Source organism: Ascaphus truei, chromosome 3 (assembly GCF_040206685.1).
Source record: "Ascaphus truei isolate aAscTru1 chromosome 3, aAscTru1.hap1, whole genome shotgun sequence".
Lineage (NCBI taxonomy): Eukaryota > Metazoa > Chordata > Amphibia > Anura > Ascaphidae > Ascaphus > Ascaphus truei.
The window spans coordinates 87,596,099-87,668,187 of record NC_134485.1 but is presented as its reverse complement, the minus strand read 5'-3'; the positions used below and the strand labels follow the sequence as shown (position 1 = coordinate 87,668,187).

The 72,089-nt window shown below is 44.3% G+C and overlaps 2 protein-coding genes across 5 annotated transcripts in view; both read right to left on the bottom strand.

Moving 5' to 3' along the window:
* HSF5 (heat shock transcription factor 5) overlaps positions 1 to 834 on the bottom strand; it is a 16,628-nt gene extending 15,794 nt beyond the window's left edge. For 2 of the 4 annotated variants that reach the window (XM_075594535.1, XM_075594536.1), the window contains exon 1: positions 1 to 832. This exon is cut by the window's left edge and continues 630 nt beyond it. The gene's annotated coding sequence lies outside the window, so the exon portion shown is untranslated. The other 2 variants (XM_075594538.1, XM_075594537.1) reach the window with 2 other exon arrangements.
* Positions 835 to 24,863: 24,029 nt separating this feature from the next.
* Positions 24,864 to 60,455, bottom strand: LOC142491655 (4-hydroxyphenylpyruvate dioxygenase). Its single transcript, XM_075594532.1, has 14 exons — positions 60,326 to 60,455; positions 57,651 to 57,677; positions 56,695 to 56,757; positions 52,790 to 52,894; positions 40,275 to 40,317; positions 38,213 to 38,295; positions 36,769 to 36,858; positions 36,347 to 36,453; positions 29,227 to 29,304; positions 27,901 to 28,063; positions 27,028 to 27,099; positions 26,163 to 26,285; positions 25,928 to 26,044; positions 24,864 to 25,379 (listed from the first exon to the last, which is right to left on the bottom strand). The coding sequence occupies exons 1-14, from the start codon at positions 60,389 to 60,391 to the stop codon at positions 25,266 to 25,268; spliced, it is 1,251 nt and encodes a 416-aa protein (XP_075450647.1). The 5' UTR covers positions 60,392 to 60,455; the 3' UTR covers positions 24,864 to 25,265.
* Positions 60,456 to 72,089: the final 11,634 nt, after the last annotated feature.

Here is a 72,089-nt window from a genome sequence, read left to right as displayed (position 1 = left end):
AGATGTTTCACACTACAGTCCTCTTCACTAAATCTCCTTTAAAAACCTCATCTCTCTCCCAGCCCTTCACATATTAGTTTTTTTTTTCTCTCCCAGTTGTATTTTGCGTGGTTCTTTCTCTAGCTGCTCTTTATTGCTCTGTTGTTTCTCTTTTTCTTTGCCTTCTCTTTTATTTCCACTGGATCATGCTCTAGGGCAATTACTTCACTGCACCTCTCACTCTGTCCTTAACCTTCCTTATTTTCTTTTTCCTTGACCTACAAAGTATACTTGATCTCCCTAAATGTAAACTCCTTCACTGATAACCCTCAAAATGTTCCTTGCTCCCCCACTCAACTCTCATTCTCCCCACTCTCCCTTGCCCTTACCCCAGCTCCCCTTTTCACTTCTTCATCTCCCCCAGTTTCACCTTTGTTTCTCCCTTCTTAAACTTCCTCAGTTCTCACTCAATCCCTGACTTTGATCTCCTCCAGCTCTCGCTCACTGACTTTGATCTGCCCCAGCTCTCACTCACTGACTTTGATCTCCCCCAGCTCTCACTCACTCCGACTTTGATCTCCCCAGCTCTCACTCACTTTGATCTACCCCAGCTCTCACTCACTTTGATCTCCCCCAGCTCTCCCACTCCGACTTTGATCTCCCCCAGCTCTCACTCACTGACTTTGATCTAACCCAGCTCACTAACTCCCTCACTTTGATCTCCCCCAGCAATCACTCACTCTGACTTTGATCTCCCCCAGCTCACTCCCTGACTTTGATCTCCCCCAGATCTCCCTCCCCTCCTTCCGCTTGGTTCTCTCTCCGCCTGTTCCTTCCGATCAATGGAACCGTTACTGAGCGCTCCCGAACCTCAGGTTCAAATTCCAAACTCCGACCAATCAGGCCTCGAGTAACAGCGCGCGAGGTGGTGCAGGTGCGCGAGCCGAGAAACTGCCGAACCGCCCGGGGAAAGGGAAGTCGCGAAGCTCATGTCTCGCGCACCGGCGGTTGCCCCACCGTCCCAATGTCGCCCCATTACTCCCTATCATTCTGTTTCCTCTCGTGCCCAGATAGGCACAGCCACCACGTGATCAGAATCCCCAGCACGTGACGGGAAGTTAACCCCCACGACGCAGCTGCGAGAAGCACATGACTTGTCGTTAGCATGCGGGAGGGAAGGGGGTGCGTCATGTGATGGAATAAGCGCGGGAGAGCGGAGCTAGCTGCGACATTTTTATTGAGGACGGAGCTGCCATTCATGTTCCCGTCACACACACAGAAGGTAACACCGGCTTACAGGTGTCATTTCTATACATGGGCAGAGCTTTGTTATTAAACATAGGACTTTGTCTTTCATGACCATGTTTTAAATTATTATGTTGTGTACAGTATGTTTTGTTGCTTATGCCCCCGTTTCAGGGTAATTATGCCCCTGCACACCTACATGTAATACATTCATTCACATTCATTCACATACATGTAATACATTCATTCACACACGTAATGCATTCATTCACATACATGTTTTACATTATTTCACACACCTACATGTAATACATTCATTTGCTTACATGTTATACATTAATTCACACACATGTAATACATTTAGTCGCACATATATGTAAAACATTCATTCTCACGCATACATGTAATAAATGTATTCACACAGGTTATACATATCTTCACATACATGTAATACATTATTTCACATACATGTAATACCTCCATTCACATACTACACATATTGTGAAATAATGTATTACATGTATGTGAATAAATGTATAACATGTATTACATGATTCACACATGCTATATATTCATTCACATACATGCACGTAATACATTCATTCACACACATGTTATACATTCATTCACATACATATAATACATTCATTCACATGTACTAAATTCATTCACATACATATAATACATTCAATCACACACCTACATGTAATACATTCATTCACATGTAATAAATTAATTCACACACATTATACATTCATTCACATACATGTAATATATCCATTCACATACATACATGTAATACTGTGACGGTGAGGGGGTAGCCAGGCTCAATAATAAAGGTTAAGCCTGTTTGGTTATCTCTGATCCTTGTATTGGGGTTCGGAAGTGTCAGCTCTTGAGCCCAGTGATTGTCTGTGCATTGTATAAAATGATGCAACAATAAGGTATTTTATGTATGTAGCGCACTTTCCCCCAACCCCTGAAAGATGTGTGAATGCGGTGTGTGAATGCGGTGCAATACCTGCTAGGAACCTGGGGTGCACCTGAGTGATGCTCTGTAGCGCCTCCCCCTGTACAGGATTGTATTGTGTAGAATGACCCCGTTGCAGGACACATGAGAAATACACATGTGGTATAACGGAGTTTTACTAGGTGCAGAGGAATATAATATACAGCCGACTCACCAGGCCACGCACAGCCGTACCTTCCCACTGAAGTCACCGGCCCCATAGTACCTAGGGGCACTTGTGCACCCAACCAACCCGGTCAGGGCCGCCATCAGCAGGGGGACAGAGGGCACTGGCGTCCCGGGCCCCGTTGAGTCGGCCGGGCCCCCTGTGTTAAAAAAAAAAATGTCTTAAAAAAAAGGCTGTGTCAAAAAAATAAATAAAAAATAATGAGGAGAGGGGATCCAATCAGGGCCCTCCTCATGGGCAGGGAGTGGGAGGACTTAAGCTAACATAAGTAACTGCACAGGCGGGAAAAGCGTGTTAGAATGTTCCCGGCTGTGCAGTTGGTTATTTAAATTCAACACCACAGAAACGTTAATCCATGCTTTAATTGTTATTTGTCCTATGAATGTGATTGTGTCTGTCTGAGTTTCACCCTCAGTCACTGTTGTGTGTGTGTGTCTGTGTGTCTGTCTGTCTACAGGTTAATGTATACTCTCTCTAGTCTGTTTTTTGTCTGTCTCCGTCCTGTCTGACATTCCCTCCCCCCCCCCAACCGGCATCCACCGAAAGCCCCTCCCCCAGCCCAGGCCCCAACACCCACCGGCCCACCGAGTCCATACGCAGCCTGCTCCTCACTACCACCGGCATCCACACTGTCTCTCCCCCCCCCCGCCCTCCCCCACCGGCATCCACCTCCCCCCAACAGGCATTACCACCCCCCTCCACTGGCATCCACCCTCTCCCCCCCCCCCGAGGCCCCCACACCTACTGGCCCGGCATCCAGAGATCCTCCGCGCCCGCCCTCCACACCTCCGCGGCATAATCTGTTTTGGGCCTAGCCCACGAGTCCCTCCGAGCCGCAGCCTGCTCCTCACTCGACCCCCCCCGGCATCCACACGGTCTCTCCCCCCCCCCCCGGCATCCACACGGTGTGTCCCCCCCGGCATCCACACGGTCGTCGTCGTCCCCGGCATCCACACGGTGTGTCGTATTCGTCCCCCACCGGCATCCAAACGGTCCCCCCTCCACCCAACCGGCAACCACCCCCCTCCACCCAACCGGCATTATCATCCCCCTCCACGGACATCACAACCTTCCCCCCCCCCCCCGAGGCCCCCACACCTAACGACCCGGCATCCAGAAATCCTCCGCGCCCTCCACTCTGCGACATAATCGGTTTTGGGCCTAGCCCACGCGGCCCTCCGATCCGCAGCCTGCTCCCTACTCCCCCCCCCCCCCCCGGCATCCACACGGTTCCCCCACCACCGGCATCCACACAACCGGCATTACCATCCCCCCTCCACCGGCATCCACCCCCCCCCCCGAGGCCCCCACACCTACCGGCCCGCCACCCGACATCAAGAGATCATCTGCGCCCGTCCTCCCTCCACTCCTACACAGCACAACCAGTTTTGGGCCTAGCCCACGTGGCCCTCCGAGTCCAGCCTGCTCCTCACTCCCAAACCCCCCCTATTGGCACCCCCATCCCCTCCCTATTGGCATCCACCTCCCCCCCTCCTATTGGTATCCACCTCCCCCCCCTTTTGGCATCCACCTCCCCCCCTTTTGGCATCCACCTCCCCCCCCCCCCCTATTGGCATCCACGTGCTATGTGACTTGTCCCAGAGGCTCATGGAATATGTAGTCCCTGCTCGGAGACTCTTCCTATTGGCCGCCATTCGTGAGCTTGTCCTGCGCATGCGCAGCATCTCGCACATGCGCAATGGTCTCAAAAATGGCGCCGGCGACGCAATCGCCATCGCAACCTTTTCGGCACCTCTGGAACCTCAGCTCCCTCCTCGCACCCTCCCTAACCTCCGCTGTCGGTCGCAGCCGCAGCAGCAGGTAAGGGGATGAAGAGGAACCCGGAGGAAACCAACGGGGTCAAGGGGAGCCCAGAGGGAGACCCATGCTATATGTGTTTTATCTTTCCAGGGATGCCAGCAAGCAGTGATTGCTAGGCTATGAGTTTCAAAGGGGGTTTTACGGAGAAAGTCTGCTCAGAATGTGCCTAGCTAGCCAGGTCCCAGAGTGGCTGGAGACCCCAAAAATATACCTGGGAATCAGGTTGGATTCCCGGATACATTGAGACACATTGCTCCAGCAAAATTTCCTCTTGAAAACACTTGCGCGAATCAGCGCTAGGATTCCCTGCTTCAGCACAGACCAGAAAGGAAAATGGGGCATAGGGATGTGTGGTGTCCCTGGAACGGTAAGGAGCCCCTAGGTTAAGGGGGGATGCCCAGTTAATGCCCAGGTCACCCAGAACCCGGTATAGGTGTTTTAGGGGTGCTCCAACCCTACATAAGGTTGCAAGGATTTTTAAAATCTAAATCTAGTATAGTGTGTGGGGAATATGGCTAGTAGGAATAAAGTGCAACTTCTTATTCTATTCCCAAAAACCATAAGACTTAGAAAAAGTACATAAATGTATATTTTATTAAACAGCGTGTTTAAAGTACATATATGCTTGTGCACGGTATAATGGGCTGGGTCTTTCCAGACCGATGTTCTGGGTGAGTCACTGGGCTACCAGCTTGGTGCCACTGTGGCTACCCAGACATCAGACATGAAAGCGACAGAGGATGCCAGAGGTGTGAAGAGCATTTGGGCAGGAGGTTTAGGCTGAGTACCCACGTCCTGGGATGAACGGGTGAGGGAGCGGCCTTCACCTCCCCTCACCCCCCTTCACCTCCCCTCACCCCCCTTCACCTCACCTCCCCTCACCCACCCCTCACCTCCCCTCACTCCACTTCCCTTCCCTTCCACCTCCCTCCACCCCCCCTTCACCTCCCCTCCACCCCCCTTCACCTCCACCCCCCTTCACCTCCCCTTCACCCCCCCCCACCTCCCCTTCACCCCCCACCTCCCCTTCACCCCCCACCTCCCCTTCACCCCCCCCACCCCCCCTTCACCTCCCCTCCACCCCCCCTCCACCCCCCCTTCACCTCCCCTCCACCCCCCCTTCACCTCCCCTCCACCCCCCCCCTTCACCTCCCCTCCACCCCCCCCTTCACCTTCCCTCCACTCCCCCCCCTCACCTCCCCTCCACCCCCCCCTTCACCTCCCCTCCACCCCCCCCCCCCTTCACCTCCCCTCCACCCCCCCTTCACCTCCCCTCCACCCCCCCCCCTTCACCTCCCCTCCACCCCCACCCTTCACCTCCCCTCCACCCCCACCTTCACCCCCCCTTCACCTTCCCTTCACTCCCCCCTTACAACCTCCCACCACCTCCTCACCACCTCCACCCCCCTTCCCACCTCCCCCACCCCCCTTCCCAACTCCCCACCACCTCCCCCCCCTTCCCCCCACCCCCCCCTTCCCACCACCTCCCCCCCACCCCCTCCCCTTCCCACCACCTCCCCTTCCCCCCCACCCCCCTCCTTCCCACCACCTCCCCCCCACCCCCCCCCCCTTCCCACCACCTCACCCCCCACCCCCCCCCCCCCTTCCCTGAGGCGGAGTCACGGGCCAAAGGACACACAGGGACACAGACACACACACACACACACGTATACACACACACACACGTATACACACACACACGTATACACAAACACACACACGTAGACACAAACACACACGTAGACACACACACACACATAGACACACACGTACACACACACACACACGTACACACACGCACGTAGACACACACACACGTACACGTAGACACACACACATGTACACGTAGACACACACACACATGTACACGTAGACACGTACACACACACACACACACACATGTACACGTACACACACACACACACATGTACACGTACACACGTACACACACACATGTACACGTATACTCACACACGTACACGTACACACACACATGGAGACATACACACACACACACATGGAGACATACACACACACACATGGAGACATACACACACACACATGTACACATACACACACACGTATACACTCACACACGTATACACACAGGTATACATACACATAATGTATACACACACACACATGTATACACACACACATGTATACACACACACATGTATACACACACACGTGTATACACACACACACACGTGTATACACACACACACACGTGTATACACACACACACACACGTGTATACACACACACATGTGTATACACACACACATGTGTATACACACACATGTGTATACACACACATGTGTACACACACACACACATGTGTACACACACACATGTGTATACACACACATGTATATACACACACATGTATATACACACACATGTATACACACACACATGTATACACACATACACATGTATACACACACACACACATGTATACACACACACACACACTTATACACACACACACACACACACTTATACACACACACACACATACAATGTATACACACAAATATGTATACACACACACAAACATGTATACACGTGTATACACACACATGTGTATACACACACACGTATACACACACACAATATATACATACACACAATGTATACACACACATGTGTATACACACACGTGTATACACACACACACATGTGTATACACACACACGTGTATACACACACGTGTATACACACACACACGTGTATACACACACACGTGTATACACACACACATGTGTATACACACACATACGTGTATACACACACACGTGTATACACACACACGTACACATACACACACACACATGTATACACACACACACATACAATGTATACACACAAACATGTATACACACACACACCCCAGCACCACCACATCAGCACACCGGTATGCCCCCCCAGCACACTGGCATTCTCGCCTCCCCACCATTCCCAGCCCCCATCAACACCATCAGCACCTACACATCGCCACCTTTGCACCTCCCCCATCGGCACACCCACATCCGCACCCCCACATCAGCACCAAACCCTCCCAAATCAGCACACCAATACAATCACCATCAGTACAGCCACAGCAGCACTACCACCGCACATGGGCCGCGTGGACCACTCCCCACCCAAATGCCACACCCACACCACAAACATCCCGGGCAACGCCGGGGCTCTCAGCTAGTACTATATAATTGAAAGCACTGTATGCCTGCCTGCCTGGATGTCCGGTGTCCCTAGGGGAAATCTCATTGGTCCCTTGGCCCGCCCCCGCACACCTCTCATTGGCCTGAGGCGGAGTGACGGGCCAAAGGACACACAGGGACACACACACACACACACAGGGACACACACACACACAGGGACACACACACACACGGACACGGACGGGGACACACACACACAATCCCCTCCCGGTGCTCCTCACTCTCCCCCGTCATCTGGACCGCACCTCAACTTACACACCCCCCCCCACCCTCCCTGTGCCCGAACTTACCCGGAGTCCCGTGTACACACACACACACATTCCCACCCCCCCCAAGCTCACACACACCTCACCCCCCCCCCCCAAGGTCATCCCCCCCAAGCTCACCCCCCCCCTCCACCCCCCCAAGCTCACACCCCGGCGCCGCTACAGTCAGCGGGGGAGCGGAGCAAGCGCCCGGGACACACGCGGGGGAGCGGCCACAACACGCCGCCTCACATCCACGTGGGAGCGGCCGGATGAGTGAGGCAGCGGCCGGATCAGTGAGGCAGCGGCAGGATGAGTGAGGCAGCGGCAGGACGGGTGAGCTCCCCCCCCCCTCCACATGCTACGTGCTGCTCTTGCCCCTCCGCTCCCGGCTCCCCCCTGTCACCGCGTGCCAGGCCGCGGGACGTGAGATGGGAGGGGGGATGCCCCTCCGGTCCCGGCTCCCCCCTGTCACCGCGTGACAGGCCGCGGGACGTGAGATGGGAGGGGGGATGCCCCTCCGGTCCCGGCTCCCCCCTGTCACCGCGTGACAGGCCGCGGGACGTGAGATGGGAGGGGGGATGCCCCACCGGTCCCGGCTCCCCCCTAGGCCGCGGGACGTGAGATGGGAGGGGGGATGCCCCTCCGGTCCCGGCTCCCCCCTGTCACCGCGGGACGTGAGATGGGAGGGGGGATGCCCCTCCGCTCCCGGCTCCCCCCTGTCACCGCGTGACAGGCCGCGGGACGTGAGATGGGAGGGGGAATGCCCCTCCGGTCCCGGCTCCCCCCTGTCGCCGCGGGACGTGAGATGGGAGGGGGGATGCCCCTCCGCTCCCGGCTCCCCCTGTCACCGCGTGACAGGCCGCGGGACGTGAGATGGGAGGGGGGATGCCCCTCCGGTCCCCGCTTCACCTTCTCCCCACCGTTGTCCCCGCTGCCTGCGCAGGAGGAGGGGAGGGGGAGCGGGTGTTGGTGCTGGTGTGTGTAATTGTGTGAGACTGTGTGTGAGTGTCTGTGACTGTGTGTAAGTGTCTGTGACTGTGTGTAACTGTGTGTGACAGTGTGTGTAAGTGTTTCACAGTGTGAGAGTGTGAGTGTGTGTAAGTCTGTGTAAGTGTCTATGACTGTGTGAAACTGTTTGAAACTGTGAAAGTGTGTGTAAGTGTGTGTGACTGTGTGTGAGTGTGTGTAACTGTCTGTGATTGTCTGTAACTGTGTGTGTGTGTGTGTGTGTGTGTGTGTGGTGCACTGTGCAGTGTGAGCAATGAGCAGTGTGTCAGTGTGTGCAGTGTGAGCAATGACCACTGTGTGAGCAGTGTGTGTGCAGTGTGTCAGTGTGAGCAGTGTGTGTGCAGTGTGAGCAATGAGCAGTGTGTGTGCACTGTGTGCAGTGTGAGCAATGAGCAGTGTGTCAGTGTGTGCAGTGTGACCAATGAGCAGTGTGTGTGCAGTATGCAGTGTGTGTCAGTCTGAGCAGTGTGTGTGCAGTGTGACCATTGAGCAGTGTGTGTGCAGTATGCAGTGTGTGTCAGTGTGTGCAGTGTGAGCAGTGTGTGTGCAGTGTGCAGTGTGTCAGTGTGAGCAATGAGCTGTGTATGTGTGTGTGCAGTGTGAGCAGTGTGTGTGCAGTGTGCAGTGTGTCAGTGTGAGCAATGAGCTGTGTATGTGTGTGTGTGCAGTGTGAGCAGTGAGCAGTGTGTGTGCAGTGTGCAGTGTGTGTCAGTGTGACCAGTGTGTGTGCAGTGTGCAGTGTGTGTCACTGTGAGCTGTGTGTGCGCAGTGTGCGTCAGTGCGACCAATGAGCAGTGTGTGTGCAGTGTGTGCAGTGTGCAGTGTGAACAATGAGCAGTGTGTGTCAGTGTGAGCACGGTTCACATCCCGGGCAACGCCGGGTCTCTCAGCTAGTGTATATATATATATATGTGTGTGTGCGTGTGTGTATATATATATATGTGTGTGTGTGTGTATATATATATATATGGACTGCAGTGTGTGCTGTGCCTGTTGGTTGTCTGTGTGTGTGTGTTGTGATTGAATGTGTGTGGGTGTTGTGACTGAGTGTTGTGTGTTGGTGGTGATTATGTGAGTGTTGGTTGTGACTGTGTGTGTGTAGTGATTGTGTGTGCTGTGTTGGTTGTGATTTGAGTGGGTGTTGTGTGTGTGTGTGTGTGTGTGTGCTGTGCCTGTTTGTTATCTGTCTGTTTGTGTGTGTGTGGTGATTGAGAGTGTGTGTTGGTTGTGTGTGTTGTGATTGTGTATGTGTGGGTGTTGTGATTGAATGCAGCGGTGCACAAACTGAGGGGGGGGGCCGCCCCGGGCGCAAGATTATTTAGGCGGGGCGCGTGCAGCAAAACCTGGCTGCGCAGGCAAAAATGATGTGCGCGCGCGGCCAAACAGAATAGTGCAGGTAGGGCCACGTGATTCGGAGGTAAGGGGGGAGGAGCACGCCCCAGCGCTGTGATGTCAAACGCCCCTGCTTCCGGTGTCTGCCCTACAATAGCGCTGTGTTCCTGCTCTCCTCCGCTGGCAACCTGCTTCGCTGCGATCCTCTGCAAGTGAAAGGGTCGGCTGCACTATATCAATCACACTATGAATGTACAGAAATAATAAAAAAAAAAGTGTAAACACTTCCCCGCTCGTGCTTACAAAATTATGCAGGACACCCTGTGCTCATGCTTGGAGAGTTGGTGATGTCACCACTCTCGGCGGCAGCGTGGACGCAGCCTAATTTTGCAAGAGCGAGCTGTTGAAGGATGTAAGTATTTAGGCTGCGCTTATAGTGCCGGCGACATCGCCCGAAAACAAATGCATTGTCGCCGCCGCGTGCGCTTATAGTAAGCGTGGCGTGGCGACGCAATTTTTTGAAGCCGGCAATATTTGATTTTTTAGGGGCTGTCGCCTCATATGACAGCCCCTGAACCAATCAATGGCCTGGTTGCTCACGCCGCCGCAAAGCAAGATACAACTTTCGCTAGCGGCGACGGGTGACGTCGTGGGCACTATATGCGCGGCCTTAGACATATTTGTATTTACATTGTATATCGTTTTTTCATGTGATTTTGATTACATCAGTCGGGGGGCCCGAGAAATTTCATGGATACAAAGGGGGGCTCGGCATAAAAAGTTTGCTCACCCCTGATCTATAAGGTTGTGAGGGGACTTTTAAAAGTCCAACCCTAAGTTTATTTTATAGTGTGAGGAATATGGCTAGTAAGAAATAACGTGCAGCTTCTTATTCTATTTCCCATAACCCACAGACTTAGGATATTTTTAAAGTGTATATTTTATTGAACAGTGTATTTTAAAACATATGCTTTGTGCACAGTAAAATGAGGCACAGGGGTGAAAAGTATCCCTGTAGCTGAGGGAATCCCTAGGTTAAGGGGGGTACCCCAGTTAGTGCCAAGGTGTCACAGGGCATGTATTGGGTGTGTGGGTGCCCCAACCGAATATGAGGTACCCCAAAATGTATTCTGTAATAAAGTATGGCTCATAGGGTGTTATAATATATATATAAAAATCCATGCAGTCAGCCTAAGTATTTGCATAGGAGACATGATGTCTGCCTAACCATCTGGCCTTTTGGTAGCAAGGAGGGGCAGAGGAAAAGGCCCCAACAGTTCTTTCAGGCTCTGCAGAGCCTTCCCTGCAGATAGCCATGCCCCTGTCTCTGACATCATCAGCCAGATGAGCCCTGCTCTGATTGGGGCAGGAGACATTTCTCACGCTTTGGATTAGGGCCAGGCCTGCACAACTCCAGTCCCCGAGGGTCGCAAACAGGCCAGGTTTTTAGGATATCCGTACTTCAGCACAGCTGGCTCAATTAGTGGCTCAGTATGACTGAGCCACTAATTGAGCCAGCTGTGCTGATTTAGGGATATCCTGAAAACCTGGCCTGTTTGCGGCCCTCGAGGACGAGTTGTGCAGGCCTGGATTAGGCTATAGTATTTTTTGAATGAAAGTTAGATGTATTATAACCTCTTGTGCCCATTAGATAGAGTGTTGTGTGTGTTTTCCAAGTGTTCTCTCAAGATTCTAAAGCAGGCCTGCACAACTCGTAAAGTGCAAAGGGCCGAACTGCTCCAAGGAAAAAAAAATTGGGCCGCACAGGTAAAATCATCACCATCATCTCTATTCCAGCACCTCTCATCATCATCTTGCACCTCCCATCACTCTCCCCCCTGCACCTCCCATCACTCTCCCCCCTTACACCTCCCATCACTCTCCCCCCTGCACCTCCCATCTCTCTCCCCCCCCTGCACCTCTCATCACTCTCCCCCCCTGCACCGCTCATCACTCTCCCACCGTGCACCTCCCATCACTCTCCCCCCCTGCACCTCCCATCACTGTCCCCCCTTACACCTCCCATCACTCTCCCCCCCTGCACCTCACAAGGAAAACAGAGTCGGCCGCACGGGTAAAACAGCATTTATTATTCAAAATAACACATTTATTTACAATGTTTACTTGAAACAAAATTACATTTAAAATACTTTAATTCAAATTAACTAATTTCCTAAACATCTGAAACTTAATGAGAGGTATTACACCTCTTTATAGCAACAAGCTTGTTGTATTCCGGGGTCATATTTCTAGTAGACGTCTTCAAAATGTCTTCCAAATTGTCATTTATCAGACAAGAACGTTGTTTGTTTTTGTTCAAATTCGTGATTAAGAACGTTTGCTCACAAATGTTGGTACTGCCAAAAATGCTGAACGATTTCATTGCAGTCAATAAGATTTTGATACTTTTCACGGTCCATACTCCTGTAGAATTCATGCAGACTGCTTTCTCTGTGCTTATTTCTGTACTCCGTCGAATACTGAAGATCAATAATGTTCAATTGCAATTGGAATGGCAATTCTGCTGGATCCACTGAAAAGGGATCTTCAATCATCTTCAATTGAATGTCTTCTTCGTTAGACAATGGGAGTCTTCTGTCAAATTCTTCAATCAGACCACCAATTTTCATAGCATATTTTTCTCCTAGCTCGGTGTGCTTGTGCTGAGGGATATGCTGTGCACAAGTGGGAAAGTGACACATTGCACCTTTGAACAGCTGACTTCTGAAAAGCTTCAATTTCACTTGGAAAGCCTTCACTGCTGCATAAAGTTGAAATATAAGCTTATTTTTCCCCTGAAGTTCAATGTTGAGGTTATTTAGATGTGTTCTAATGTTACAAAAGAAGAAAAGATCATGATTCCAGGACTCATCTTCAAGCTCAGGAAATTTTCTTGTTTCTTGTTCTAAGAATTGGGCTACTTCCTCTTTCAAAGCAACGAAACGCTGGAGCACTCGTCCTCGACACAACCACCTCACTCACATCCGTATGGTAAAGTAGGTCGCTGCACTCGGCGTCTACCTCTTCCAGAAAAGCTCGGAATGTCCTATGTTTCAGTCCTCTAGAACGGAGGTAGTTAACAATAGAAACTACCACTGACATTACATAATCAAATGTCAAAACTTTGCTACACAGAACCTGAAGATGTATTATACAGTGATGTTTGGTTATTTGTCTACCGATAAATTTTTCAATAAAAGTAACCGCTCCAACATGTTTTCCGCACATTGCCGGTGCACCATCAGTACAAATGGCCACCAAGTTTTCATAACCTATTCCCAACTTATCATTCATGCACTTTACTACTTCAGTGGATATTTATTTTCCGGTTGTCTGGCCTGTCATGGAGCACATACCAACAAGCTCTTCAGTAATTTCAAAGTTTCCATCAATACCTCGAATAAAAATAAGAAGTTGAGCCGTGTCCTTCAAATCTGTACTTTCGTCCATTGCTAGAGAGTAGAAGCGGAATTCACTGGCTTTCTGCTTCAACTGATCAGTAAGATTTGTGGAAATGTCCGCTATCCTCCTCTGTACAGTCATGCGTGATAGACTGACATTCTCAAATGTCCCCTTCTTTTCTGGACATAACCCAGAAACAGCAATCAGCATGCATTTCTTTATAAAGTCACCCTCAGTATAACTTTTTCCAGCAGCAGCAATTTCCCTCGATATTTCAAAGCTGACCTTGGTGGCCGCCTCGCTCTCGGTGCTCACTTTCTTGAAAATCTGTTGTTCTGCATCAACGTTGCACAAAATTTGCTGCTTTAATTTTCTTTTCATGTGCGTCCAAATTGGCCACTTCGGGATGTTTAGTCTCAAAGTGGCGCTGAATATTGTATTCCTTGGGAATGGCTACCTTTTCGCGACACACAAGGCATAGAAATTTGTCTTTGAACATAGTAAAAAAATATTTATTTGTCCATTCAGGGTTAAAAGATCTATTCTCCGATTACAACTTTTTTTTTCTTCTTGTCACTCATTGCAGCTGTAGTTGTGGGAAATAGGAAAGTCATTGATGATGATAATAATTAATATTTTCACAATGTACAGTAGTCTAATTTCAAACAGAATTATATAGAAAATTATACATTTCTTTTTTTAAAAGCCTGTCACAGCCCATTTCAGCTGCCCCCCACAGCCCATATCAGCAGCCCCCCACAGCCCATATCAGCAGCCCCCCACAGCCCATATCAGTAGCCCCCACAGCCCATATCAGCAGCCCCCCACAGCCCATATCAGCAGCCCCCCACAGCCCATATCAGCAGCCCCCACAGCCCATATCAGCAGCCCCCACAGCCCATATCAGCAGCCCCCACAGCAGCCCCCACAGCCCATATCAGCAGCCCCCCACAACCCATATCAGCAGCCCCCACAGCCCATATCAGCAGCCCCCCACAGCCCATATCAGCAGCCCCCCACAGCCCATATCAGCAGCCCCCCACAGCCCATATCAGCAGCCCCCACAGCCCATATTAGCAGCCCCCACAGCCCATATCAGCAGCCCCCACAGCCCATATCAGCAGCCCCCCACAACCCATATCAGCAGCCCCCCACAACCCATATCAGCAGCCCCCCACAACCCATATCAGCAGCCCCCCACAGCCCATATCAGCAGCCCCCACAGCCCATATCAGCAGCCCCCCACAGCCCATATCAGCAGCCCCCACAGCCCATATCAGCAGCCCCCCACAGCCCATATCAGCAGCCCCCACAGCCCATATCAGCAGCCCCCCACAGCCCATATCAGCAGCCCCCACAGCCCATATCAGCAGCCCCCCACAGCCCATATCAGCAGCCCCCCACAGCCCATATCAGCAGCCCCCACAGCCCATATCAGCAGCCCCCACAACCCATATCAGCAGCCCCCCACAACCCCCCATGTCAGCAGCATGACCCCCCACAACCCCCCATGTCAGCAGCAGCCCCCCCCCCATGTCAGCAGCAGCCCCATCCCCCATGTCAGCAGCAGGCCCCCGCCCATGTCAGCAGCAGCCCCCCCCCCATGCTTACCTGATGATGATGGCGGCGGCAACGGATCTGGCGGCGGCGGCAACAACGGATGCGGCGGCGACGGCAACAGAGGAGGACTGAAATGGCGGCAGGGTGAATGAAGTGTGACTTGAGGGAAGCGCGCTCTAGCAGCAGACCCGGAAGTTCCGGGTCGCTCTACACTGCTAGAACGCGTCCCCGTGCTGAGGGAGGAGGAAGGTTAGGGGGGAGCGCGCACAGACACTGCTGTCCTTCTTTCCCTACCAGAGAAGGGGGGGTTGAAGGGGGGCCGCACGGGGTGCCATGTTGTAAAGATTCTCAATGTTTTCTCCAGATTCTAGAATTATAGATTTCAAGTCTCCAGCTAAAGCTGCCTGGAATATTTTCTGTCCTGTTTTTGCAACTGTTATCAGGGGGAAATCCTTATTAGGATTCCCTGCACATCGAGAGTCTAGCTTTGTAACCCAGTCCCAAGTAAGTGTGTTTTTTGCCTGTATTTTGTGTAACATTGTGTGTTTTGCCTTTTCCTGTGAATAAATGTACAATTTATTTCATTATCTTGTTTTGATCAATGTATGATCCGGATAAAAAGGTGTAAATTGCCTGGTCTCCTGTGACAGTGTGCTGGAGCTCAGCACCCTATAGTAATTCTGGCCACTGAGATATTATTATCGTGGTCATTTTTTTGTTATTGTCTTATTACAGGAGTGAAATACAGGTTAAAAGAACACACTTGATTGACTAGCACTTCCCCATTTAAAGTGCTGTTTATAAAATTCAAAGAAACAAAAAAAGGCAAATCTTTGCTCTCTAGGTTATATTTGCTTAAGGAATCCAGTTAGATTGGTAAATAGTTTACAAAATGGGGTTTTATGGCTACATATGTGGGGTTGCACCTATAGCCGGGACAGGTTTATGTGACACAGGAGTATGTTGGGGATAGTTGCCCTATTACAGTATTGTGTTCTGGGATGGTCATAACAAAGGGATAGGCACACCATAAATGTGCAAAAAATGTATTTTATGGGCCCAACTTTTCGGTTACCCACTGGAGCTTTTATCAAGAACCAAGGCTCCAGAAGGTAGGCGAAACATTGGCCCCATAAAAGACATTATTTTGCACATTTATAGTGTGCCTATCCTTTTTTTAATTTTTGTACAGTACCTTATAGGTTGATAGCAGCATCCTCACCAGTGGTCTGGTCTATACTATTTAACTGTGTGCCCATGCTGCCTACAGTTTTACTTGATGCAGTATGTTTGTATTTCTGTAATGACCTTTGCAATCCAGGGCTTCCAGGTAAATTGGGACAATATCTAGCCTTGACTAATGACAGAGGTGTTTAGAAGCTTAAAACTAGGCGATTCATGCCTTTTAGCAAAGAAAACCTACGATGAAGAAAGGAGAGGAAAGATGGTAATTGTAAATATTGCTTACTCCATGTCACTGATAATGTACATTCAAACCCCCTGAAAGTCAAATAATAAACTCAAAACTTAGGAGACAGACAAGGAAGATATGAGGCAGATTTAAGGGCAGCAAATCTCACCCTTAACTTCAAATTACAATGTTTGCAATCGCTGACAGGAAAACCTTCAACAATCTTAAAATAAAAAAACATCTATTCTCTGCTGATTGTTTTTTTTTTTTTAAATAATGAAAAAATACTTGTTCTTGTCTGATATTTTTCCAGGCGTCAGTCACCTAATTGAATCATGTATAAACATATCACTGCCATTAGTTTTATGAGGTTCTGGGTGATGTATTGTTTGTGGCTTCCCGTATGCCAAAGGCTATAGGGAAGTTACTTTGGTATTGGGATAGTTCATGAGACTTGTGTGTGTGTGTGTGTGTGTGTGTGTGTGTGTGTGTGTGTGTGTGTGTGTACAGAACTAAAAATCAACATTTAGTTCACTGTTTTTTACATTCCTTTCTGGACTGTCATGTGACCCTTATTTGTAGCAAATCTTGCTAATTTAAAAGAAGTGTCTCTGGATCTTGGCATAACTTTAAACAGTTGAACAAAGTCTCAGTCATTTTTATCAGAATTATCAGAATTATTATATAAAGTGGTTATGTTTTGTCAAATAACACTCCTTTGGGTACCTTAACTGTTATTTTGTTGGAATTTCTGTGTTGCATTCATTAGGTTTTCATGCAGTATTAATGAGATTGGCCAGCTTTTTTTTCCCCACTGAGCACACATTTGACCCTTTGGGTGCCCCAAGACGCTATGACATAGTGGCTACATTATGACCCCAAAGTGCTCGTTTTCTAGGGGAGATCACGGACGCAGGTAAATGGTAGAAGAGGACCACTCTGGTTCTGAGGAGCCGTCACGTGAACACTGTTTGCCAGAGGTGTGGAAACGGTTAAAGCAGCCACTAGTGTGCACTGAGTGCTAGTTTTATTCCATTTTATTTATTTTTTACATACTTTTAGCAATCTCTTCTTGCCCATTTCAACGCTGTTAAAAAAACAACCCCACCCCAAAAAACATCTGATGCTCTGTCTAGGAGATATACTGTAAGTGTTTAAAATAGTAAGTGCCTGGAAGGTTAAAATAGAGGTCTCTGCAGAGCCAAGCGCAGTGTAAAGGTTACCGATTCACTTCGTAAACTTTAGTGATTTTTGCACAAAAAAAGATACTAACATTATATGAGGACATAGTATCCAGGGTGGTTCCTGCTTTAAAATTGCTTTATGTGCTTTTTGTTTGGTGTGGTCATTGCCAATCCATTACAGAGAACAGTAAGTAGCCTGCCCTGATTGTGCCCCTGTCACAAAATTCACAGGGAAATGGTTCATGCTCCGCTAAGAGTTTGTTGTATCTGTGATAGCAGTCTGTACTCGTGAGAATTTATAAAAGTTTGAAAACAATGTGGCAATATTCCCACAGCATAAAACTCTGGGGTTAAAAAAGGAAATAATTTAACATTTAAATGAAATATAATATAATATAAGTTTATATTTCAAATAAATAACATGACATATAAATACGGAAAAACGAAATAGCTCTTACCTTTAAACTGGTGAAAAAGAAGCAACAATGTAACTCATAAACCAAACGTAATAAAGTCCAGAATCGCTGATTTAATCCCAAACAACAACCAAAACAACATTTCAATGTCAGCTTTCTTGAAAAGATGCAGTTGCCCTTAAAATTACACTTTTACTTCTTTTTTTCCCTGTGCAAAATACGTATTTATTTTCAGATTTTCTATTGATCCTATATTAACTCTGTGCCCAGGACATACTTGAAAACGAGAGGTTACTCTCAATGTATTACTTCCTGGTAAAATATTTTATAAAGAAATAAATAAAATAAATATATAATTAGGAATCAGACACATTGTCATTTGTTTAGCTAATGATGGCATTCTTATTGTTTTACAAAAGAACAAAAGAAGAAAATTGGGGAATTGATCATTTACGGTACAGACAACTAATCTTATAGAAAAAGAGATTAGATAAAGAACATAAGAAGTATCCAAATCGCGTGACCGTGGAAATGTTAAAACAGCACTAACATTGAACCCATTGAACATGTCACTGCCAATATTTCACTTTTGTCTTAGTTAAGACTGCCCATTAAGATATGTAATAGCAAAGCCAATTTAAGCCCAAAAGCCTGTCTGTGAACGACACAATAAGTACAGCTAAACCCCGTTATAACGCGGTCCTCGGGGTCCACCCCGAGACCACCGCGTTACTAACTGGGTCGCGCTAATTTAAAAAAAAAATGGCCGCCGCATCAGTGCATATTTACCCCGCGGTCCCGGCTTCCCCCTGTCACCGCGTGACAGGAGATGGGAGGGGGGATTCCCCTCCGGCTTCAGCTTCCCCTGTCACCGCGGGACAGGAGATGGGAGGGGGGATGCCCCTCCGGCTTCGGCTTCCCCTGTCACCGCGGGACAGGAGATGGGAGGGGGGATGCCCCTCCGGCTTCAGCTTCCCCTGTCACCGCGTGACAGGAGATGGGAGGGGGGATTCCCCTCCGGTCCGGCTCCCCCCCGCCGCAGCACAGGGCCCTCGCGCCACAATACAGGGCCCCCTGGCCCTGCCGTAGCGCAGGGTCGTCCTGCCCCCCCCCCCCCATGCCCCCCCGCGCTGCACCGGGCCATCCCACCAGCCCCCGCAGCATCGGGGGCCCCCGCAGCCATCATCCCCCTCCACCGCAGCACCACCCCCACCGGCACGCCCCCCCCCCCCCTGCAGCCACATGCCTCACCAATCATCCCCAAGGTAAGGCTGATTTATGTATATGTGTAGTGTGTGTGTGTGTGTGTAGTGTGTGTCAGTGTGAGCAGTGTGTGTGCAGTGTGCAGTGTGCAGTGTGCAGTGTGAGCAATGAGCAGTGTGTCAGTGTGTGCAGTGTGAGCAATGAGCAGTGTGTCAGTGTGTGCAGTGTGAGCAATGAGCAGTGTGTGTGCAGTGTGCAGTGTGTGTCAGTGTGAGCAGTGTGTGTGCAGTGTGAGCAATGAGCAGTGTGTCAGTGTGTGCAGTGTGAGCAATGAGCAGTGTGTGTGCAGTGTGTGTCAGTGTGAGCAGTGTGTGTGCAGTGTGAGCAATGAGCAGTGTCAGTGTGTGCAGTGTGAGCAATGAGCAGTGTGTGTGCAGTGTGTGTCAGTGTGAGCAGTGTGAGCAATGAGCAGTGTGTGCAGTGTGCAGTGTGTGTGCAGTGTGTGTGCAGTGTGTCAGTGTGTGCAATGAGCAGTGTGTGTGCAGTGTGCAGTGTGTGTGCAGTGTGAGCAATGAGCAGTGTGTGTGCAGTGTGCAGTGTGTGTCAGTGTGAGCAGTGTGTGTGCAGTGTGAGCAATGAGCAGTGTGTGTGCAGTGTGCAGTGTGAGCAATGAGCAGTGTGTGTGCAGTGTGCAGTGTGTGTCAGTGTGAGCAGTGTGTGTGCAGTGTGAGCAATGAGCAGTGTGTCAGTGTGTGCAGTGTGAGCAATGAGCAGTGTGTGTGCAGTGTGTGTCAGTGTGAGCAGTGTGTGTGCAGTGTGAGCAATGAGCAGTGTGTGTGCAGTGTGCAGTGTGTGCAGTGTGAGCAATGAGCAGTGTGTGTGCAGTGTGTCAGTGTGTGCAATGAGCAGTGTGTGTGCAGTGTGCAGTGTGTGTGCAGTGTGAGCAATGAGCAGTGTGTGTGCAGTGTGTGCAGTGTGTGCAGTGTGTGCAGTGTGTGCAGTGTGTGCAGTGTGTGCAGTGTGCAAAAAAAAAATTTACAATTTTTTTTTAATTTTAATTTTTTCAAAACGGGAGCCACGGGAAAACCGCGTTATAACCGAATCGCGGTATAGCGAGGCGCGTTATAACGGGGTTTAGCTGTAATATCACAAAATATGTCATATACACTGGTGTGCATGAATAGTTTTATGCTCAGTATTAACTACGGAATGCACTGCTGTACTAATTCCAATATTGTACCATTCAGGGCCTAGTTATACAGGGAATGCTGTGGCTACCGAGCTTGTGAATCATGGGACTTCACCTGACATTTGGTTATCTATTGTGGCTAATAACTGCTATTGATCCACACTTTAGCGATGGCATGCTGCAACCATACTATATCCCTGAATGTTTCCATCAACCTCTGATCCAGTGTATGAACATTCTTAGACACCCTGTCATTTATAATAGATTGGTTATCTAAGCACAGTATATACAGATAGCGTCTCACCTATTTACTGTGGTAATTATACACTATTGACCTATACCCTATCTGTGGCACTCTGTAGCCACAGCATATCCCTGCATATCTCCAGCACTCCCTGACGCAGTGTATGAGAAATCTGAGACAATCTGTCATTTATTATAGACTGGGTTATTAAGCATACTGCATGCAGTGTCAAATATATATATAGCAAATAAAAAGATAACTTGTGAGCACATTCACATGTCTTTGACAGGTCTGCAACCCTGCCTTTTACCATTATCACCTGGCATACAGTGCTTCCACTGCAGCAAGGGATTCTGGGAAATGACATGCAAATGAGCACACCATGTCACCCTTTGCCTGAAATCAATTTTTACATGGAACCCTTATAAGCTAATGTTCGCTGTTAACACAGCTTTTAAGCACGGCATGGGAATCAGATGCAAAGCCAGAGAAACCACCCACAGACATTTTATTTATTTATTTATAAAATGTTTTACCAGGAAGTAATACATTGAGAGTTACCACTCTTTTTCAAGTATGTCCTGGGCATAGAGTTAAGATGACAAATAAACATGGTTACAAATACAGTTACATAAATGAACAGGGTATACATTATATACAAGACATTGCATGCACAGTTAAAGATAATATATATTATAGGCGTATGTAACAGTTACAGACCAGATTAAAATGTGAGACAGCCTTAGTTTTGAAAGAACTTAAACTGGTGGTGGATTTGAGAGTCTCCGGTAGGTTGTTCCAGTTTTGGGGTGCACGGTAAGAGAAGGAGGAGCGGACGGATACTTTGTTGAGCCTTGGGACCATGAACAGTTTTTTGGAGTCAGATCTCAGATGATAAGTGCTGCATGTGGTAGGGTTGAGGACTTGTTCAGATAGACGGGTAGCTTGCCCAGAAAGTATTTGAAGGCAAGACAGGAAAGGTGAACTTTGCGCCTCGACTCAAGTGATGACCAATGTAGTTCTTTGAGCATTTCACAGTGATGTGTGTTGTAGTTGCATTGGAGAACAAAACGGCATATTGAATTGTAGAGGGTGTCAAGTTTTCCAAGGTGGGTTTGGGGTGCCGAGCCGTATACTAAGTCTCCATAGTCGATAATTGGCAGTAGCATCTGCTGTGCGATACACTTTATGACCAACAGATTTAAGGAGGCTTTGTTCCTGTAAAGTACAGTACACCTAGTTTGGCATATGTTTTGGATGTCAGGGTATCAATGTGCATCCTGAATGTTAAGTGGGAGTCAAACCATTGCCCAGGTATTTAAAACTAGTAACAGGAGTTAGGGTGGTGTTAGCGTTGGTTCTGATCTGGAGCTCAGTCACTGGAAGCTTTAGATATTTTGTCTTGGTCCCAAATACCATTGTTACAGTCTTGTTAGTGTTTAAAAACAGTTTGTTTTGGGAAATCCAGTTTTCGAGTCTCAAAAAGTCAGGCTGAAGTATGTGTTCAAGGTCGGAGAAGCTATGGCTGTGTGCATATAGCATTGTGTCATCTGCATACATGTGTATTGAAGCTCCCTAACAAGCTGTGGAAAGATCATTGATGAACACTGAGACGAGTAGGGGCCCCAGAACAGAGCCTTGCGTTACACCAGAGGTGATATCCAAGGGGTTTGAGTTAGAGCCTGTTTCAACCTTAATGGGTCTCATCAGTGTGATATGGGTTCCATGTAAAAATGGATTTCAGGCAAAAGGTGACATTTGTGCTAATTTGGGTGTCATTTCCCAGAATCTTTTGCTGCAGTGGAAGCACTGTATGCTAGGTGATAATGATGAAAGGCATGTTTGCAGACCCGTCTAAGGCGTGTCATATAGTTCTTGCACATGCGCTGCTGTGCGCGCACACGTCAATTATAATTGCAGGGTATGAGCATGCAGTTGCTATACTTCAGACGCTCGCGCGGCCGTGAGCGGTGGCATGGCAGACCAGGGAAAATACAATAAAATTGACGTCGGTGCGTCGCGGGCGATTGGCCTAGCGACGTCACTGACCCGCCTCCCTCAGCCTTCCCCCACCTCCCGATCGCGCCCGCTGACTCGCCTGCGCATGAAATCACACAGGCTTCAGCAGGCGTGCCTCAGCATCAGCGCGGTTCAGCACTGCTCCCATCTCTGGACGCAGCCTTAGACATGTGAATGTGCTCACAAGTGATCTTTTTATTTGCATATATATATATATATATATATATATATATATATATATATATATATATATATATATATATATATATATATATATATATATGGAAAGGCGGGGTTGTGCAGACCTGCCTAAGACATGTAGATGAGCATACAGTTGTATTTACATTTGCATATTTGCTTTGCTGTGGAGGGTTTTTGTCACTTTTTTTACTCACCATAACTTAACTCAGTATTATGGTTGGCCCATCCTTTAGCTTCTTTGCATACCCAGTTAATCAACCCCACACTGATGAGACCCATTAAGGTCGAAACAGCTGTCTGTGGGTGGTTTTCTGGATATGCACCTTAACCCTGGCTGTGCTCAAAGCTGTGACCATGCAGCAAGCTTAAGCCTATAGGGAACCATGTTAAAAATGGTTTTTGAAGCAAAAAGTGGCACTGTGTGCTCATTTGCATGTCATTTCCCAGAATCCCTTGCTGCAGTGGAAGTGCTGTGTGCTGGGTGATAATGGGGTTAAGGCGGGGTTGCAGACCTGCATAAGACATGCAGATGAGCATACAGTTGTATTTACATTTGCATATATAATATATAATATATATATTCTCTCAATTATTGAGAATATCCCTATCTACTCATTCTATTTTATTATATGTTTTCATTAGTTTTCTATTAAATGTTCTATTTTATTTATTTATTTATTGTGTTGTGCAATCAAGTGATTTTGTCTTGGAGGACTTATCTTTAGCCCTTCGTTTTCTCTTTACTAATCTTCTGGAACCAGAATCACATGTAGGATGTGAATGACTCCAGTGGTTTAACTCATCCCCTTTTGAAAGCACACAAAGTCCTTCTATTTTCTTCAACTTTATTGGGGGAGTCAACAGAAATATAAAAGGTACTTTCAGATGGTGGTATGTAGTGAGAGAGTGCTTCTGTAGATGAAGGTGCCAGGGTATGGGGGGGGGGGCGGTAAAAAAGGATGGCCTTGCAGGGGGTTTAATGGAGGATAGCATGTACTCACAAAGCCAGCTTGTAGGGAAAGAAAGACACTTTCCTGTGGCAGGCAGGAAAGGTCTAAGAACCAATGTAAGGCCTAGGACATGGGCTGAGCTGCGCTGAACAGATGCACAAAGCCCCTGCATCTGAAATCAGCGCGGCTATAGTTTCTCCCTCCGCATGCTTGCTGATGCGTGCGGAGGCTGAGAAAATCGGAAGACTGGAAGGTTGCCAGGGCAACCAGCTAGGGCTATGTAAGAAGGCAAATGTAGCAATAATGTTGCGTTTTACACAGACAACTAGCTGCTGGAACAGGAGGAAAACATGCAGCTTAACTAGGGAGAACAGTAATCCTGTGAGCTACAAAGGGACATAGAAAATGAGCAATCCTGTTCCAGGACAACTAAACATGACCTAATCACAGCACTGCACCCACAAAGAAATCACATGAGTATCTGGTTACCATACCTCTACATATTTATAGAGTTAACAACTTAAATTTGTGTATTTTGTTTGCAAAATATAAAGTCAAAGCAAATTGTGCTCATTCTATTAGTCCAATTTTGTTGGGGGAAACAAGGTGGGGACTGCAAATTTTAAGCTATGATTGAAGTCAATTGCTGCTTATTCCCACCGCTGTGCAGACATGTCCCTTTTCTGCTCACAAAATATTCATCTGAATGTGCGGCTGCGAAAAAGCACAAAAAGTTAGAAAGCCAAAAGTTGCTTCTTGATTATTTTACGTGAATAATGTAAAATGTGCCAATCTTTTCGCTAACAAAATCAGATAAATAATGGTAAACTCTGTTTTTGGTTTTTGTTTTGCGCAAGATTTACTTTTTGCAACTTTTCACCGGAGGCGGATATTTTCTTCCAATGCAAAATATATGTGAATAATTTCACACATCTCTCACTCACGAAGTATGGAGAAAATATGTAAGTGTAGGAATTTGAACCGTTTTGGTAAAAAAAAAAAAAGATGAAAACAAATTGCACCTTGGGTATCTTTAAATCATTCTTTAATCATTTGGTACAGAAAGCAGCAGTAACATCCTTATGTCACTTCACATGCCATATGTTATTTTTCTCCTTTCTTGAGGTAGATAGCAGGAGACTGTTCCAAGTGACCATAGCTTCAGGGTTGCAGTTGGCTTGGAGGCTGTTCCCTGTTGGGTCTCACTTATGATTTGAAACTAGAGCTTGAGGCCTAGTATTCATCTTTGTTTAAACAGACACTTTAGACCCCAACAATTACCTGATTCTGTAAGCGCAGTAATGGAAGAGACTTAAAATACCTCGGCCTAATGTAGCCTGTCCAATGTGATTACGTCTTCCCTTTGGCCATGTCCCTCTGCTGAGTAACTGCTTCCTGAATTATCCATCCCCACTTCCATAGCTACATTTTCAGTTAAAGGCCTGGTTTTCTCCATTTTCTGTGTAAATCGTTAGATTCCCCCTGGCATCTTGATCCTTCTCAATGGCTTCAAACAGAGACTTAAAGTTTCCAGCTCCAAAACCCTATCACATAAAGAATTAAATGGTTATTGCTGTAATTTCTGTGTAAGCTTTTGAATGACTCAAGCAAGCATTCATATTACCAGTAATAAGAAGTAACTGTTGTCAGCTAAAAATATGTTTGCACAAGTTTGTTGATTAATGCATTGATTTCACACCTGTGGTTAACGAAAGGACTAAAACTGAATATATGCCTGATTGTTACTGTTTATTTTCTACAATATATTATTTGTTAAACGCACTCCATTCTGGAAATGTAGTATCTAAAAGCAAATATAAACGTATTACTGCATTTTCTTTGTGTACCAGAATATTCAATAAGAGCATATGGTAATTTTGCTACAGCGCTGAATAAACATAATTGATGTGCTAAAGTTTACGATTTTACTAGTAAGTAGGGAACATAAGTATACCAGGTGGCCCCAGTGGACCTTATCTTTAGTTATTGTCTCTGTATGTATCAATATGATTTTGGACAATGTTTCATTGTATATACCATTTAATCCTGTAATCCTGCTTAATAGTAAGAGAGTTAAAAAAAACTGACTCACGTAATGGTTGTATCTCTGAATAACTTCCAGGAAGAGAGTAGGTCTGTCTTGTATTGGCTTTGTAAAGATCTGTAGAAGGTAGCCTTTATCATCATAATCAACCAGGATATTTAGCTCCTGCAGTAAAAGGTACATTATTCATTAGCATAAATATGCCTGTCAGTATTATCTTATTTACAGTTTGCTACTACTGTATGTTTGGGATTACTATACTAGGATCTGTAGTATACTGTACCTGTAGTACGCTAATATCTTCTTTCACACTGATCTTTGCATTTTTTAGGTTGATTCTCAGATCGTCGTAGTAAGTATCTGGGACAGAAAGAAACTCAGTCCCACGAGATTTCAGATGTTTCACCTGAAGGAAAAGACACATTACAATTCTTGAACGGTCAGTTTTCTACGCGAGATCAATTTGTATAATATTGATCAGAAGGAATAGAGCTCACTGAATCATTGATCCTTTAAGCCTCTACTCAACTAGACTAATAGACTGAAATATATTGGGAGTATTGAGTGGATGCTGTTAAAAATAAGCAGAAACAAACATATGTTCTGCAGGTCAGTGCTTAGTCATTTGTTTTTTTATTACTGATGATTAACTTGCACAATCTTAAAACACTTTGCAAGTTGCTAAAAACTAAAATACCACTTACAGTACCTGATAATTGTGTAATTAATGAGATGTGGGGACTGAAAATGCCTCAGGTTCATTCTTGCTCTGTGACTTCGCATGTGTAAATATCACTGCCCACACTCAAGGGCTTGTTCCTTAAACTGCGATATTGCACAGAAACTCCTGTTGATTGCAATGGAAGTTTCTGTATAATAGTGCCCCGATCGGCACTATCACAGTTTAATGAATAACTCCCATACATTCCATCTAACTCCTTGTTACCAAATTACAAAAAAAGAGACTTAAAAGATATATAACAACAGACGTGACTCAAACTATAGACAGGTATTCATGCACAGACTTGCACATATAAACACACCACCCTCTTAGCCAAACAGTGAGGAGATCAAAGCGTTAGTCACAGGAGGATTTGCCCCGCCCCCTGGCCTTTATTCCTTTGTACCTATCTGTCTGCTTTACTCACTGCTTTGATGATGTCGGAAGTGTTAAGAGCAATGTGTTGTACTCCTGCACTGCCATAATAGTCCACATATTCCTGAAAATGAGAGGAAATGGGGATCAGACATTACTGATTGTATAGAATCCAGCACGTTTGCATCTGTCTAATGTGACGTGATTTATTGCACTTAATACAGAAAGCTGTAGTACAGAAATTGTTATTGAACTAATCCAAATCTTCAAAAATTGTTTATAAGAACTGATCACTTCCTTGTGGCTGAGAATGCAATAATGGCACATCTTAAGGATCTGGACTTGTTTGCTTCCTAATTACAATGTGTCCAGCTGTACTTATTATTATTATCTTTGTATTTTGAAATGGTGATGCATACAATACATTAAAGTATATACAAACTGAAATTGAATACACAGGTATATGAATAGTACATATGTATAAGAACACCATACACCAACCAAGAACCACCATAACGCAAGTTAATCCGTGTCGTAAAGGGAACTGATGGAATATGTGTATTACAAGTCTCCAAGCATAGCAAGGTACATACATATTACAGGTACGTACATTATTTAAAAACATAAATCATTTTTGCTTTCCATAGCAGTGTCTACCATTGACTGTGCTTAGTATACTTAGGAAGACACTACAGTATATCTCCCTGCCATATTACCAGTCATGTTACGTCTTTCTACCACACATCTTCTTTGGGAACAAATACTATTCTCTGTGGTTTCATTATCTCTCTCGTCCAATCTATGGATCTCCATTGCAGTTCTGTTTGCTAATACAGTGTGTTTATTGTTCGATAAAATAAAGCAAAGTGCATAAAACACAGACAAACCCTTGGTTGTTTTCTAACAGTGCAGCCATTTTTTCTACCTGTATCTGGGATTTTTTCTTTCCAGGTGCTGGCTCATTTATGGGCATTTTTATTGTCTCCTCGTAGTTGGACACCACAATTGAGCGCAAGGCGCTGTACTCGGTGTGAACCTGCTTGTCATCCACGGACCAGAATCTGTGGAAGAGCAGGCACTTCTGATACCTAAGGTTTCAGAAAGGCCAGAGAATGATTATTATTTATGAGATGCAGCTCCTTTCAGGTTTTACATAATTTGGTCCATTAATGTCAACTTGTCTTAACTTTTGGTTTCACTGATAACGAGGAAACAAAACAAATACTTCATAATAAAAATAATAATGCCAAGGCAGGCAATATTGGCAACTTACATCATTATGAGATTTCTAATCAGTACATGTATTGTAACTTTGACCTCATTGTATTCTGGTTTCTGGGTCACAATAGTACAGCACTGCTATGGAAAATTAAGTCTTGAAAAACCAGAACAGAACTAGAACCTTATAATGAGATAAAAGTTCAGGAGGTCGGCGATTCTGTGGAAGCACATGAGCATTATAGAACAGAAAGTATGATTTCTGGACTTTTTATTCTTTAACATTTGGTACAACAAACTAAAGACTTTTGAAAGGTTGATTTATTAACTGTAATTTTAATTGAGTGGGTTATATGTCATGTCAATTTAAGAACAATGCAATGAAAATTAGAACAGTTAGCTTTTACTACCATTGGAAAATTGCATGTTATTTCTTCATGTTGTCTGCTTTGCACAAATATAAGGTATGTTTAGTAGTTGTAATATGACTGTAAAATACAGTTGCTTGAAATTGGTAATCCCGGGGAACTATATCTTTATAGACCAGTGGTACTTTTGAAAAAGGCTATTTTCTCATATTTGATTAAATTATTTCAGTTTTTATTATTTTGGAATGCATAGACTCCTGTGGAGCTATAGAATTCTATATTGAGATCATTCTCTTAGATTACAAATTTTGAGTTACTTAAATGCTCTGTGTAATAAACCTTTTGAGTGCCCTTATGATGTATCTGGTATGTTATGGGCCCCTGGCATGCCTGGGGCCCTATTGTCATACCAGGTACATCATGGCAAACATACTTGTTTTATAGGGTATGATTGGGCTAACCACTCCAGCTGAGCCCTCAGCTCGATCGAAACAGAATTGGAGCCCCCAGTATTTCCGTCACCTGGGTGGGGGTGGCGGTTATGTTGCTAAAGCAATCACAGGGCCGGAAATTCTGGAGGTTCTGTGGCACTCCCAGACCTCCCGCACTGAAAAGGTTAATATTGGGATCACCACTTGGGTACACGTTAAAAAAATATTACTTACCAATCCACTGTTGTCAACATCTCATCATCTGGCTGGTTCCCAACAATGTGATCAATGAAACGGAGGCATCCTGATGGCCTGTAGAAACAGATAGTACTTAAATAGTTGACAGGCCTCAAGGAGACCACACCCGTGGTTAAATTGTACTCCTCACATGTCTGCACAACCAGTCTTTATGAAGATGCTTTGCCTTAAAATGTTCATGTGTAGTGTTAATGTTGCATGATTCAAATTGAATAATAAAATCTCATTCCTTGAAATGACTTCTCACCAGTAAGTTGTGAAATATAAGCAAGTTAAACCTAATAAAAAATAAACATATTCACATTTTTTGGTCACATATAGTAACTTTATACCTTGGTTATATCTATATATATATATATATATATATATATATATATATATATATATATATATATGTGTAACTGTAAATATTCCTGTATATTCATTTGCATGTCTTAGACAGGTCTGCAACCCTGTCTTTCACCATTATCACCTAGCAAACAGCACTTCCACTGCAGCAAGGGATTCTGGGAAATGACATGCAAATGAGCACACATGTGAGCATGAGATAAAAAGTGGCACTGTGTGCTCATTTGCATGTCATTTGCCAGAATCCCTTGCTGCAGTGGAAGTGCTGTTTGCTAGGTGATAATGGTGAAAGACAGGGTTGCAGACCTGTCTAAGACATGCAAATGAATATACAGGAATATTTACAGTTGCTTTATGCTTTACTGTGGAGGGTTTTAGTCACTTTTTTTACCCACCATAACCTTAATAGTGGTGGTTATATATATATGTATGTATATATATGTATATAGATATATATAGTGCCGTTTAATGTGAAATTGATAAGGCCTAACTCGAATGGAAAATACTTATGAGTTGCAAGCATTGTCATAATTTCATGACTATGTCATGAAGTCATCAGTCTCGTGTCCGTCAAGAGCAATTAACACGGATAACATGGGGACAAAAATCTGAATGAAGAAAAACCTGTATGTGTGGTCAACACAGTAGGTAAACAATCAATAGAAAATAGGGTTTGCCCCAAAAAGGACAAAGTTCCATGATGAAAGGTCTGTGTTGGGCATTGCACACTCCACTGTTCCTAAATACTGTATATGGAAATTACTGCAAAAGACTTTGGTAAGTAGAGCTTTACTTTGTACTTTTTGGGGGGGAATCCTGATTTCTATTGATGGTCCGTCAAGAGCAGCAACAGCCACACTAATTTAGGTGTGTGATTGAGTTGGATGCTACCTTACTGCAGATGTTAATGCTCCTGCTGGCACATTGCAGCAAGGCACACACAACGTACAGACCCTTGTGTCCGAACTAACTGCATGCAAAGAAAGGGTGGTGCTAACGCGTTACTGTACCACGCCAACGGATGCAGTAACGCCCGCTACATCTGTATTTCATTGTATATTTTTGACCTGTCTTGTTTAACCCAAGTAAAGCAATAATGTGGCTGACTGTGGCCGATAAGCTGTGTAATGAATACCACTGATTTATGATACTAATATATCTATCGTAATTAGTAATTCTTTTATTTAGATTTTTGCTTATGCTACTGACTCATTTTCATTGATAGATATATTTGTTAACTGTAAAGCTTCAGTCAGTTTAGCAACATGTATTGTATTTGTAATAAAGCTACGCCCCCCACCCCCAGGGGGTTCCTGGAGCCCAACCGTCTTAATTTCAGCTTTGTGGACCCCCTGGTCCCTGAGATACTAACCGGTAAAGGTGCCAGTACTTCTTGTTTTATACATCCTCTGTGTCACACGGGCCACTAGGAAGCCACAAAGAATTTTATTGCAACTTCCTATTGGCCATGTGATGCAGGAAAAGGTAAGCCATCATAAGCCAGCACACCTTTACTGGTGGGTATTTCGGAAACCAGAGGTTCCCAGGAGCTGAAATTAACTCTGTTCCCCGTTCCCCAGACTCACCGGTTCCCATCTTGGTTAGAAAAAAAGAGGGATTAAAAAAACAAACAGGAAACAGCTGCTTTTAGAAATTAACTGCTAATACCTAACTATGATTCTAAATTGCATTGACTGTGGCTGAATAGCACACCCGCCTTCATCTTTATGAAGTCACATTTGTGGTCTTTTCTACAGTCCGTTCAAAAATATGTTGTCAGAATATATTTTCTCTTAAACAGATAAAGCTATCTACAGTACATGAAAAGGGCAGTAAAGTCTCTCTCTTTCTCTTTCTCTCTCTCTCTCTCTCTCTCATCAGTCTTGCAGATAAATACAAAAATGTGCCAGCCCACAACATTTTTTACTAACCCACCACTGCTTACCTTTAGTTGTTAGATATTTCATTATTACTGTTATTCATACAGTACAGTATGTCTCTCTCACACATTCCCCCCTCTTTCACACTTCCCCCTCACACACACTTCCCCATCTCTCTCAGACCCTCTCCTATCAGGCCTTACCTCTGGAGCGGGGATTCAGGCCTAACCTGGCGGTGGAGGGAGGCCTACCGAGGCGACTGGCAGCAGAAGTTGGGCCCAACTTCTCGCTGGCCTAACTTTCAGCAGCTGACTCGCAGGCATAGATAGCCACTCACCCTGGGGTGAGTGTGCGAGAGGCTATCTACAAGGCTGTATTATATATGACACAATATTATAAGCCCAAAGTTTATGCATTCAATACTTTGAAAAACTACTTTGTTATGAATTTTTAAATGTTGAAAACTAGATATACCAAAACACTCACCATTATAGGGCCTATGCACTAAAGGTTCATTAAAAAAATCGCCGGCCCATTTAAATCACCGTTTTTATGAGCGTTGCTATCACGGTATTCAGAAAACCTTGATTACCTGTCATAACAAAATTCACAAAACGGGCGATTAGCCGGTGATCTGATTAACGGCCCTCTGAAAAGGTCTTACCCGGTGAGTTGTATCTGCTGCAGAGAGAGCTGCTCTGAGAGAGCCGTCTCTCCCTGTGCAAATCTCGCCCGAAATTTATGTGTATACATTTTAATTTGGTTAATAGTTTAGATGAGCAGGGGGTCTCCTGAGCTGAACTGCATTGGTTTCAGCCTTGGGGACCACCTACTTCCCGAGATACAGGCCCCGTTATGGGGTGCCGGTATCTACTATGCATTTTATTCCCACGGTCACGTGACGCGGACACTTAAATGCATAGGAGATACCGGCACCCCATAACGGGGCCTGTATCTCGGGAAGTAGGGGGTCCCTGAGGCTATCCGCTATTCGCAGGGGTGAGCAAACTTTTTATGCCGAGACCCCCTTTTTATCCATGAAATTTCTCAGACCCCCCGTGCCTGATGTAATCAAAATCACATAAAAAAAAAAAAACCTTATTAAACGGTATACAATGTAAATACAAATATGTCTAAGGCCGCGCATATAGTGCCCGCGACGGCGACACTAGCGAAAGTTGTATTTCGCTTTGCGGCGGCGTGAGCGACCAGGCCATTGATTGGTTCAGGGGCTGTTATATGAGGCGACAGCCCCTGAAAAATCAAATATTGCCGGCTTAAAAAAATCGCGTCGCCACGTCACGCTTACTATAAGCGCACGCGGCGGCGACAATGCATTTGTTTTCGGGCGACGTCGCCGGCACTATAAGCGCAGCCTAAATACTTACATCCTTCAACAGCTCGCTCTTGCAAAATTAGGCTGCGTCCACGCTACCGCTGAGAGCGGTGACATCACCAACTCTCCAAGCATGAGCACAGGGTGTCCTGCATAATTTTGCAAGCCCGAGCGGGGAAGTGTTTACACTTTTTTTTTTATTATTTCCTTACATTCATAGTATGATTGATATAGTGGCAGCCGACCCTTTCACTTGCAGAGGATCGCAGCGAAGCAGGTTGCCAGCGGAGGAGAGCAGGAACACAGCGCTATTGTAGGGCAGACACCGGAAGGAGGGGCGTTTGACATCACAGCGCTGGGGCGTGCTCCTCCCCCCCTACCTCCGAATCACGTGGCCCCACCTGCACTATTCTGTTTGGCCGCCCGCGCACGCACATCTTTTTTTGCCTGCGCACCCAGGTTTTGCCGCAAACCCCCCGCCTAAATAATCCCTTCCCCCCCTCAGTTTGTGCACCGCTGCATTCAATCACAACACCCACACAATCACAACACACACAACCAACACTCAATCACAACCAACACACACACTCAATCACAACACACACACAGACAGACAACCAACAGGCACAGCACACACACACAACACACACTCAATCACAACCAACACAGCACACACTCAATCACAACACACACACACACAGTCACAACACATATAACCAACACTCACATAATCACAACCAACACACACAACACTCAATCACAACACCCACACACTCTCAATCACAACACACACACACAGACAGACAACCATCAGGCACAGCACACACACCACACACTCAATCACAACACACACACACAGACACAACACACACTCAATCACAACCAACACACACACTGCAGTCCCTATATATACACACACACACACACACACACACACACACACACACACATATACATATATATATACACACACACATACACACATATATATACACACACACATACACACATATATATTACACACACATACATACATATACACACACACACACACACATATATACATATACAGTATATATATATGTATACACACACACACACACACACACACACACACACACACCTGGTGGGTGGGAGGAGGAGTGGGTGGGAGGAGGGAGTAACTAAGCCTGCTCAGGTCCCTCCATGTGCTGCTGAAAACGGGCGGGTAACAGACAGAAGGAGGGCTTATCTGTGTGCAGGGAAGGCCCCGCAGCAAGGCCCCGCCCCCTCTGCAGGCAGACAGCTGAGAACTAGAAGCAGCCTCTGCACGGAGCTTCTGGCCGCCCGTGCACAGCTCTGCCCGCCCCCAGGTTTCCCCGCACGCAGCCTGCGCCCCCCTACATAATCTTGCGCCCCCCAGTTTGCGCATCGCTGCGCTATGGTAATGAAGTTTACCGTAAATGCATTTTTATTGCATATGATTCATGCCAGGGGTCTCTGGTGCTAATATTAATGGATATCAGCTCCAGAGATTCCCGGCATCAATCCTATGCAGGAAAAGGGCATTTTTTTTCTAAGTCCCATCTCGCCCTTCTCTGCAGGTTTCCAACACCTTCACGCCAACTTTTTCTGGTGTGAGGATTTTGTGATAAAATCACTATTCTAGAGCGGCAATAGGCATTCATAGCCTAATCACTGCTACTAGAATTGCACAAGTTTATGAACATGCCGAAAAGCGGCGATAAGTGGCTTATCACCGCTGCCTCAGTGATTTTTTTGGGGGCGATTCAGTTTTATCACCCACTTATCATCACTTACTGAATAGCAGTAGGCATTTTGGCCGATAAGTGCTTGATAAATGGCTTATGAACGCTTACTGCATAGGCCCCTATATGTGGAACAAAGGGCAAAATGGTAAACTACCAAAGATATAACTAAACATTTTTTGTGGATAGTAAAGCATAATTATTTTTAGTGACCTGCTTTAAATACCTTGATAAGTGGCCAAACATTTAGTTTTATTATTGATAAACTACAGCAAAAAAAAAAAAAAAAAAAAAAAAACACTTATGAGAGCATTCATGTCTTGGACACGTCCACAACCCTGCCTTACCAATTCCCAATATGGTACACAATGCTTCCATTGCTGCCAGGGATTCTGGGTAATGACATGCAAATGAGCACTCACAGTGTGTAACTTTTTGCTTCTTGTCCATTTTAACATGGACCCTCTATAAACTTATGGCTGTCGTATTACTCAGCAGTTATAGCACAGCCTGGGTTAAAGAAGTGCATGGTCAGCAAACCTCACAGACATCTGTTTCAACCTTTTCAGTCTCATCAGTGTGAAGATGGTTACTGAAATGTAAAACATATGTGTAGGAAACCTCTAGTAGTCTATCCTTCATAATTTATCCAAAAATACATTGGCCAGCAAATAGCATTGTTTATGGCATGGGGGTGCGCAATCTTTCTCGCGTCGACCCCCCTGCTGGCTCTCCCCGCGCCTCCCCACCCCCTCCTTACCTCTGCTCTGGCATTTCTGACGTTACAATGTCATGTGACGTCATGTTGCCATGGCAACACAGCACCATGTGACCTCACAGCATCATTTGATGCTGCATCGCCGGAAGACATCTGAGCCAAGGTAAGGTACCTTACAGAGGCCTTCGCCACTCCCCCGGCATTTAATTTAAATGCCTTCGGGAAGAGCTCGTGAGCCTCTGTAAGCACCACGCCACCCCAGAAAATCTAGCGCCCTCAGTTTGCGCATCCCTGGTTTATGGTCTAGCTCCACAGTTGCACCCTATTAAACTGGACCGTATATGCCGTTTTGTTCTGTTATGTAAATTCAACATGTATTCTGAATTAGAGTAGTGACCACTTGAGTCCACACATAATGTTAATTTTCCTTCATTTTCAAAAATGACTTGGATTAGTTACCCAGTTACCGAAGTACTGTATTTTATTCATTTCAACAAAAACAGCAGCATTGAGATCTCTGTTTACTGGTCCCTGGCTTAATAAAGAAGCTGGGTGGTTTTCATTTTCTTACTGGGCTTCTTACGTCTGGAATGGCTTCCTTTTTTTACATAATAGCCACAGCGTTTAGAAAATGCAAGTCATCAACTGTCTTGCTTCAAACATGTTTGTTAGTATTCAGTCTGTCCTTTTTTTGTACTTCTTTATCTTCATCCCAGAAGATAGTTGAAAACAAGATAGAAATCTCATGCACATGTATACATATAAACACGTGAACTAATTTAATAAAACTGCATACTTAACTTTGATCTTGAGTTACAATGCCTAGAGTCTAATTCTAAAAGTTCTTGGCCAAGACAGGTTTCTTTTGATATCTCGAAGCTTTGTTTTAATTGCTCTTTCAGTATATGTCAGCATAAAATGTTCCATCTATATACTGTGTTAACATTGCATCATACTCTTGGCAACTCTTTTGAGTTCATGTGAATAATGGCAATTTTTATTTGGGGATTTTAATTTCCATCTCAAACTTCACTACAGGGTCATTTTGTTTCATCTTTGCACTCACAGTGTAGGCAACAGAGGATTTGTGAACAGTGGCTCTTTAAAACTTGGCAGGAAGTTCCCCCGATATGGCCCCAGGTATTCAATCAGAGTATGCGTAGTATCGCCATACTAAAAAGACAAAAGTTAGGTAGTGGCATATCTAACAACAGCTACCAGTTCTATCATTACTCCTAGAAAGAATTTGCTGCAGGCGAAAACCCCAGGAAGTGAAATGAAGTTCCCCCTCCCCACTGCTGTCAAAAGAGAAAACCAGCCCGATCAGAGAAAAGCTGGAGATCAAAGCAAGAGAGTTTAATCACTGGACAAAACAGTGCCAGAGGGAATAAGGGGAACAAGCAGCAGCTTTTAGTAATCTTCAGTGTCATAAAAGAAACTGATAACTCAATTAACCCTATCCCCTTTAAAGTGAGAGTTAAAACTTACAGTCTGTAGGACAGCATATTTCACCCTACCGCCACCATCCTCTTCTGTCCAAGGCTCTTTAACAATCAGAGCGCCACGTTCTTTGGCTTCCTGGCAATAGAAGAGAAAGCAGGTACATTAGTAGGACTGCAGGCTGTAGGACTAGTGGGGGACAAAACAAGGAGGTTTGGGAGAAAAGTTGTGGTGATCTCTTCATCTTTAATTGTCTTGCGCTGATTTAAAAGTCTTTAAAATCAATAATAGAGTAGAAAACTGATACATTTTTCTTAAAAATGTGTTGTGTTTTTTAACCACTTCAGAGCTGGAGAGGCCAGCAACACATTGTAAAACAGAGGAGACACTAATGATCATAACTGAATCCAAGAGGGCAGGAGTGGCCAACTCCAGGTCAGGTTTTAAGGATATTCCTGCTTCAGCACAGGTGGCTCAATCAGTGGCTCAGTTGTTGACAGAGCCACCGGTGCTGAAGCAGGGATATCCTTAAAACCTTATCTGGTGGTGGCCCTTGAGGACTGGAGTTGGCCTCTCATGTACTAGGGCTATCACTTTTGTCCCATACAGTCTTCAAATTCCTATTTTGAAATTAAAGTTACAGGCTTTCAAACCATTAAACATGACATTAACTAGACCCCTTAAGGTATTTATTCATATTTTAGTTTTGAACTCTGACAATATCAAATAGTTTCAATGTAAAACAAAGCAGGGTTAGACTGGTCTATCTTTAGCATTGAGCAAAACATTGATAAATACCCTTTTGCCATGTAAAGAATCTGTTGCTCCTACTTTTTATGTAGAATATACTTACAAATATTTAGCATCATTTTTTTCAGTTCACCATTATTACGCATTAACGCAATAATCATTTGATCTCACGGTCTAAGCATGTTAAAAAGACTTAACAGTATACGCATATTTGTATCTGAAGCAATACAGAATAAAAGTCAGATTTCCTATAGATAGCATAATAAGGTTGTTCTAACACAGTAGAAGGATTAATGACACATCTTTTGCTATTGAGCAACCAGCACAAAAGCGAAAATTGCACAAAGTTGTCCTGATGGTACCTTCCCAAGCATTTTACATAAGTTAGCTAGTATTTCCTGACTTGGCCTCTGCCAGGAGTGGGAGTTACTCTGCGGCATGAATTTGTACCTTTAAGCTCTCACCTTTTTCTCCTCCCTTCCGTGCCCTTACCTCCTCCTCTTCATTCCATTAGCTTATTTGACTTGGCCTGTGATGTCACGGTGCTCAGCACTTTGCTCGCGCTTTAGCAAACAGCCTTTTTTTTTTTTATCATTTAATTAAACAAACCCGTCTTTCAAAGCGTCGTCATGTTTGTTCTTACATTAAAGTGTAACCGCAGTTCGTGTGTCTCACATTACAGCTATGTTTCTTACTCCCCAGGTTACATATTTAGATGTTATCGGTTTTGGACAAAAAGTACCTGGAATAAGAAGTCACAATCTTCCACCTGGAAAGCTATGTCCTTTACTCCATCTCCATGCTTGATCAAATGTTGCCCCATCTCTAGACAAGAAAACATAACGATTGCAGCGTGAGGCAGTGAGCACCCCAATACTCGGAAATATTTCAGTCTAAAAATTGCTTCAGTTTCTCTAGCAATATTTTGCAAGTGTGAAAAAAAGGGTTAATTTGCCCATGTGATACCAAAACAGTGTAATGGTTGTTTAGATTGCTTCTTGAAAGAATTTTAATATAAAAAAAAGACATTGACCAGGTAAAGAAACATTGTGGATAATTGTTCATACATTTCTTTCTGCATACCAGGCAAATGTTTTTGCGGGGCACGTTTTTTTATAACTTACTTGCAAGCTCTCTGTTTTGTCTTGAGTCAGCGCCCTCTAGCTGTTAGGTGGCTAAGTTAGTAGTGCGTTCATCAAGTTCACTAACCACATTTAAAGGAGCATGGAATCCACTTTTTATCATGAGGGGTGAGTACTTAAAAGTAGCACTTAAGGCAGCACTCCTGCTTTCCTCTTTATTCCTCTTTTTTTTAAATAGATTTGAAGCAGGTGGACTCCGGAGCTGATTCACGTTATTTCCAACTCCGAGGACCCCCTGCTTCCTGAAATATTTACCGTCATAGGGGGTGCCGATAGCAGCTCCGGCTGGTCTGTGTGGGGCTAACGAAATGTCGGGTTTAATGTCCCACGTCACACGGGCGAATAGGATGTCGTGATGTCACCCCTTGCGGCTTCCTATTGGCCCGCATGACCGGGATAATTAAACTTCCTGAGCTGCTACCTGCATCCACCATGGAGGTAAGTATCTCGGGAAGCAGGGGGTCCCTGGAGCTGAAATTAACGTTGGTCAGTTCCCCACCTGTGGGGGGAGCAAATATTTTTTGGGGAGCATCTGCTCCTTTAAAGGCATCCTAAGTTGGGCCTTTGTGCTAATTGGACTCCTTCACATACCCATAAATACTGGGAAAGAGTGTAGTAAATGTACCCTATTCATTAAAACATTAATGTTGTTTTTGTGATTATACAGATGTAGCACGAATCAGTATCTAAGGAGGCATGGCTGAAAAAGCAAAAGGCTGTCGTGGCTGCAGGGTGTCCATGCAGTCACGCTTTCCCCCCGGTGCTGGAGGCAGTAAGGGCTGCTACATTTGCATGGATGCTTTTAAAAAACTTTTTAAATAGAAAAACCTGAGGATTGCAGGTTAGACAGTACTTATAAAAATACCGTTGCAATTCATTTGAACCCCAAAAAGCTTTCAGATCTGATACATTTAGAGCCGTATCTATCTGGCCCCTATTTAATATGCTTCCCTGTGCTAGAGAAGATCACCTCCATTCAAAGTAATTCAATGAAAATGTTCTCCAGCACAGGGATGTGGATTCTCAGCATATTCTATAAAGAAATTGCCCCTGTACAATTTTTTCATTTATTTTACCTTCTACTTCCCTAATGAAGATTTAGGGTCAGATCCACAAAGCTCCGTTAAGGGACGTCGTTGTCGTTAAGTTAACGTCACATTCTGCCTTTCTGCATCTCTTTACAGGCTAATAATGTAATGTTAAGTCATGTTTTCTCCCGGGAAGAAGATTGCGTCAGCCGTTAGTGATATGATGCAAAAGAGCCATTTCCCCTAACATTGCATATCCACTAAAGTCCGTTAAGGTTACCGCGTGGACTTAACGTTATGTTACTTAGGTCATACATAAACTTGGCATTACTCACATCCAGACTCTAAAATAGGGCTTTACAGGGTCTTCATGGGTGTAACGCCACAGTTATGATTTAACAGACTTATTTCCAGCATGATTTTCCTCTGCTTTCTTCTCTCTTTTAACTTGAGTTTATGACCTATTTTAGGGTTTGGATGTGAGTAATACCAAGGCATACTTAATGTCACGTAATTGGAAGCTAACGTAACACAGCCCATGCTTTGTTGTTTGCTGAAAGAGCTTACAACTAACGATCACGTCATCACAGCCCAAATTCTATTGTTTGTTTACAGAGAAAGGGAAGGACTTTACCTTGATTTCCAGGATTCAGTGGGGATTGAAAAACAAAAAGAATCTGAAAAGGAAGAAATAAAGTATAAATTCCATCAGTTTTAATCTTTTACAACAACACAAAATGTGAGGATGGATCCTGGTTTACAAAAATGCCATGTCTTAACAAGTCACCAACAGCCAGTGATGAATGGTATATAAGGTTCACTCCTTCCAAGTACTAAAATTAACCAGTGGCATTGACATGTTTAAAAGTGTAAGCTCTTTGGGGCAGGATGCCATTGTGACGGCAAAATGCTGTGTGCAGCACTGCACACACTGTCAGTGCTTTATAAGATAAATATTGTAATGTATAAATATTCCGATTTTGGGGTTGGGCATGCAAATGGAAACAGTCTTTGGGGCCTATGCACTAAGCGCCAAAAAAATAAATCGCTGGGCTGTTTAAATTGCCAGTTTTGACAGCGTTGCTATCACGGTATGCAGAAAGACCAAAATACCTGTGATAGCAACATTTGCAAAACTGGCCAGTAGCCGGCAACGTGATGATCGCTCCTCTGAAAAGGGCTCACCCGGCGATTTCTTTCTGCTGGAGAGAGTCGCCTCTCCCTGCGCAAATCTCGCCAGAGATCAAAATGTTTGAATATAAAATGTAATACATTGTATTGTATCAGTATTGTAGCAGGGGGTCTCCGGAGCAGGACCTCGTTGATTTGAGGTCCGGGGACCCCCTGCTTCCCGGGATACAGGCCCGTTATAGTGTTCTGGTATCTCCCATGCATTTTATTCCCACGGTCACGTGACATGGGATATTTAAATGCATAGTAGATACAGACCCCGTTATGGGGTGCTGGTATCTCGGGAACCAGGGGGTCCCCGGACCTCTCATCAAAGTGGTTCTGCTCCAGAGACCCCCTGCTCATCTACACTAGTAATAAAATGAATATTAATTATTAAAACAGCTGCTGCCCAGAATAAACATTAAAAACACAACAACACTAATACCCACCTCTACCCCCACATGATGGATACCAGAGACTGTGGGTGTCTGGGGGTCCTCAGGTGGTCCCCATGGGTGTCTGTGGGCCCTCGGGTGGTCCCTGTGGGTGTCTGGAAGGTCTTAGGTGGTCCCTGCGGGTGTTTGTGGGCCCTCGGGTGGTATCCGGGGGTGCTCAGGTGATCCCTGCGGGTGACCGGGGATCCCCATGGGTGTCTGGGGGCCCTCGGGCGGTCCCTGCGGGTGTCCGTGGGCCCTTGGGTGGTCCCCATGGGTCCCCGCTCACCTGCGGTACCAATCCTGTATCCATATTTGTTTTTACAGTACATTTAAATAAATACACCCCCGTTCCCCCCCCCCCCCCTCCCCAACACATACGGTATTGTAATGGGCAATATAACTGTTATACACATATGGATAATAGCTAATTTGCCCATTATTAAATAAAACATTCGACAGCCAGCATAAATAAAGTAAATAAACCTTTCTACTTACCCCTGCCATTATGAAGGGTGTCATCATCAGTATACTGCAGGTCCATGTCCTCCGATACCAGCAAGAATACAATACAAAATAAAATCTAATGGCCCCTAACCCCTTAATCACCTTAGCGGTTAATAACGCTATAGTAATTAGGGATTAACCCACCCTCCCCCGTTACCCACCCGGGAGGCATAACTAGCCACCCCGGGACCACTATACCCACCCTGTACCCATTGATTGGCATAGTGGTACATCATACTCCATTCTTCTTTTCACTTTTAAAGCTTTACACTCTTCTGCCCCTCATTACATCTCAGCCCTAATTTCTCGTTATGCACCATCCAGACTTGCGTTCTTCTCAAGGATGTCTTCTTTTTACCCCCTTTATATCTAAAGCCCTCTCCCGCCTTAAACCTTTTTCACTGACTGCCCCACACCTCTGGAATGCCCTTCCCCTCAGTACCCGACTAGCACCCTCTCTATCCACCTTTAAGACCCACCTTAAGACGCACTTGCTTAAAGAAGCATATGAATAGCACTGTGGATATTCTGAACACATGATACATAAAGTTTGGTCCCCTGCAGACGCACTTACCAGAACTCCCTCCTACTGTCTGTACGTTCTCCCTACCTACCAATTAGACTGTAAGCTCCTCGGAGCAGGGACTCATCTTCCTTAATGTTACTTTTATGTCTGAAGCACTTATTCCCATGATCTGTTATTTATATTATCTATTATTTATTTGATTACCACATGTATTACTACTGTGAAGCGCTATGTACATTAATGGCGCTATATAAATAAAGACATACAATACAATCATACCCATATAATATGGGCATGATAAGCCTCTATAGCAGTCAATGGTCACCCTGATAAAAAAGAATGAAGGGCAAAAATACACAATAATAAAAGATATACATAAGCACCTAAACACCCCAATTCAAGAAATAAATAAAAGCACTAGCCAACCAATTAAATAAAAGCACTAGCCTACCAATTCAATAAATTAAAGCACTAGCCAACCAATCAATTCAATAAATAAAAGCACCAACCAACAAAACAATTAATTAATTTTACACACTAGCGAACAAAACAATGAATGAATTTAAACCACTAGCCAACAAATCAATTAATTAATAAAACCACTAGTCAACACATCAATTAAAAACAGTAGCCAATAAAAGACATAATTAATTAAAAACGCTAAATAATCGGAAAATAAAATAAAAACAAGCCATCCAAATTACAAAAATGTAAGCCAAACAATAAACAGAAAATGAAAAAACAACAATCAATAGAAAAAAAGCATTTGCCGCAAAATGCATTGGCTGTCACTGTATTTATCTGTACCTTAACAGGCACAGATTAATACATTATCAGTCAATGGGCAATGAAAAACATAAAAATAAAAAAATACAATAAAAAAAACCTGTAAAAATATAATTAAATACATTCAATATTTTTCTTACCTTTAGAAGTGTTGAACCTCCGAATCCCAGCGTTTCAGGAAGCTCTTGTACCGCAACGTCATCAAAGTCAATCCAACGCCATCCACCTTGAAGATCCGGAACAGGTAACAAAATTCTTCTTTTATTTCTATCACCTTCTTCTATCTTCTTCTGTCATTATTTCTTTATTTTCTTTAATGTTCTATCTTCTTTCTTCATCTGTCAATCCAACCCCATGATATGATCCAATGGATGTTGTCTCGTCATCTTCCTGTTAAATGAGGCATCCAGGCCTTATATAGTGCCTGTGACATCACATTTTCAGGTCAGGTGGTACAGCTCCAATCTGATTGGACGCTATATCATGACTGCCTGTTTTTTTAAAGTTTTTTTTTTAAAGGATGTGACGTCATCTCCAAGGGAGGTACGTCACATCCTTAAAACCACCTAGCTATATCACATGGTATTACAGCCAATGGGATTGATGTCACATCCTGTTGAACTAATGTAACCTAAGTTCAAAATGAACTTTTGGACTAATGTAACCTACAGTATCACATGGTACAGCAACCAATGGTTGAACAATTGTTGTATGGTGCTCTAAAACAGAGAAAACAGCATTGTTAAATGATAGAATGGTAAAGTCTTATATGGATACCCCTCCAATGAATAATGATTGTGCTGAAGAATAATTGTCCCAAAACGATGTATGACTGGTGTGTTAAAATCCCACGTAGCAATGCAGTAAGGATAATATATTAACCACCTGCCGGTGACTAGTACTAGTATAACATCCAATTTAAAGGGAACAATAAATAATAATGAATCAGCATCCAGGTGATGGAATATGGGGCAAAGGAATAAACTCACATGAGATGTATGTCTCCAATTAGGGGTGAGTCCTTGAGTTCAATGATCCAGGGGTATAGGTGTGCATCCGTCTGTAAAGTTGAATAAGCCAGAGGAGAAAGAAAAAAACGAAGCACTACATCCAATGCTAGTAGGCCAGCAAAAACAACAGGAGTGCGTTCCCACGATAAAAAATAAGGCTATTTTAATGGATCATAGCAGCAAACCATACACCAATGCGTTTCGGACTAGAAAGCCCTTTATCAAGGTGAAGGTGATAAAGGGCTTTCTAGTCCGAAACGCGTTGGTGTATGGTTTGCTGCTATGATCCATTAAAATAGCCTTATTTTTTATCGTGGGAACGCACTCCTGTTTTTGCTGGCCTACTAGCATTGGATGTAGTGCTTCGTTTTTCTTTTTCTCCTCTGGCCTACAGCAACCAATAGGAATGTCTTCAATCATATTGGCTTTAATACCATGTGATATAGCCATGTGGTTTTAAGGATGTGCTGTACCTACCTTGGAGATGATGTCACATCCTTAAAAAAAAACAAAAAAGAGGCGGGCACATTATACAGCGTCCAATCAGGCCTGGACGCCTCAGTTACAAGGAAGAAGACGACGAGACAACATCCGTTAGGACTTACTATTAGGTTGGATTGACAGATGAAGAAAGAAGATAGAACATTAAAGAAAATAAAGAAATAATGACAGAAGAAGATAGAATAAGGTGATAGAAGATAAAAGAAAGAAGAATTGTGTTACCTGTTCCGGATCTTCAAGGTGGATGGCGTTGGATTGACTTTGACATCGCGGTACAAAAGCGTCCTGAAACGCCGGGATTCGGAGGGCCAATGCTTCTAAAGATAAGAAAAATATTGAATGCATGTAATTGTATTTTTACAGGTTTTTTTATTGTATTTTTTTTATGTTTTTCATTGCCCATTGACTGAAAATGTATTAATCTGTGCCTGTTTAGGTACAGATAAATACATTGACAGCCAATGCATTTTTTTGGCAAATGCTTTATTTCTATTGATTGTTGTTTTTTCTGTTTATTATTTGGCTTAAATTGTTTATAATTTGGATGGCTTGTTTTTATTTCATTTTCAGATTGTTTAGCGGTTTTAATTCATTATTTCTTTAGTTGGTTACTGGTTTTAATTGATGTGTTGGCTAGTGGTTTTAATAATTAATTGATTTGTTGGCTACTGGTTTAAATTAATTGTTTTGGCTAGTGTTTTAAAATTAATTATGTGTTTTGTTGGTTAGTGATTTATTTATTGAATTGATTGGTTAGTGCTTTTATTTCTTGAATTGGGGTGTTTAGGTGCTTGTGTATATCTTTTACTATTGTGCATTATTGCCCTTTATGCTTTTTATTAGGGTGACCATTGACTGCAATAGTGGCTTATCATGCCCACATTATATGGGTATGATGTACCACTATGCCAATCAATGGGTACAGGGTGGGTATAGTGGTTCCGGGGTGGCTGGTTAGGCCTCCCAGGTGGGTAGCGAGGGAGGGTGGGTTAACCTCTTAAGGTGATTAAGGGGTTAGGGGCTATTAGATTTTATTTTGTATTGTACTCTTGCTGGCATCAGAGGACATGGGCCTGCAGTATACTGATGAGGACGCCCTTCATGATGGCAGGGGTAAGTAGAATGATTTATTTACTTTATGCTGGCTGGCTAATGTTTTATTTAATAATAGGCAAATTAGCTATTATCCACATCTAGATAATAGTTATTTTGCACATTACAGTACTGTATGTGTTGAGGGGGGGGAAGGGGGTGTATTTATTTAAATGTATTGTGAAGAAATTTTGGACAAGTGTAACAGAGGAAGAAAAAACGGAGCACTAGGTCCAAACTGGCATTGCCAGAAAAAAGTGCAAGGATGCGTTCCCAAAATAAAAAGCTTGTTTAATGAATCAAAAACCACAGACACACACCAACGCGTTTCGGACTACTGCTAATCCTTTATCAAGGTGAAGGACTAGATAAAGGACTAGCAGTAGTCCGAAACGCGTTGGCGTGTGTCTGTGGTTTTTGATTCATTAAACAAGCTTTTTATTTTGGGAACGCATCCTTGCACTTTTTTCTGGCAATGCCAGTTTGAACCTAGTGCTCCGTTTTTTCTTCCTCTGTTACACTTGTCCATCTACAGGCGGAGGCACAGTTAACCCGTGGAATCCTGGATACCTAAGGACTTGCTGCTTATCGTGGATACTTATTCCCATGTGAGTCTATCCAGTTTTACCACAATTGTTCTGGACTGTGTTTATAAGATCTGTTCCATTGTAATAGATGCTCAACTAACTGGTCACCAGCAGGTGTTTCACTATTAATATATCCTTACTACCGTGCATTGTGGGATTATAGTGCCAGTACGCATCTTTTGGACATTCTTTTGGTACATTTATTACTGGGTTAATTCCATTCTATAACAATTTATTTTTTTGTAGTATTTTGCTGTATTTTTCTGAGCACCATACAACGTTTTTTTCAAAGAAATTTTGGACACAGGATTGGTAACGCAGGCCAGCGGGGACCACCTGAGGACCCACAGACACGCGGGGACCACCTGTGGACCCCCGGACTCTTCTGGCCTCTGGTATCAATCATGTGGGGGTAGAGGAGGTGGGTATTAGTGTTTATTGTGGGCAGCGAGGGGTGGGTGAAGGGGGTATTTGGCCCTTGGTGGGTAGCAGGAGGGGTTAACCCCTTCATTGCCTTAGCGATTAGCCGCTAAGGTAATGAAGTTGACTGTAAATGCATTTTTATTGCATGGGATTCATGCCGGGGACCTCTGGTGCTGATATTAATGGGGGTATCAGCTTCGGAGATTCCCGGCCTCAATCCTATGCAGAAAAGAAGCATTTTTTTCCTACGTCCTGTCTTGCCGCTTATCGACAGCTTCTCACCATCTTCCTGCCAACTTTTCCTGGCGGGAGGATTTTGAGAGGAAATCTCTATTTTAGAGCTGCGAATTGCACGAGTTTGAAAACCTGCCGATAAGTGGCTTCTCGCTGCTCGTTTGGCAATTTTTTTGTCTCGGGGGGGGGGGGGGAAATGCCGAAAAGTGCTTTTATCGGCGACTTATCTGGACTTACTGAATAGCAGTAGGCCTTTTTGGCGAAAAGGCCTCGATAAGTATCTTAATCGGCGCTTAGTGCATAGGCCCCTTTGTGTCACTTTTTAGCTTCCAAATTTTTAGCTACCAGGATATATCACTTGAAAGCTTCAGTTTTCTGTGTGAAGTAGTTTGTATAGCTAAATATGGGTTAAGGAAATACAGTCAGAAAGCTACTCCGTTTGAAACAGATCTTTCTGAATCAGAGGTTTATGTCGGCTTAGACCTGGCAGGTTTTTTACAAAGACCAAAGGAACAACAATGACAGCCAGAGATGCTGAACTTGATGCATAAGATTAAAACATATGCATCTCACATCTCCTCTCTAGCTTCTCCTATTGTTCCCCATGACCACTCCTTGAAACACCCACTATTGGGAGCTTGGAAGATATTAAAGGAGCAGAACATGTTTAAAAAAAAAAAAAAAAACAGGTTTGAAGCAACGGGTCACCAGAGCTGAACCACGTTAATTTCAGCTCCGGGGCCCCCCTGCTCCCTGAGATACTTACCGCCATAGTGGGTGCCGATAGCAGGTCCGGAGGTTTAAAGGTCTTGGTCACGTGGGCCAATAGGAAGCTGCAAGGGATGATGTCACGGCTTCCTATTGGCCCGCCATTATGTTCCCCACACACAGTCCAGCCAGAGCTGATACCGGTGCGTACTACGGAGGTAAGTATCGCGGGAAGCAGGGGATCTGCCCTTCTTGGAGGCCCAATCATAAAGCTGGTTGCATCAAGCCTTTTTACTTCACATTTATTGCTGATTAGTGAGTAAGCCCAATGAAAACGTATTGTGAGGATTCGTCATCCTGGTGAATGGAACCCACCACTCCATCTTACCCCCTCAACCTCGACAGGCACTCAGGTTGCGCGATATCACGGCGGCCCCGTTATACGCGCGTGTGCGGACGGCGTGCGTTCGGTCAGCCCCTCCGCGGGTCCAGCCTCTGCCCCCGCTCTGACGTGCAGCGCGTCCGTTCGGCCAGCCTCCCCTCCGGATCTGTTCCCAGGTTCCGCCCCCGCTCTGACAACGGACATGCGCGGTGTGCGAGTGACGCGCGATCAGGTTGCCACCACCTGACGTCGGTGATGCGCGCAGGACAGGTCTCCCCTGGACCGGCTCCATTCCCGCTCGGATGACGGGCATGCACGGTGTGCGAGTGGCGCGCGATCAGGTTGCCACCACCTGACGTCGGTGATGCGCGCAGGACAGGTCTCCCCTGGACCCGCCTCCAGGCTCCATTCCCGCTCGGATGACGGGCATGCACGGTGTGCGAGTGGCGAGCGATCAGGTCGTCGGTGGCGCGCGCAGCACGTAGCTCTGCCTCCAAACCTAATCTGGCTGCACAATAGGGCGCACCTGCGCGACCCAGCAGCCTATCGGCTTGCTCCTTCTTGCTCCGCCCTGGCTTACCATTGGAGGGAGGCTCCTTAAATACCTGCTCCGTTCAGTCTCTCATTGCTGAGCATAACCTTGTGTGACGCCATGCCTTGCTGCATTCCTGCCTTGAGCCTTGTCTGTCTTGATCCTGCTGCTGCTGATCCCTGCTTCGCTTATTGGACTCCGCATCTCTCCTCTCCTGACCCGGCTTACGTACGACCTTCCCGAACTCTCCAAACCTGCCCTCAACTACTTTCACAACGACCATCCTCCAATCCGACCCTGACTAAGTACCCCAACGATCCGCTACTCTCCAGTCCAGACCCGGCAAGTATAAACTACTATTCTACCTTCCGTACTACTGACCCGACTTGCAAGACTACTCTACACTCTAGGCGCGCCCATGCGGTTGTGGGTTGGCATGTAATACAATTCCCTACCTCAGCCTCGCGGTCTCGTCTGGTTTGTGGTGAGCTACGCGTTACACGTATGAATTAAACTGCAATTAAATTGTCATTTTTGGAAAAACTTGGATTGTAATTTTTCAGGGCAGGCCATTTTTTTTATGTATTAGGCATGTCTTCTTAAATGCATTATTCTCTCCTGAAATATTTCCTATATAATATCTCTGTAATGCGTTGCGTACACTGGCGGGCGCTGTGTAAATAATAATACAGTACAATACAAACTTTATTTAATCTGAACAGTTTTACTAAACAAGCAGCTGTTGCATTGTTTGGCAGACAACATAATGATAAACATAATGATAAACTATTTCCTTGAAAACCTAGACTAGTTTAAAGGAGTATCTCATTTTTGTGTAACCTCCCTGAACATGAACATGCTTATAATAATATTTTGCGGTCACTGGCTGTGTAGTCAGGAGAAAATGGCCTTCAAATCAAGTCATTTTGAAAATGAAATGAAAAATCCTAAAATATGGTAATTTTTACATTATGTTTAAAAACAATTGTGGAGTTTTTAAATGGGCAGATTAAAGTACCAGGACATAACATGTAAGGTATGTATTGGCTTCTTTAGAAAACATTATTATATTTTTTTTGCGTGTTTATGCCTAGTGAAAAATGTATACATTTTACTTTTCTTTTGGGTTTACTGCAATTTTTGCGTTTGAAATTATTTTGTTTATCTCTGACTAATAATGGTACAGTATAATAATTACTTTACAAACATACAAAAAAAAATAGAAAAAAGAAAACAATTTAGCTATACATTTAAGGACAAAGAATTTTTTATTCCGAAGGGATTTGTCAACAGTGAAAACTTTAAAAGTGGAAAAAATAAATATGATATATTATGTACTCTTATATGGTTTAAAAAATAGGCAACAACTAGAGTAAGGACAGAATAAAAGACTCTTTAATCTGCACTCCTAGCCCTGGGGTAAACATGCTACATATAAAATATAAAGCTTAACTTTTATTGAATCACTAATATAAAAGACTCATTAGCCAGCCAATTAAAAAGCAAAAAGTTTCTTTTTAATTGGCTGGCACCTCGAGTTTGTTTTATAGTAGTCATTGGATAAAAGTTGAAAAAAAAATATTTGTTCTTATTTTTTATTTTTAACTAAGGTTTTAAAGTGCAGATTAAAGAGGGTCCTCTTCTGTCCTTACTCCATTTGTTTAGTATTGTTACATCTGTCTATTCATCACCCAGTACACTTCTTATGACAGATAAGTTGAGCAAGAACTTATCTGTAGAGGTGGACATGGTTTTCCACATGATTCCAATGTGCAGCCACAGCAGCATTTTTTTTGTGTGCATTTTCTAATGTTTTTAAATTTGGGGGAGTTTGAAAAAAATTTCTTTTAAATTTCAAATACTCAAATTTTCAAATATTCCAAAATTCTCAAAAAAGAAAAAAGAGACGCAATTGGAGAATATTTGAAAATGTAAAAAGGGAAAATAAATACATGAGAGAATATTTGATATTGTAAAAAAAAGTATTGAGAATGTCGAATTTTGACACATTTACCCATCTCCACTTATCGCTATAGTGTTTCTGATTTAAAAATGGTGCTAATTACCTTCACTTGTTAGTAAAGTTGCTATCAACTAATTTTAATGTTAAAAAGGGCCATTTAATCCTAATGCCAGTGAAATATGCTTAGGAAATTAAATCTGGGTAGCTAACACCTTGTTTAGGAAAATCTGTCATCTGTAAATACAGTATTTTTTTTTAAAGTTAGTTGTACATATGGTAAACAGATTCATTGGTTTGCTTTCATCCCATGGTAATTGTTCCCTTCTCGATCTCTCTGCTGCCTTCGATATTGTCGATCACTCTCTTGCCCTTCATATTCTAAACTCTTGGTATCTGCAACAAAGCTATATCCTGGTTCTCATCATACCTCTCCAATCGCACATTTTCTATCTCTGTTGCTAACATGCCTTTGTCTCCTGTTGATCTGTCTGTTGGTGTACCTCAAGGTTATGTTCTGGGACCTCTCCTTTAATCTCTCTACACACTATCACTTGTTGACCTCATCAACTCTTTTGGCTTTAGGTATCATCACTATGCAGATGATATGCAGATATATCTATCCACCTCAACCCTCACACCTGCAATCCAGTCCCAAGTCTCGGATTGCCTCCTGGATATATCCTCATGGGTGGAACTCCGCCACCTTAAACTTAATGCCTAAAACTGAGCTTCTCATATTTCCCCCTAAACCTGGCTGTTTTCACAATAAACGGTACTACCATCAATCCTGTCGCCAAAGCTCGTTGCCTAGGAGTGACATTTGACTCCTCCCTTTCTTTCTCCATTAACATTCATGGCATGGCTAAAATGTGTTGCTTCCTCCTCTGTAATATTGGCAAGATCCTCCATTTCCTTTGTCAATCTACTGCTATAACTCTTAATACATGCCCTTATCCTCTCCCATCTGGATTTTTGTAACATACTGCTAAAAGGCCTCCCTGCTTCACAACTTTCTCCTTTGCAATCTATACACAATACTGTTACTAGAATAAATTCACTTTCTCTGAAAACAGTCTCTGCTCATCTCCTCCTTAAATCCCTCTCCTGGCTTCCCATCAAATTTCAGATCAAAGTTCCTAAACCAAGTTCTCCTTCTTACCTTCAAGGCTCTCCAACTCATCTGCTCCTCCCTACATATTAGCTGTGATATCTTGTTATGCTCCTGCTCATCTCCTGCACGGTACCCATAACTGTGTCCTCTCTATCCCTTTACTCTACTGCCCTCTCTCGCACTAAATCTTTTCCGCTCACTGCCCCTTACCTGTGAAACTCCCTTACACTCGGTATACGCCAAGCACCTTCACTTCCCACGTTTAAGTCAAATCTTAAAAATCACCTCACCTGCTGTCTATAAATCTCCCAACACACCGCTTAGATTGTACACTTTCCTTTCTTATTCTATTATAATTCCCTGTACTGCATTTTGTAAAGCACTAAGTACAGCTGTGGGTGCTATATAAATAAAGCTATGCATACATACAGTACATACATGGTTGTGTTTTGTGTTATATCAATATGAGGGATATGTGTTACGGGTCTCAAATGAAGCAAATTTGGAAAATTTCTCCAAACATTATACACATTTTCCATATTGACAGTGCTTCACTGTTGCACAAATGTACCAAGGGACATTAGGTCAGTTTTGTTCCACGTGTGTCAGAAATGTGTGGCATTTAGAAGAATAATTACTTGGAGCATTAGTTTAATGAGATGCATCAATGTTTTCACCAATATATTAGTTCAAAGTTGAGGCAATTCAATCTGCCAGCTCTGTGGTGGGGTTAACTTTTGCTCCGAGCCAGATGAAAGATGCTCAAATAGCCAGCTACGTACATATGGAGCAGGAGTAAATTGACGCAAATAAAAACATCTGCTCCATCAAGATGGAGTTTACTCAATATATATCTCAGTGTGTTTAACAGCTAACACAGACAAAACCCCCACTCCCTTCACTCCCTTACTTTTATTGCCTCGTTGGTTGGGAACAGTAGTTAAAACACTTGACCGACACTCTCCTTTGAGGCCCCAAAGATAATGAATTTGTGCTTAATCACCAATTAAATATAAGCACTCAAATGTTTGCTTTCAGGATGGTTAGATTTATTTAAACAAGAAAAATTAAATTCTTTACAATATTTTTGGGGGTCAACTACTAGGAATTGCACCATAGACGTGCCACTGCCATTACGTCACTTTAGTCCTACTATGTCTATATTGTTTTCATTGTTTACCTTGTCCTGCTTGATGACATGTGACACCACATCCCTGCTCCCAGTCTCCAGACCTTTGTAGGCATAAGGCTTAAATCCCATCTTGTCACAATAGAATGAAGCAGCCTGTAGGGAGATTCCAGCTATGATATACATGATTTATTTTGCAGTTTTGTGGCAGTTAATGATTACAACCGTGTTACTAAAAGGATTGCAGTGATGTACGGGCATGACCAGAGAGCTGGAGGGGAATTGGAAACCATTCTGTAACATCTGTCCATTTGTTATTCAATAATTCTAGCATTGCTAGCGTGAAATATTGCACAAGGATTTCCTTTTCTTGCCAGGTTTTATAACAGGTTTTCAATCAGTTCGTATGACGTATATTAACGACTTATGTACTAGTGATTAAATTTACCTGGCCACAGGGTTGTTTCTTTTTTCATGGTAGAAGGGTGCTAAACTTTCCCGTGTTAATTTAAACTCTGCGGACCCCTGACTTCCTGAGATACTTGCCTCTTTACGGGTTGCCGGTAAAAGGTCCAACCGGGCATGGAAAATTTGAGTTTAAATGTCCCACGGCCAATAGAAAGCCGCAGCCTCTAAACAGATATGAGATACCGGCAGCACCTTTTAGAGGTGAGTATCTCGGGGAGCAGGGTGTCCCCGGAGATGACATTACAGCGGTTCAACTCCAGAGACTCACTGCTTTCCCCACTTTTAACGGTAAAGCTCTGTTAATATTTATACATGGAAAAAGGATGGTGTATCCCAAAGTAGCATTATACAGATTTTGACACACCACTATTTTCTCATGAGTTTATAGTAACTAAGCAGTGATACACCCAGGCACAACTTTTATTTTCTGAACTTAAATAATCAGACGAATCCTGGGGTGGGTCACTTCAAACTGTCATATCATGGTGAGTGTGATAGTGTGTTGATTGTCCCTTTCTAACAGAAAAAAATGCAACATTTATCTAATGCTTTTATGCCAGAGTGGGGTTGCATTTTGATGCCGACTGCCAAGCACAGTTTATTCTTACAAATATAAGGGTGTGCTTTTACCAAAGTTAATTAAGGCTGACTCCATATTTCTGAGAATACAAATGTACCCGTGAGTGTTTTGGAGATGATTTTCACACGACACTTCAGGAAACATTTTACTCTCATGAATATAGAAGTAGTAATGACTTATGGGGATTCTGTTCTGTTTCTATCAACAGTGCCCATGTATTTAATAAAACCGTGCCTGAGAGCCTTTGTCACTGGGACTTTTAAAATGTTTGTGTCTGTGCTTATGAAAAGAAAAGCAGCGCACAACCCCCAGATAAAGTGTGTGTGGGGGGGGGGAATCTTCTTTCTTATTCTTTTGGGTTACCCTCACAATTACAAAGTCTCATCATCACGAAGAGGGCAGATGGAGTATCGCCCATCTTTAGGACAGTGTTATGGGTGTGGGGTGAGGGGAAGCACTCTTTATGACAATCAGAAATATGACTTTACTTACTACATCCTTATATTTCTTACGACCCCCCAGTCATTTGGGAAATTACCCAAGTAAAAACCCCCTTATGATCTTCCCAGGGGGTGAGAATTGTGCTGCCTCCTCATTTTAAACAGCGGGGAGGGAATACGCTCCATGATCACCGCTTCTGATGATCATAGGAATGTGATTACTGAAATAATAAGTAGCATAAGCTACTGTTGATTTCGGGAGTTTGTATGTAGCAATGAAGCAGCGGTGGATGCCACCCCGTTTGGCGGGTATAGCCCTGAGTATCAATAAAAAATGGAAGCAGCAGGCACTCCATATTAGTTTTGTTTAAAAAGAGAACCCAACAGAGACTTTATCCACTCCAGTGTGTCTCAGGATGATGAAATGATCATTAAAAGACACAACGGAGCAGAACGGCGGCATTGAGGCTGGTCTAGGACATTTGGTTGCGGTCTAGGACATTCACCCCACCGCCGGAAACTCCTACCACCGGCCACTTTGCCGCTAAGGTAGTGCCGTACCCCAAAATCCCCTACCCTAAGCCCTTACCCTAAAACCCCCTACTCTGGCTGCTAAAACCCTTAAATTAACCCCCTAACCGCTAACACCCATACCCCATACCCTAACTAATAAAAACCCATAGAAAGTAAGAAAGTCACCTTAGAAGCGCTGGCATTGCAGCGGCGGATCGGCTGTGGTGACAAGGTGAGTCGTGGTGAAGTGCCGGCGGCGATTTGGTCACGGCAAAATGACCGCAACCAAATGTCCCATTCTGTATTGAGACAGCCTCCCACACAGAGAACTATGTGAGAGGCTGGACTGAAGCTCATCGCACTTTTAAAAGCCATTGATTGCCCCTCCCAGCCAGTATAGAAGGTAAGAAACCAGCAGGCGGGCATAGAAGGGGTTACAATAATAAAGAGTCTGTCCTCTCCCCTCTGAACACCAATGAGATCTTACCCCCTTCCAAGACACAAGGGGGAATATCAGTGTGGTGGGAGGGATGGGAAGGGACCCTCCGTTTAACATTTATTTAATTTATTTTTTTACTTTTTCAATTGAAATAACTGATCACTTTTGGTGATCTGAGAATGGATGGGCAATATACCGGCTTGATGGAAATACAATGTTAATAAAAAAATTAAGGTAATTAACGTTTTTTTCCCTTGGTATTATTATATGCTCAGCCAGTGCGCTCACCCTCCTCCATCACTTCCTGCCTACTTCAGCGCTCTGAGTCTACCTTATGGTGGTTGCCTTTCAGAATGTTTAAAAGGCTTTTTGCGAATTAGAAATATTGGATTGAAACAGTCCTATGATCAGTGCAACAGAGTATTGAACAGAGTATTGGTATATATTGTAAATCCCTGATATTGAGCCTGTAAATGTAGCATGTTGATTGGAGTTTAAATTAGTTGTACATTTTTTTTAAAGCATATTAAATCAGTAATCCATTATACTATATAACCACTCAAAATTTAGTAGATTCCGCATGAGTGACTTAACTCCAAGTGGGATTTATGGTTAATAAGGGACACATAGCCAGGAAAGCTTGTTTAACCTGTTCACTACCACACTTATGGGAGATACTACTTAGAGTGCAATAATAGGACAGTATAGGATCACAAAAAGTAACATAAAAACACGACTCCAAAATTGAGTAGTACTCACTAATTATAGTTGTTGTTGGCTCCAGGGCGTGCATCCAGCATAGTTGAATGGTAGCAGTGTAATCCACAGTGGAAAGATGCGGTGCTCAGCATGCGGGAAGGGGGGGGGACAGAGTAATGCACACCCAAAAAAGATTAAAACGATTTCTTCATTGGGTGACATAGGAGATATCAAAATCGGTGGGTATGGGGGGGGGGGGGGGGGGGGGAAATCTGATGCGTTTCAGGCATAGCTTGCCCTTTGTCAGAGTATAGTAGTTTTTTCCCCCTAACCCATCGATTTTGATGTCACCCACCAAATAAATCATTTTTAATCTTTTTTGGATGTGCTGTACCCCGTTTTTTTTCTCTCCCCTTCATGCAGTGCACCACATCTTTCCACTGTGGATTACACTGTTATTGCGAATTAGGTTTTTCCTGTTGCTTATTGGGCATCTTGCAGGGTAAATCAGACTTGCTGTTATAGAAAAGCCTCAAATTCTGCAGGTCTAGCTAATTTATAGCCATGAGCCAGAAGAGGTAGAGAATCACATGTCCCCATCCATTATGCACCCCCTATGAATCACTTTATTTGTTTCACTTATTAGTTTAAAGATGCTTCACAACTTTCCGCATGAAATCAGTTATATTACAACTGCAAATTCAAACCTGTTTGGTACTAAATTGTTTATCGATGCATTATAAGGGACCCGTGTAGGAGCTACATGTCCCTTATACATTCCCTTACCAAGGGTAGATTACATGGTTGAGTTGCTTACCTGTTTGGCATTTCCCACCCAAAAGGTGAGGTGGTGGAAGCTTAGAAAGCGACCTCTTTGGTGCTGATATAGAAAACACAAGAAGATAAGACATTGGTTTTTCAGCATTTAGTACAATCTTTGTTTTTGTTTCCTATGTGTGTTTTAGTGGCACATGCTATGAATACCCTTCCCTGTGCTGGAGTAAAGAACAGCTCCATTCAAGTTGCTTCCTAGTATATTGCTTAAGGGCCTATGACTTCCAGATAATTTCAGGTTCATTTGTTTGTTGATATCTCATGAGTAGCATGATGATGTATTCTCTCGGGTTTCTAACTCTTCTTATTTATCTGATACTGACTGAAACACTTATTTTAATTTTGTTCCAAATAAAGCAAAGAAGGGTAGCCGTGTTGGTCCTTTCTGCCATGTAAGAAAGGAGGAAGAGGGAGTAGGTGGTATGATACCTTTTATTGGACCAACAAGTAGTTGAAATGTTACAAGCTTTCGAACCTCTCAGTGACCTTTGATATCTGATGCAACCTAATGAAGGACCCTGAGAGGTAAAATAGCTTGTAAGATTTCAACTACATGTTGGTACAATAAAAGGTATCATACCTCCTACTGTCTCTCCCTCCTTTGTTACTACATGTTCCAAATAAAAAATCCCTTGTTCTCATTCTCAATTTAAGATAAAGAAATATAATAACTTTTCTAAATCTTTGTAGTAAAAGCTTTGCCTGAGGATATTTGCCCATGAAAGAAGATATATTGGGATACTTTAATAAATGACTACCTTTAGCTTCCTACTGTATTCTTGGTGAGCAGCAACAATGTATTTAAATGTGATTATAACAACTTAGACTGAACAGTCATAAAGTATCATGGAAGTCATGAAATAGTAGGTTAAATGTTGAATCATTGCTTAAACCTTCTGGAGAATCTCAAGTAAGTATATAGAAATTAGTGTTTATTACCTTTTCCCCCTTGTCTGTATAAGATGTCTGAAAATAAAAAATAAAACATTAATATGCTCTCCCTTGAGGTACTATTAATCCTTGTTGGCATTATTTTTTATCTGTGTGTTGCTTATTGAGGTAGTTCTAATCTACTACTTTGTGATATTTGCAGGTATCATTATATAGCAGGTTCCCCCCTGAGTCCTGCTTACCTCTGCTACAGCGGGGGAGGTTGCTGAGGCAGTGCGGGGGGTCAGGAGGGCTAGCGGGTTGCCGCCCTCCCATAGCAGGGCACCGCTATGACAGATACGGCCGCGCATGCGCAGAGAGCAGGAGAGCGGTGGCCATTGCCTAGGAGCTCCCGCAGGGGAACTACAGTTCCCAGCAGCCTGAGGGGCTGCAGTCACATGGCGCAAAACTAGCCAATAGGCCCGCAGGATCCCCTGCATCCAGGGATGCATACATTTCGGGCGCAGAGGAGCACGCCAGTCGGACCTGGGACAAGGAAGGGGTAGGGTGTGTAGGTGCAGGGTGTCTGTGACCCCTGCTCTAGGCCAGGGATCCCCTTAGGCCCCAGCTAGGCCCCGACTACCCTCAGTTTGTTGTTGCTGCAGGGACCAGCCCATCAGTTAGGGACATGGCGCCTGAGTACCAGAGAGAGGGACACAGCTGCGGAAAACTCGCGATCCAGTGATCTGGGACCAGACCACTATACCTATCAGAGACTTTCTTCATGGTGCAACCATCCATGCGGGATGCCACCTCACATAGAGGCGGAGGCTGCGCCGACATCACTGGGATCAGTTGATCCGTACTATCTTACGGCCATACCCGGGTGTATGAGCACCTGGGCAGGTACTACAAGTGCACCAACTGTAACACCTTCAGTTCTAGTAGGCAGTGCTGTCTCACACATTTGGGTGGGTTGCTACTTGTGGACACCGGGGTGGCTGGGTGCCCAAGGGCCCCTCAGTACTTTGGGAGGATATCCCATCCAGGGTGGACATTGTGTTGGAGGACAGTGTGAGGGTACGGCCGTGCGTGGCCTAGTCTTGTGTACTGGTAATCGTTGTTATTCTTATGCATGCAGTAAAACTGTTACTCTTACTATTGTGTGTATTATTGCAGGGGTCCTGTAACGGGGTTATCTCACATAGTGGGATCCCGTACAGGTGGAGGCGCTGTCACCCGACGGATCAGGCACACCCCAGGCACCCAACAGTGGAGGCCCAGGCCTCCTGTGAGCCGCAAGTAACGCACCACATACACCGTAGCTGTCATATCTCCCAGGGGGTGAGGGAAATTGCGCTACAATTAGATAGTAAAAATCTGTGTACATTGTGCTATAAATATTTGTGCAGGATCTTTAGAAACTGCACATCATGTTAGTTAAACAAATATCTGTTTTGTTACTCACCATTGATCACGGCAATTTGGCATCTCTGCAACATTCTTTAAGAACTTTTTAGTAGCCATTATAATAGCAAAGTGTATTGTATATTCAGTCATTATCGTTCTGCTTTTTGTACATAAAACATTGGCAAATGGCAAAGATGTTAAACAACTCCTAAAATGATCCACAAAACTTGAATAAGTGTTACATAACTTGATGCTTTTGTTGTTGTTGTATTTCCAACATGCAATGCAAGGACTGGAGGAGCTCAGTGAGTAAAGGCACTGAACCCGAGAACATGGACCCTGACTTTAATGCAAGAAAGCTTAGTTCATATCCCAGTGTTGGCTCCTTGTGACCTTGAGCAAGTCATTTTACCTACCTGTGCCTCCGGCACAAAACATAGATCATTAGATCATCAGGGAAAGGACTCAGCCTGTACAATTTTATGTGTCGCAATTTGAGTCCCATTGGGAGTAAATACTATATTAAATCAGGTCAGTCATTACTTATTATTATTAATATTATTATTATATATTTTGCAATGTGGAATGACACCCTCAAAAAACATTTCTAAGGCTTATATTCCGTGGTGCTTTTTCAGCGGGGAAAGTAAATTATATTTATGATACAGGATTATCCTCAATTTTATGTAGAGGCTCATAGTTTACAATTTGTTTTTTAATTTGTAAATATTGTGTATATTTTGCCTTTGCCATCCTGATCATTCAGCAGTTTGAAATGTTTAAATATTGATCTAAAACCCATCTTTAAATTGCATTTCATATGTCTGGGCAAATTGAATATTCTGCATCCCATCAATTGTGATGTCTATGGGGGTCATGCACTAAGCAGTGATAAGTGCTTTTAAGTGAGATAAAAAGCCATTATAGCGTGATATTGCCTGCTGTGAGATTCACAAAACAGTGATAAGTCTTTTAAGTGAGATAAATGCCTTTATAGCGTGATACTGTCTGCTATGAGATTCACAAAGCAATGATAAGTGCTTTTAAGTGAGATAAATGCCTTTATAGCGTGATACTGTCTGCTATGAGATTCACAAAGCAGTGATAAGTGCTTTTAAGTGGGAAAAAATGCCATTATAGCACGATATTGCAGTGTTATCACTGCTTTGTGAATCTCACAACAGGCAGTATTACGCTATAAAGGCATGTATCTCACTTAAAAGCACTTATCACTGCTTTGTGCATAGCACCCAGAAAACCCACTTATCACTGCTTAGTGCATGACCCCCTATGTGCGCTAAATTAATTAATTTATTTGGAAAGTGTCTACTTACCATTTTATAGTCAGGTGAATCCTCTATAGTACAGCTTTTCTTGTGTTGGTCAGAAAGCAAACACATCAAAGGACAGTTACATGAGGGCAGTTATGGTATAAAACCTTAAAAGGTCCATGTGATTGGCTGTCCAGAAAACACCCTCTGACCCACCCTTGACTCCACGCCCCTAAAAATAATTTGTGTGTGTCACATGTTTCTCTGTTTTGGGTCACTCACCTTTTCTCTGTACTCCACAACAGTAGACTTTGATACCTTGGTGATTTTAACCACATTACTGCACACGGAGAGCACAGTCCAACACAAAGGGAAGTAACATATCTGCCTGCTCTGGCACTGATTGGATTTAAAAAATCAATGCTTTTTAGGTCAGGGGCCATTGGTGCAAACCTCCAAATTACTCAAGCAGGAAACGGGGCCTTAATAACTTCTCATCAGAGCGATATGCCTGTGCAAGCTAATGAGATGTTGGTGCACTGCATATTGTTTGTTTGAGGGATGGTTTACAGACAGGCTGAAAGGGATCTTAATTATTCCATTATCACACACGAAGGCATAATGTGGGTCTCTTCAAACATAAGAAAAGCTTGGAAATGCAGAATGACAGGTTTCACATCTATATCCCTCCTCCCCCTTGGCTACCATTTAAGTCAGTAATCGAATCAGTTCTATTCTGCAATTTCCAAATTAGGGATCTCCATATGTTTTGAAATGTACAGTCTACAAACGTGTCTACAAACGTTGTTTGTCCATTTCCTGCCTGAACAATTGGAGCACAAAGCTGCATCAGACAATGAAAGGAAAAGATCCAATTGATTTGACTGGAGATCCTTCTATTTGATCAATTTGATGCCTTCGCTTTGCAGCCAGGAGACTTGGATAAATAACCCCATAATGTTATCTAATGTAAAATACACCCATTTGTGATATGACATGGTATTTACTGATAAACTTAAGAGGGCAGGGGGTATTGGTCAGAGTGATAATTTCCAGATTTTTGTAACATTTTAGGTTCAGATCCACAAAGCTCTGTTAAGTCACTTAAAGCAGCACTTTTTTTTTGTTATAGGTTTGAAGCAGGGGTCCCCCACTTTAAAAAACCCATTGAATAAATGCCTAATAAGAACTAATAACAACATTCGTTTTTGTGATAACAGTTTATTTATTGTATTACATTTATACTTTACTACAATTAGTCCTTGTCTCATAGTTAGGGTGACCAGATTTTCAAAAGGAAAAACCGGGACACAATAAAAAATTATTTATAAAACAAATTACATCACGTGACGCACCCCGTTGCCGTTGCCATGACAACGAGACACTGACGTCCGGCGGTGACATGTTGCCATGACAATGCGGCATCACGTGATGCCTCGGCACCATAATGCGTCCCGTTGTGGGGGCTGCAGTGTGTGTCTGTGTGTATAGGAGGTGGGCCCTGCAGTGTGTGTTTGTGTGTGTGTATAAATAATGAAGACATTAATTAAAATTAAAATAATTGACAAATTAAAATTAAATAAAAAAATGTAGGCATTAATTAAAATTAAGACTTTTAAAAATGTGACCTTCCTGACCTTACACTTTGCAAAATAGGGTCTCTTGCTCTCCTCGTGGCAGTCAGTGACATCACTGCCATGCAGGGCCGCAGACAGCATTCCTGGGGCCCAGGAAGAACGTTTTCACGGGGGGCCCTCTACCCACGTTTCGGCGGCCTTGCAAGAACCCCCCCTTCTCACACACCTCCTCACTCTCACCCCAGCTCAGACTCCCCAGTCACCCATTCCTCCCCCCCTCTCACCCATTCCTTCCCCCCTCTTTCTTACACCCCCACCCACATATATTTTTCTCCCCATCCCACACTCAACCTCCCTCCCCAATATATGTGCACACACAGTGATACACACACACACACAGTGACAAACACACACAGCCCCTCCCTCCTCATACTTCTCCCTCCTGTCCTCATGTCTGCCCCCTCATACTTCCCCCTCTTCTCCTCCCCATATACCTCCTCTCCTCATACCTCTCCCTCCCCATCCTTTCCTCATACCTACCCTCTCCCCCCTCCTAATATCTCCCCATCTCATACCTGCCCCATCCCTCTTCATTCCTGCCCCATCCCTCTTCATTCCTGCTCCATCCCTCTTCATTCCTGCCCCATCCCTCCCCATACCTGCCCCATCCTCCTCCCCTCCCCATACCTTCCCCTCCCCATCCTCATCCCTTCCCCTCCTCATCCCTTCTCATACCTTCCCCATCACTCCTCATACCTTCCCCATCCCTCCCCCTCCCCTCCTCATACCTTCCCCTCCCCTCCTCATACCTTCCCCTCAGCTCCTCATATCTCCCCCTCCTCATACCTTCCCCTCAGCTCCTCATATCTCCCCCTCCTCATACCTTCCCCTCAGCTCCTCATATCTCACCCTCCTCATACCTTCCCCTCAGCTCCTCCTATGACACACACAGACAGACAGGACACACACACACACACACACACACACACACACACACACACACACACACACACACACACACACACACACACACAGGATACAGACAGGACACACACACACACAGACAGGACACACACACACCCCCCTACCTCTCTCTCACTGAGAAGCAGCTCACTCCATCCGGCCGGGTACTAAGCCCCGCCCCCGAGATCCTCTGACCTCCAACCAATCCCCTGCTTCTACTCTCTAAGCCCCCCCCCCACCCCCCTGGCATTCTAACATGGAAAAAATACTACCCGGCTGCCGCATCCTCCTCGGCGCCACCGCTTGCTCCCCCTGCGCATCCCCCCCACGCACCGTCGCCGACTACCCCGCGCACCAGGGAGAAAAACCGGGACATTCCTGGGACGGACGGGCAACCGGGACAGCCCAGCAAAAACCGAGTCTGTCCCGGCAAAAACGGGACGAATGGTCACCCTACTCATAGTTACATAGTAGATGAGGTTGGAAAAAGACATGCATACATCAAGTTTAACTTATGCCAAATTTAGACGACAGATACTTTATCCTATATCCGTATTTACAGTATATTGATCCAGAGGAAGGCAAACAAAAAACCCCAGTGACATATTATCCCAATGATCTCTTATAAAGGGAAAAATGTATTCCTTCTTGACTCCCAAGAATTGGCAATCGAATCGCTCCCTGGGTCAACATCCTTCCTATGTTTACCTATTTATCATATTTCCTCTATTTGACGCCTCTTTTCTAATGTGAATAAATCTAATTTAGCTAGCCTGTGTTCATAGAAATACTTTTATTATATTACAATGTATGAATGACAGTAAGGTACCCTTCTCATATTAAGCACAATAATAAAGCATGATTATGACAGTACATATAACCGTTGCAGCGTGTGTATAGCAGCCCTTTCCCTACCAACTCCCCTCTCAGTAGGCGTCCACCACCCCCTTAGAGCACTGCCCTCCCCGGCGCAATGAGGCCCCCTTGCAGAGGTGTGTGTGCAGTGAGGTTGGCCCCTTGCAGGGGGGGTGTGGGCAGAGAGGGAGTGTGCAGTGAGGGTGACTCCTTCCCCCAACAAGTGTGTTGAGGTGTGGGTGAGTTGTTCCCAAAACTCAATTTAAGAAACATTTTATTTTCCATTATTTTCCATTAATATTTAATACAGGTGACAGGGGGCAGGTGATTGCATTGGGGGGGAGGGGATTGGGGGGGAGGCAGGTGATTGCAGGGGGGGACATGTGAGTGCAGGGGGGGCAGGTGATTGCAGGAGGGCAGGTGATGGCAGGGGGCTGCTGACTGCAGGGGGTGGTGGGTGGTGATTGCCGAGGGGGCAGTGACTGCCGGGGGGCCCGGCGGCCGAACTGAGCAGTTGCCGCCAAGCACCGGCTTTCACCACCTGCGGGGGACGCCACAGAGGAAGGTGAAGTGCCTCCGGCCAAGGCCTTTCCCCTCTCCTCAGCGCCACGTGACCCTGCAACACCTCAAGTGTCCAGAGAGGGAGCAGGAAGCGCCCCAAGCGAGTAGAGGAAAGCGCGTGGGCAGCGCCACCAGAACAGCAATGCCAGTAAATGCCGAGGGACAGGCTGCGTGGGGAGAGCGGAGGACCGGCAGTGAGACAAGGGGACAGGGTGCTGCTCTGGATACCTGGGATAGGAGGCTGCGCGGTGCTGCTCAGGATACCTGGGCCTGCGCTGGTGCTGTGAGGGAGAAGGCACCACGTTCAGCTCCTGGAGGCATCTCAGCTGCTGCTTCTCCTGGGGGAGGGGGCGGGAGGCACCGCGACCAATCAGGGATGGGGATTTTAACTTTAGGCGGGAGGATTAGAATTGCAGGGAAAAAAGGTTTAAAGAACCGCATGTTGATTAGGCAGCCATGATGGCTCGCCTGCGTCCAAAATGTCGCAGGTGAGTGGGCGAGTGCATTTGTCGAGCCCTGGCATATGTATTTTTTCTACTATGCACCTTTTCATCCAAATTTCTAAAACCTACATCTTGGACATAAATATAAGCTGAATACATTACAACCAAATATACATAGCTTTATATACAATTTTAGCAAAAAGAGGTCCCAAATTAGCAAGAATGCATATGGCTCTTCACAGATTTTTAATTGCTGAAGGCAAAAGGTTCTCGCCACAATTTTAAAAGGCAAAGCTACCCTCTAGTAGGGTTGGGCGATAAAAAAACTCCCACGATAACAATATCAATAAATTTATCGCGATAACGATATAAATCGCAATAAATATTTGATTAAAAAAGTCTGAAAATGTTCTATTAAATATGAATAAAATGTGTTATCAAAATATATTTTTTAGATGTACTAGAAGAAAAGCCCTTAATTTCTAAACCCTTTCCTTGTCTGCACTTCACATTTTCTCACTTACACTTCTCACATCCCCCTAACATCCCCCTCATCCCATCACTCTCACCCAAACATACTCCCTCCATTTAAAAACACATTTTCTTACGAATTGTCTAAAAATCTGGTTTTATTCATTTTTAATATTTTATAAATTTAATATGTTTTTAAATGGAGGGAGTATCTAAGGGTGAGAGTGATAGGATGTTAGGGTGATGGAAGCAGTGTAGGTAAGAAAGGATGAAATGCAGACATGGGAGGGGGCTGGCATACCAGAGGGAGGGGGAGGGTTAAAAAGTTTAAGGGTTCCCATGGGGGGAGAGGTTGGAAGGGGTTAAGAACACCCCAGGGGGGGGAGGGTGGAAAGGGGTTAAGCGTACTAGGTGGAGGGTGGAGAAGATTAAGGGGGATAGAAGGGGTTAAGGGCCCCCTGGGGATAGATGGGGTTAACATAAGAAAAGTGAGGAGAGGAGTTACCTTTCACTGCTGCAGCCCACTGCTCTCTCTCCCCTGCTCTCACACGCTCTCCCAATGCTGCCCGAAGTTCCTCACCCTCCCTCCGAATCAGCATTCAGAAGCAGGGAGGGAGGGGAGGACTTGGGGATTGAGACAGCAGAGCTGCACGTCTGAGCACAGGAGCCGGCATCTCGAAATATTGCAATAACAGGTAATCTCCCATATTAACACACCGGGAGATTATGTTATTGCGATATTTCGGTATACCGGTATATCGCCCAACCCTACCCTCTAGTATAAGAATATCCCCATAAAAGTATATATTTTCTGAAAACACATCTTGGCATGTGTAAGACATGTTTCCACAATAAACATTTCTGGCTGTAAAGTTTTGTTGATCCAAGTGGTCTTTACATTTTTCTAAAAAAAAAAAAAAAAAATGTACACTAATTTCAGATTTTGTATCAAAATTCTTCTCACAAGTTCAGTGTAATCATGGAAAGAAATACTATATGTTATCCCCCTGTGTCCACTGAGTACACTGATACCAGATATGTATAGCCAAACAAAAACAGAAAGGCCAGCACAACATACACAATGGCACAACATATAGTACAATACTTCAGTGCTTATCTGCTCATGAGTAAGGCCGTGCCTATAGTGCCGTCGATGGCGACGGCGACACGACGGGTGACGTCACCCGTCGCCACCGCCGAAAGTTATATTTCGCCGGGCGTCGTCATCACGTGTTTCCGCCAATTCGATTGGTTCAAGGGCCGTCACGTGACGCGACAGCCATGGAAAAATCTAATTTTGCTTGCTACCAGTTTTCGCGACGTCGCTCCATCGCTTTCTCGCCATCGCGCGCACTATAAGCGCACGCGGCGGCAATGCATTTGTTTTTGGGTGCCGTCGCATTGCTGTCGCTGGCACTATAAGCACGGCCTAAGGGTCATTTAGTTAAACCCTTTGGCCAAAAGGTTATAAGCCTGCAGATATGTATAGCTTTCCATACTGTTTTGGCTAAATATTTTTATCTTAATATTGCCTGCCCACGGAAGACGAGGAGGACCAGAAAGACAAAGATGAGGACAGCCTTCATCCTGGCAGGGGTAAGTACAACTTTAATTTACTATATGCCGACTGGGTAATGTTTTATTTATAATGGGCTAATGCACTTTTTTCCCTATAGGGATAATAAGGCTTTTGCCCATTATAGTTTGGGGTGGGGGGGGGGGGGTGGGTTGTTGGGTGTCCATTGATTGCCAATGTGGCTCTCTGTGACCCGTTGAGGGCATAGATGACCACAGTAACAATCAATGGATGAAATAGCTACAGTTTTGTTTTATAGTAATGTGTTTTTTATAGTATTTAATTTTATTGTATTCTACTGTGATGATAATTTGAATGGGCAAAAGCGCTATTAGCCATCTTTGGCTAATAGCACTTTTGCCTATTTCTGTGTGTTGTTGGTGGTTGAGGGGATGGATGAAGGGGGTAGTTGCCCTGGGGAGGGTGATGGGTCATCGTGGTGGGGGTTAACCCCTTCATTACCAAAGCGGTGGTAACCTCTAAGGTAACGGAGGAATTAATGCCTCCCAGGAGGCCTAATCACCCTCCCTGGGGCAACTATAACCTTCACCCTCCCCCACTACCACCAACAAACCGGATAGTGGTGGTTAACCCGTTCATTACCTTAGTGGTTAGCCGCTAATGTAATGAAGCTCTGTTTTTATTTTAATTTATTAACATATCACTGAAGAAGGATGTCTCTGCAATGAACTCATTGCAGCCTACATAATATTAACTAAGCTCTATTAAGGTTAACCCCTGGAAAATAACGGATTGTTATTTAAGTAATACCTAACTATGGTATTACTCATCCAGATACTGAAATAGGACTTTTATCAGTTGAGGAGAGTTGGAGACCAATTCAGGAGAGGGCCCATTGACTTATATACCTCCAAATAGAATAACTTGTACTCCACATGATGAGATACCTGTGAACACACCTGAGATAGCTCTTCTTTCCTTTGTCTTGCTTTCATTATCTTTCTCCACCCTCCCCTTAGCAAAAGTGCTTAAAAGCTTAGTGTGCCTACCGCAAGGTTTACTTACACTCCCACCTACAAACTAAGATGACACAGTTTTGTGTAAGTAAAAATTGGTCACAGCTTTATTGTGAAAATAAACTGTCAGCCAGTCGCTAGTCATTTGTCGTCAGCCCTATTCTCGGTATCTTCCGGCGGGAGCCCTTCTCCAAACCGTCCTAATCTACCCTCCGGCGGGAGACATCACCCGACCGCCCCGTCATCCGCTCACCCTAGGTCCCCCTTTTCTTGGCCGCCTGTGCCTACCCGCATAGGATAGAGCCCAGCTTCCTAAGATTGGTGCCAGGGGTACAGTGCCTGACTACTTACATTTGTGCCTCCGGCCCGCACAATCTTTCCGGGGATCGCTATTTGGAGCCCATCCGCATCGGGTGGAGCCCCATTTCGGGTATTCACGGTGTCCCTACGATGACTGGCCTGATAGTTCCGCCGAAGCTGTGACAATGGATCTGATAACAGATTCATAAGATATGATTAGATATAGCACAACACAACATTACATTCTCAATGGGATAGGTGGGTGGAAAAAACTAAATCAATGGTAAGCTTGAGCAAGCGAAAGTTTTAAATACCCCGCGGGAGTCCCCCCCTCCCCCGTTGGTGCGCGCGTGAATCTGAAAACCCTCTCGGTGAGGGGGAAGGAGAGGAGAGGCAGCCACAACTCCCACCCACTGGATGCACAGCATCCCTTATGTGGGCGACTGACCCATTTTTGGGACCTCTGCCTTTCTATTTCAGTGTTTGGACAAAGTAACGTCAAGTTATTTGATCTTAACGCAACATTATCCTGAAATAACCTGAGACTAACTCTACAGACTGCTCAGGCTCTAATAAAGTGAGCATAAAGATTTTTTTTAATCCACCATAACACAATTTGCTTTTAGAAGCACAAATAGTTTTAAACCACTTCTCAAAAACTGTTATTGACATGTTGCCACTATGCAGCTTATGAGCAGAACCCCATTTGTTTCAACTGGTTCTGTTGAGAACAGTTTACATGAAGAAGCTCTCTCTGCCTCTCTCTCTTTGTCTGTCTCTGCCCCGCTGTCTGTCTCTGTTTCCCTCTCCCTTCCTGAGCTTTGAAGATAATAATAATAATAATAATAACATGTTCTTGTATAGCGCTGGTAGTATTTTTACATAGCGCTTTACAGAGACATTTTGCAGGCAGAAGTGCCTGCCCCGTGGAGCTTACAATCTATGTTTTTGGTGCCTGAGGCACAGGGAGATAAAGTGACTTGCCCAAGATCACAAGGAGCCGACACCAGGAATGGAACCAGGCTCCCCTGTTTCAAACTCTCAATGCCAGGCAGTGTCTTTACTCACTGAGCCACTCCTTTTCCCAGATGCATGTTAATGTCTGTATTTTACAAGGGCCGGCACACTAGAGGCTGTTATGATGTTTAGTTAACATCATAGCATTATTGCGTCAGAAGCGGTGAATACAAGATAGGACCTTTGGTATGTGTGTTGCGATCATGTGATTGCCACCCAGGGATCATGTGTTCCTGACCCTGAAGTCCAGTGACACCAGAAAGATTGGGCTGACATTTGGTGTATATAGAGTGTTAGGCAAGCACTGAGAGATGTAGGGAGGCTAAAGAAAGGCTATGGAGGGTGAGAATGGTATGAGGCGAAAAGTGCGCAGCCTAACGGAGCCTTGATAAAGTGCAGAAGCACGAAACATGTCGGCTCTGTTTTTTTTGCCAGTCTGTTGATCAGATGAATTATTAAAAGCTAATTTTGTAGTTACCCTCTCTCCAGTTCATTTATTTTTCGTTCCAGTGGTGCGTCGCGCATTCTTCACTATAAGTAGTGAAAAATGCAGTTCTTAAAGAAAAGGAAGAGATGTTTTTGCGAGAGAAGCAGACAGAGTGAAGACTGCTTGAAAAAGCGTATATTGATATTATAAGGAACATTTACAACCATTAGATTACATGAAGATACAAGCAAGATAAGGATAAACAAGGGAATGGTAAATATTTAAGTCACCTACAATTTGTGTATGACATCGTTATTTTTGCCACATGTCCAGAAGACCTATATATACTGTATTGTGATACAATCACTGTCTCTGTATAGGCTGGAGTGTTGCAGATAGTGTGCTTTCCAGCCTAAAGGGAGTTAATCTCCCCTAGAGAAACTAGTTTCAGCTGCAGCTAGTCAGGCTGGACTCCTGAATGAACAAGGAAGTGTTTTAAGGCAGACACAGAGAGCTGCCATTCTGAGAGAGACTGTGTGACGGTAAAGTGGTAACCAGGCTCTCTAATAAAGGTTAAGCCAGTTTGGCTACCTCTGATCCATGTTTTGGGGTACAAGAGTGTCAACTGTTGAGCCCAATCGGTGTATTTGCATCATGTATAATTATATAATAAAGATTTTGTGTGTTTTTGCCTTTCCAGGGATGCCAGCAAGCAGGGGTTGCTAGGGTAAGAGTTTCAAGGGGGGTGGGGTTGCAGAGAAAGTGTCAGAATGTGAATAGGTAGTCGTTTGTCCAGAGTTGCTGGATACCCCAAAAATGTACCAGAGAATCATGCTTGATTCCCAGATACGTATAGGCACATTATCCCGGCAATATCTGCCCTTGAAAACACTTGCGCGACTCACCGCTAGGGTTCCCTGCTTCAGCACAGCCCAGGAAGGTAAATGGTGCAAAGGGATGAAATGTGTATCTGTAACTATGAGAGGTCCCTAGGTTAAGGGGGATGCCCAGTTACTGTCCAGGTCACCCAGAACATATATAAGGGTTCATGGGTTCTCCAACCATAGATAAGGTTGTGAGGGGATTTTAAAGTCCAGTCTAAGTCTTTGAATGTGTGCGGGGAATATAGGCTAATAGAAAATAAAGTGCAGCTTTTTATTCTATTCCCCATACCCAGAGACTTATAACTTATAACTATCTTTTATTACAAGTGTTTTAATATGGTATATACTGTTGTGTACGGTAAGGAGATGGGACTTTCAGAAGCAATGTTCTGATTGAGCCACTGGGCTACCAACTTGGTGCCAGTAAGTCTAAGACATCGGACATGAAAGCCACACAGGATGCCAGAGGTGTGAAGAACATTTGGGCAGGAGGGCTAGGCTCAAGTACCCACATCGTGGGATGAATGGAAGTCCTCCCCACCAGACTTGGAGGAGCATAACCCAGCAGGTGGCTACTGAATAGCAAGTGCCTAAGGTGGCAAACTTGCGCATGCCCTTGGCTGATTCATAATCCCCGCTTGCCTATCTTCAGAAGACTGGCATCTCTATGATTGGCAGGTAAGAAAGTTCCCATGCTGTGATTGGCTGTAGTATTTTGTGGATGAACTCCAAAATACTATAAGAATCCCTCAGCCAATCAGTTCGTGAGATTCTAAGCGCCAGAAGTCAAGCGGGAAATTTGAAATGACCAAAAGATGACTACACGAATAGCAGAGGACCGGCTTCAGAAAAAGCAACCTCAAATATTTTCTAAATCCAGCTTTTGGAACCAAGTTCTCAAAAACGAACATAGCGGTCGCGGCTAGGATTGCAAGCCGATTTTAGTTCCAGGATGTTTGGAGCTACTGTAAGTCCCGGTCAAGGTAAAACTCTGTTTGAGAGTGCACAGCAGCTAGGAAAGTCTAGTTTTTTTACCCCATTTCCCCAGTAAGTGTGTCTTTTCTTATGTAGTTTGTGTTCTATTGTGTTTATGCCCATTTATGTGAATAAATCACAATTTATTTCACTTTATCTGTTTTGCACAATGTATGATCCTGGTAAAAAGGTGTAAATGCCTGGTCTCCCGTGACAGACTGCTTTTCCCCAGAAAAAGGGGGGAAAGAGAAAGTGCTCCCCAGCTAAAGAAGAGGCTGGCACAATTCCTTAGACCTGCTAGACGGTGGTCGGAGGGTCTGCTGGGACTGACTGGGTCTTAATCCCAGGAAGAAAATGGAAGGATGCGAGACTATGTGAAGCAGGGATCTCCTATCCTTATCATGCAACTACAGAGAAAGGGGATTCTATGCACTGTCGCAGGGTCCAGAGGGAATTACCTAGAGCCCCAACAGTAACAGACCTAGAGCAAAGTAATATATAAATGTACATAAGACTGTTCATATGGGGTGCATATGATAAGGTATGTTTTAAGCTGGGAACAGGTTTAGTTATCCAGCGCCGTTAGAAAGGGCTGGAGTATGTTTAGTTAGTTTTCCCTAAAGGTAATAGGTATTATTTTTAAGATTTGTTTTGACTTAAAGGGATGGTGGGCCTGTTGGTGTATAATTTAATTAACCCTGTAAATAAACCCAGTGTAGAGAAATATAATGTTTCCGGCCTTATTCTGTGACGAAAAGATACTGCAACGTGATGTGAGCATCACAATATATATATATATAT

Bases quoted from the DNA above. Each gene is read 5' to 3' on its own strand.
- LOC142491655 (XM_075594532.1), bottom strand. From the start codon at position 60,391: ATGTGTTTGCTTTCTGACCAACACAAGAAAAGCTGTACTATAGAGGAT. The intron at 29,305-36,346 runs GTGAGTGCAAAG...CTGTTTCTACAG, and splicing joins AATCCTCTGTTGCCTACACT to GCCATCAGGATGCCTCCGTT. The intron at 25,380-25,927 runs GTGAGTCAGTTT...TTTATGTGATAG, and splicing joins TTCAGAGATACAACCATTAC to GGTTTTGGAGCTGGAAACTT.